Consider the following 72,089-nt stretch of genomic DNA (forward strand, 5'->3'; position numbering starts at 1 on the left):
CAATAGGCCAATATTTTCACATAAGTTTACGTAGTAGAAGTTTGTGGATTCCCTGTGTATATGCTGAATGTTTTTGTCTGTTAGTCTTGCTTGCTAGCTGTAGTTTGTTAACACTGTCTGCTGAGCACTGATGACTGCCGATAACTGAAATGTATTGTTAACTGAACTGTGGGCAGTCCTAGTGCTTGGAACAAATGTGTTCTCAGAGCTGCACAGTGTGAACACAGCAGGTGCAAAGTAAAAGTAATAATAAAAAAACTGAACAGACCTTTAGTGCTATGATTACTACTGTGGACCAGTTTTTTATCTGCCCTTTAGAAAATCTACTTCTTAAAGATGCTGTGTTGGAAAGTATTGATAACTGTATTAGGCTCATTTTCTTTCCTGGGGATGGAAACAACATACTGCAAAAAAACAAACAAACAAACAAAAACACACACATGTGGACAGTTGGATAGATAAGTTCAGAGATTTTTAATTAAAGAGAGAATATTCAGATATTCATCCATCTCCCTTTTTACCTACAGAAATATACTAAGATATATCCATCTATAATCTGATAATCTAAGAGTATCCTGAAATGCACAGGTTAGACATTGTTCTTAACTGAAAATGTCTTGGGGTTCCATTGTTCGTACTCAACAGAATTTAATATCACTGCCTGCACAGAAACACAAGAAACCGGGTTCTGCCAACTTTACTCACATTGAGTTGTGCCTAAAAGACCAGATTTTCAAACATTTTGAGGCACCTAAAGATGCAGATACTAACATCCCACTAGATGCCTCTTTAGTTTCCTACCACATTTAAAAATGTGGCACTGACTCTAAAAAATAGCCCTGTTAAATGCAACAAGGCTGATTGTTTATTAAGGTATTACTCATTGTTAGTAACAGTGGCAGAATCTGGCCCAACAAGAAGAAAGAAGGAAAAACAAAAACAACCTCTTCATTGCTATGAGTGTTTTCTATAGCTATAGGCAATAGATTTCCTTCCTCACCTCTGGGGCCTGGAAGGGTACTGTGAATGGTGCAGTAATAACACTCACTCACCAGCTATGTCTATGTGGTACACCAGTGTATAAGCTTACTTATGTCAGCAAGACAACCAGACAAGTTGATTTTGGGGCCAGCTCACAATAGCTTCACAGAAAATACCAGCAAGTAGAGTCTATTTAAACTCTCATTGATAGATCATTAGTGCTTCAACCAGCTTCTTCAATCTGGGGGTGTTTCTCCTGCTCCATCTTGTAAAAAGAGTGAGACTCTCAGCAAAAGCTATAGTAAGCAAGAAGATTCTTCTCACTGCAAAAGTGTAACTGACAAGCAGTACAGACGATATGCTAGTCTGAATACATGCTGGATGTATTTGCCAGAGATAGTCATAGATGACTTCTTAGCTTCCACTTCCCACTAGAATGGAGGATTTTTCCTGATGCGTGTAGGTATTTCATCATGGATGTATTCTTCCAAAGATAAGGGAATAGCAATGGGCATATTTGAGAAGATTCAGTGTGGATAATAATTTGTTACTTATTCAAATCTATGTATATCTCATTGTGGAAAATATCATCTGGAAAACAGGAAAATGGATTTTTTCTGACATTTCCAGCCTTCCCTAGTTCCAGTCATGTTAGAAATACTGCAGAGATAGCTTTTCACACTGCCACCCTGTCTCTGGCTGCTTTTCACCAGTTAAATGGCAAGAGTCCAAAAATTCAGAAGATCATACTCCTCCGCCACTTGCTCTCCTGATTTCCAGTGTAAGGGGTATGTGGAGAAGAGAATATTGACCAACCAGTATTCCAAGCCAAAGTTATGGCGGACTAGAGAACAGGCTTTATAATGGAATCTCATTAGTCAGCAGGGATTTGTCAAGAACAAATTATGCCAGACCAACCCAAATTTCTTCTTTGACTGGATTAATAAACTAGTAGATAAAGGGAAAGCAGTAAATGTCTATATCTTGATTTTAGTAAGGCTTTTGATACAGTCCCACAAGAAACCTAGGTATATGGGTCTAGATGAAATTACTATAAACTGGGTGCGCAACTGGTTGAAAGATCATAATCAAAGAGTAATTATAATTGGTTTACTGTCAAACTGTAAGGGCCTGTCTAGTGGGGTCCTATTGGGGTTAATCTTAGGTGTGATACTAGTCAATATTTTTATTAATAATTTGTATATTGGAGTGGAGATTATGCTTATAAAGTTTGCAGATGGCATCAAGGTGGGAGGGGTTGCAACCACTTTGGAGGACAGGATTAGAATTCAAAATGACTGTGACACATTGGACAATTAATCAGAAGTCAATAAGATGAATTCAATCAAGATAAGCCAAGTACTTTGGAAGGAAAACAATCAAATGCACGACTACAAAATGGGGAATAACTAACTGCCCAGGCGGCGGTACTTCTGAAGAAGGATGTTGGGGTTGTAGTGGATCATACACTCTGATGCAGTTGCAAAAAAGACTAATATTCTGGAGTGGCGTGTCATGTCTAAGACATAGGAGGTAATTGCCCTACTCTATTTGGCACTAGTGAGGCCTCAGTTGGAATACTGTGTCCAGTTCTGGGTGTCAAATTTTAGGAAAGATGTGGATAAACTGGAAAGATTCCAGAAGAGAACAAAAATGATAAAAGGTTTAGAAAACCTGACCGATGAGTAGGGCCCTTCATTTTCAAAACCAAAAACAGGTGAAAAAATCAGTGCAAATTTTTTTTTGGGGGGTGGGAAATAAATATTGGGGTTTATTTTTGTGGACAGAAAGATGGGAAAAAATTAACGTAGTTAATGTATCAGTAGATTAATGCTTTGAATTCCGCCGTTCACCAACATGGTTTGCTGCAGAACTACAACAGAACTGAAAACACAATGCCACCTCTGAGTTTAAGAAAACAATCTCTCTGTAATCCCCAAATAAAACTTCTCATTTGAATAGATTACTGGTGTAGACCGAGAACTATTAGCTGATAAATATTTATATTTAATAATTTGGCCACACCATTTGCAGTGCATACACTCAACCTCATCCTTTTCTCCTGTTTTTTTTAAAACTTTCAAATACTGTGTGTTCTGAAATGTATTTGCATACAGTAAAATGGGAAGAACGTGAAAATCTGTGTCAAATCTTCAAACTGTTATCGGTTAACAGAAATCTGTGTGTGGTGGGCACGAGATTCATCAGTATGTTCAGATGTCATGCACTTCAGAGCTTGCATGCATGCCTGTTTGTTTATTGTGTGCATCTTCTAGACCAGGGGTCCCCAACGTGGTGCCCGTGGGCACAATGGTGCCCGCCAAGGCAGTTGTGTGTGCCTGCAGGACACCGCGCTGCCGAAATGCCGCCATCGAGCATGGCTGCCATAGAGCCGCCCGCCGAAATGCCGCCGAGAAGCATTGCTGTTTCTCGGCAGCATTTCAGCAGTGAGGCTTCTTGCCACTGCTGCTTCTCTGTGGCATTTCAGCGGTGGAGTGTCTGGTGCCCGCCACAGTCTTCTGGGAATAGGAATATACTATTCCCACAGAAAGGTTGGGGACCACTGTTCTAGACTAATACATAGTTTTACTTCAACTGACAGCTTTGCATATACACACAGGGTAATATATTATTGTAATACAGATAGCTCATGAAATGTATTATATGTTCCTAATAAAACAAAATTATTTTTATATATTTGAATGATACAAAAGTAGGGTGAAAAAATCAGAGTAATACTTTTTGTAAAACTCTGGAATTTTTTGGTAAAAAAATCTCTTAGAACTGAAAATGAAGGGGCTTAAAGGTTCTTAAAAAAAGCAACACACACACACACACACAGCATGTTTAGTCTTGAGGAAAGAAGACTGTGGGGGGACATGATACCAGTCTTCAAATATTTCTAAAGAAAGGATCTTGAGTTTCTAGTGGTAGCTTCCAGAGACAAAAACATTGTCTCTAACTACTACAGTTTAGAAAACATCAGAAAAGATCTCAAAATACATTTGAAGTTATCTAAGTTCCAGTTTTTAGCAAAAACAGTCACTTTTTGAAGGCTACAGGATTTGTAAGTGATGTGGAGCTAAACGATGTGGACCCAGCTAAGTTACCATAAAACCTACCATCTCCAGTTTGGCTCCCATGTATACAACACCATGAACTACAATTGACAGGAGTAACTGAAACATCTTGAAATGTTCTGCATGTTCTAATAATGCTGCAAAACATGATTTCAAGTAAACTATCAAGGCTCAGTCCATGTGCCCACACAGAGCCTCAGTGAAGTCAATGGGACTCCACCTGTATGAAGCAGTTTACAAAAGCATGGCCTTTACCTAAAAGAGCAACATGGTGGTTATTATTTATATTGAGTAGCAGCCCCAATTATATACCAGGACCCCATTGTGCTAGATGTAAGCAACCTTACAATTTAAAGTATCAAACAAGAGATTTGTTCAAACAAGTATCAAACACAGGTAAACAGACAGAGGGGAAAGCAGAAGAGGACAGTGGCAGGCAGTGTCAACTACTGAACAGTTGTAAAGCTTTTAACAATGGTGCTTTAGTTACATGCACATACGTATTTTCAGAATGTTTTCTGGATTGTACATTGAATTCTCATCCTTCCTTGCTATTTCAATCAGCTCTGTTAAAAGGCTAGGGAGTTGCAGGTGAGAGTTACCACCTTAAGTTCTATAGTAGGGAATTGCAAATGAACCAAGTTCTCATAGAATACTTCTTTGAACTCTCACTCTTTGAACATTTAGGAAGGAAAAACTGAAATCGTTTACACAATATCTAGTACAATGGGAGCCTGGCCTAGGACTGGAATCTCTAAGTACTACTACAATGTGTGAAGTAATTCTGTTCAGAGATGGGACAAAACTGGAACCACTGGTCCTTTAAAGTAGTCTGCTCTGGTGGAGAAAATCAAACTTAAAGGGAGAATCCAGCAGTAGCATAGCTTATCCTATGTCACCCCCCTTGCAACACCCACTAGAGGGGCAAGGTGTGTCAGGGAGTTGCTAGGGAAAGAGGGTTTGACTGGAGCACTGCAGCAAACCAATTACCAGAACAGTCCTATGGGGACTTACTGTTGCCAGGCATAACAGCTGTAAAACTTCTACTAAAGCACCTTGACGGCTGATCTAAGTTAAGTTATTCCAGGGACTAAACCAGTCCTTAGGCAGCCAAAGGACTGGGGTGGAGAGAAGGTGTAAATGTAACAAAGCCACATTTGCCCCCCTACTTTGGCTCCCGTGCTCAGCCAGACTCAGTGTGTAAGCCAATTTCTACCCCTGCTTCCAGAGTTGTGGAGGGGGAAGCAAAGGGGAAATTCTGCTCAATAATCACAAAATCAACAATATCTCTAATCTTGTTTAATATTTGTTAGTATTTTTACAGTAGTCTCTGTAACATTTCTATGGTACTGTTGGAAGTGTATGCTGATGTTAAACAAAAATGCAGTTTTCTATTGACTTGTGCTCACATTTAACATGGTGTTTTTTAATTCACCATTGTCATACCACTGATCAGAAATCATGGCTGATTTCATTTTGGATTTTCTCTCTAGGTATTGTCATTCAAGTAATCAATCCACAATTGTTACAAGTCAAATAAAAATAAATATGCTATATTACACAGTATGTAATTGTACACTTCAAAACATAATGCTATATTAACAATCCCCTCTTCCTTCATCCCAATTAATTGCTATTACAATTGTCTTTTTACTTCAATTATGTTTTCAGGAGATCTTCGCAAACCAGCTGGCCTTTGATGAGCGTCATTTTATTTTCAGCTTGAATTCTAACCATGAGAGTCTAAGCTATTTAAGCAAACTATTTCAGTGTGATATATAGAACACAAGAGAATACTAAATGTGCCTTTTTCATTAGGGATCAGAAGTAAACTGAGAAATGAGAAAGTAGCAACACAGCTGAAATTACAACACTGTTGAGCCACTGACATCACCGGATGCCAAGAGATAGAGAGCCTGGAGCTGTCCAGCCCATTCATGCAGGGTGAAAATAGAACACATAAGAAGTGGCACTTGAGCAATGTTCATTTTTGCACCTCTTGGGCTCACTACTAAACTGTACTTGACCCCAAGTAGAAAGGAGCCCATTTCAGCTTCAAGGTATCACTTGGTAGAATTCAGCACTGTGAAACAGAAGCAAAATAGCAAGCAGAGTGTTTGCTTTGGAAGCTGCCTACAGAGCATGCAGAGGTACATGTACTACTTGGGAAAACTCGGTATGCTGGTAATTTAGTATTTATTTCAGCTGGAGCAGAGCTGTACAGGTATTTGTCTATCAGTATCTAACCATACAAACATGCATGTGTGTGTGTGTAAGTTTTAATACACAAAAGGAGGAAATAAAATATTTTGCTTGAACTACCACCATGGTTTGTGATTGTCTTATTTCCTTTTATGGGGTACTGAGAAACAACCCTCCCAGATGGATTCCCTTCAATTTTTCCTTCAAGCTTTCCTTCCCATTGCAATTTTATGCTCTGTGGATAAAACCAGAAGGGTTCCGATGGAATTACTAGTAGTCTTCCTTCTTCCCCACCCAAGTTGCTGTTTTGATTCTTCCACTATATAGAGCACAATGGCTTTGTTGAAAATACATAAAAACATATAAAAACAACACATTCTTATCTTCACAAGTATTTAACATATTAGTTAACAAGTTCAAATGTAACCTAGTTTCGCACAGATATGCAGACAATGCATCTGTGGGGTTCCTCCAGTGGAGCGAAGCTTTAGAAAGGTGTCCAGGACTTCATAGGAGCCCCAACAGAAGCTACCTGGAAGAGGTGCTGACTCAGCACTTCTCTTCAAGGATTTGCCCCTGTCCCTTCCCAGGTCAGCCTCACTCACTGTCAGGGCTGCACCAGCTGACTCTTGGCTTTTAGGTAGATATAGGGTTGGGGCTGCTCACTCTTCTGGGTTCCTGCACCAGGCAGGCTTGCCACCAGCGGTCATGGGAGTTTGGCTGTGCTGGTGGAAGGCGGTGAGTCTGGCCCAACAAATTTATAATGGACGGGGACCAAGATCCTGATTTCAAAACTAAGGGGTTGAAATGTGGAGTTGAATTTTACAGTTTGATCCCCTTTTTAACTTTCCCTCAGACATTATCTATGGGGATTAAGCTTCACAAAGAACATTTCCTCACATAGTAGTGCAGGACCTGATTCTGTTACCCTTTCTCACACTGAAACCAGTAGAACTACTACCTGACTAGGCATGACTCCATGTTGGCAGAATAAGGCTGTTAGAGACCATCCTAATCTATACAGAAAATCTTAGATATTTTAAAGACTATTTTGGATTATAGACTCAGACTCATAGACTTTAAGGCCAGAAGGGACCATCATGATCATCTAGTCTGATCTCCTGCACATTGTAGGCCACAGAACCTCACACCCACTCTGGTAATAGACCCATAATCTCTGGATGAGTTACTCAAGTCCTCAAATCATGATTTAAAGACTTCAAGTCACAGAGAATCCACCATTTACACTAGTTTCAACTTGCAAGTGACCCGTGCCCCATTCTGCAGAGGAAGCTGAAAACCCCTCCCCCCCACACAGGGTCTCTGCCAATCTGACCTGGGGGGAAATTCCTTCCTGACTCCAAATGTGGGATCAGTTAGACCCTGAGCATGTAGGCAAGACTTACCTGTCAGACACCAGGGAAAGAATTCTCTGTAGTAACTCAGAGCCCTCCCCACGTAGCATCCCATCACTTGTCGGCGGAGGTACTTGCTGCTAGTAGCTGGAGATTGGCTATATGCCATTGTAGGCAGTCTCATCATACTATCCCGTCCATAAACACAAACTCAGCCTTGAAGTAAGTTAGGTTTTTTTTTTATTTAACGCCATTACTCCCCATTATTAAGGCTGTTCCAGAACTTCTCTCCTCTGATGGTTAGAAACCTTTGCTTAATTTCAAGCCTAAACTTGTTCATGACCAGTTTATATGAATATATATTTGTTCTTGTGTCCACATTGGTGCTGAATTTGAATAACTCCTCTCCCTCCCTGGTATTTATCCCTCTGATGTATTTATAGAGAGCTATCATATCTCCCCTCAGCCTTATTTTGGTTAGGCTAAAAAAGCCAAGCTCTTTGAGTCTCCTCTCATAAGGTAGGGTTTTCCATTCCTCTGATCATTTTAGTAGCCCTTCTCTGCATCTTTGTTCCAGTTTGAATTCATCTCTCTTAAACATGGGAGACCAGAATTGCACACAGTGCAATAACTCCTCGCTTAACATTGTAGTAATGTTCCTGAAAAATGTAACATTAAGTGAAACAATGTTAAACGAATCCAATTTCCCCATAAGAATTAATGTAAATGGGGCTTAAGGTTCCAGGGAAATTTTGTTCACCAGACAAAAACTATATTATATATTAATAAATTTATTTGGGCATAAGCTTTCGTGGGCTAAACCCACTTCATCAGATCCATGCAGTGGAAAATACAGTAGGGATACACACACACACAGAGAACATGAAAAAATGGGGGTGGCCATAATAGTTGATTAGTCTCGTTAGAGTTGGTATGGCCACCCCCATTTTTTCATGTTCTCTGTGTATATATATATCTTCCTACTGTATTTTCCACTGCATTCATCTGATGAAGTGGGTTTAGCCCATGAAAGCTTATGCCCAAATACATTTGTTAGTCTCTAAGGTGCCACAAATACTTCTCATTCTTTTTGTTGATACAGACTAACATGGCTACCACTCTGAAATCTATATTATTCACACAGTATAAGTTTTAAACAAACAATTTAATACTCTACACAGCAATGATGATTGTGAAGCTGGGTTAAGGTGGTGAAATTAGAGGGTGGAAAAGGGTAGGATATTTCCTGGGGAATGCTTTACTGCTAAATGATGAACTAGCATTCGGCTGAGCCCTCAAGGGATAAGACATGGTTGTTAATGTAGCCTCACACTCTACAAGGCAGCACGAATGGAGGGAGGGGAGACAGCATGGCAGACAGAGACACACACCTTGTGTGGGAGAGAGAGCGAGAGAGAGATGCCCATTGCCCCTTTAAGTATGCTGACCCCACTTTTGATACATTGCCTTTAAAAAGATCAGGAAGTTGAGACAGCAGCTGCAGCCAACAAACTCTCTGTCTCCACCCTGCTCTATTTGGAGAAGTGGTAAGCAGGGGGCAGAAGTAGGGGAAAGGGGACACCCTGACATTCGCCACCCTCTTCCCCCCCCCCCTCCCCTGCACAGCAAGCCAGAGGCTCCCAGGAGCAGTTCCAAGGCAGAGGGCAGGAGCAGCACATGGCAGTGGGAGGAGGGACAGCTGAACTGCTGGCAATTGGTAGCCTGCTGGGCACCTGCTACACAGGGAACTTAGGGGAGCGGGGAGCTGATTGGGGGTAGCCGGTCCACTCTGCTTCCAAGCCCCCACCAGCGAGCGCTAACGGGCTGCCCTTCCTGCAAACAGTAGACAAAGGGGGCAGCTGCCAAACAGTGTTATAAGGGAACATTGCACAACTTTAAATGAGCACGTTCCCTAATTGATCAGCAATTTAACAAAACAAAGTTAACCGAGACGACTTTAAGTGAGGAGTTACTGTACTCCGGATAAGGTCTCACGACTGCCTTGTATAATAATACTATAATTCCCTGTCTCTACTGGAAATACCTTACCTGATGCATCCTAGGACTTCATTAACTTTTTTCACAGCCATATTATATTGGCAACTCAGTCAGCCAATACAAGCGTGTTTTTCTCCTTCTCTGTCACTTCCAATGGATACGTTCCCAGCTTATAGGATGGTTTTATTGCATTTTAAAAGTCCCCATAACATGAGAACAGCCATACTTGGTCAGACCAAAGGTCCATCAAGCCCAGTATCTTGTCCTCTGACAGTGGCCAATGGCAGGTGCCTCAAAGGGAATGAGCAGACAGGTTATTATCAAGTGATCCATGCCCTGTCACCCAATCGCAGCTTCTGGCAAACAGAGGCTAGGGACACCATTCCTATACATCCTGGCTAACAGATTCATGGAAGATAGCCATTGATGAACCTATCTAGCTCCCTTTTGAACCCCATTATAGTATTGGCCTTCACAACACCCTCTGGCAAGGAGTTCCAGAGGTTGACAGTGTGTTGCATGAAAAAATACTTTCTTGTGCTTGCTTTAAACCTGCTACCTATTAATTTCATTTGGTGGCCCCTTGTTCTTGTATTATGAGAAGGAGTAAATAATACTTCCTTATTTACCTTCTCTATACCACTCATGATTTTATAGACTTCTATCATGTCCCCCCTTAGTCACCTCTTTTCCAAGCTGAAAGTCCCAGTCTTATTAATCTCTCCTCATTGAGGAGCCGTTCAATACCCCTAATAATTTTTGTTGCCCTTTTCTGAAACTTTTCCAATTCCAATATATCTTTGTTTGAGGTGGGGCAATCACATCTGCACGCAGTATTCAAGGGTGTGGGCGTACCATGGATTTATATATAGGCAAAATGATATTTTCTGTCTTACCTATCCCCCTTTCTTGATGATCCCCAACATTCTGTTCGCTTTTTTGACTGCCTCTGCACATTGAGTGGATGATTTCAGAGAACTATCCACAATGACACCAAGATCTCTTTCTTGACTGGTAACAGCTAATTTAGACCCCATCATTGTATATGTATAGTTAGGATGATGTTTTCCAATGTGCATTACTTTGCATTTATCAACATTACATTTCATCTGCCATTTTGTTGCCCAGTCACCCAGTTTTGTGAAATCCTTTTGTAGCTCTTCACAGTCTGCCTGGGACTTAACTGTCTTGAGTAATTTTGTATTATCTGCAAATTTTGCTACCTCACTGTTTAACATATTCATAAATGATCTGGAAAAAGGGGTAAATAGGACTGGGCCCAGTACAGATCTCTGGGGGACACCACTATTTACCTCTCTCCATTCTGAAAACTGACCATTTATTTCTACCCTTTGTTTCCTATCTTTTAACCAGTTACCAATCCATGAGAGAACCTTCCCTCTTACCCCTCTTACTTTGATTAAGAGCCTTTGGTGAGGGACCTTGTCAAAAGCTTTCTGAAAATCTAAATACACTATATCCACTGGATCTCCTTTGTCCGCATGATTGTTAACCCCCCTCAAAGAATTCTAATAGATTGGTGAAGCATGAGTTCCCTTTACAAAAAACATGTTGACTATTTCCCAACAAATTATATTCATCTATGTGTCTGACAGTTTTGTTCTTTACAATAGTTTCAACCAATGTGCCCGGTACTGAAGTGAGGCTTATTGGCCTGTAGTTGCCAGGGTCACCTCTGGAGCCCTTTTTAAAAATTGTTGTCACATTAGTTATCCTCCAGCCATCTCATACAGAAGCTGATTTAAATGACAGGTTACAGATGATACATAGTAGTTCTGCAATTTGGTATTTGAATTCCTGCAGAACTCTTGGGTGAATACCATCAGGTCCTGGAGACTTATTACTGTTTAGTTTATCAGGTTTCAGAGTAACAGCCGTGTTAGTCTGTAGTCTCACGAGCTGTAGCTCACGAAAGCTCATGCTCAAATAAATTGGTTAGTCTCTAAGGTGCCACAAGTACTCCTTTTCTTTTAATTTATCAGTTATTTACAAATATTTACAAAAATTAATGAGTGATTCCTTTCACTAGGACTCTTTTGTAAGAAGCAGATGACTGAAGAGTCTGACTCAACTTTTATAAAGCAATAACCCAACACTTCACAATAAACCTTATTTTAAACCTAATCTTTCTGTATTCAATCGGATTTAGAGGAGAGGGGAAAAAGAGGATATAGAGTACTACCTCTTGCTCTGCCTACACGGCTGTTTCTAAGTAAATCTACATTCTGTTCAGAAAACTAATAAGCATCAGATGTTTCAGACACTTCCCCACAGTAACAGTTCCAGCATGTGTATTTATTAAAAATACATTAAATCTTCAGAAGTATTTTTAATACTGTTTTGATTGCTGCAATTCATCCCACAATTTATTTTCAAGGTCATGCAGAAACAGCAAGTGACCCAATAAATGAGAATTTGTGTTGTCATAAATATAAAGGGAAGGGTAACCACCCTTCTGTATACAGTGCTAAAAAATCCCTCCTGGCCAGAGGCAAAACGCTTTCACCTGTAAAGGGTTAAGAAGCTATGGTAACCCCGCTGGCACTTGACCCAAAAAGGCCAATAAGGGGACAAGATTCTTTCAAATCTGGGAGTAGGGGGACGACAAAGGGTTTGGTCAGTCTGTGTGATGCTTTTGCCTGGAACAGATCAGGAATGCAGCCTTACAACTCCTGTAAAAAGAAAAGGAGTACTTGTGGCACCTTAGAGATGAACCAATTTATTTGAGCATAAGCTTTCGTGAGCTATAGCTCACTTCATCGGATGCATACTGTGGAAAGTACAGAAGACGTTTTTATGCACACACACAAACCATGAAAAAATGGGTGATTATCACTACAAAAGGTTTTCTTTCCCCCCACTCCACTCTCCTGCTGGTAATAGCTTATCTAAAGTGATCACTCTCCTTACAATGTGTATGATAATCAAGGTGGGCCATTTCAAGCACAAATCCAGGGTTTAACAAGAACATCTGAGGAAGGAGGGGGGTTAGGAAAAAACAAGGGGAAATAGGCTACCTTGCATAATGATTTAGCCACTCCCAGTCTCTATTCAAGCCTAAGTTAATTGTATCCAATTTGCAAATGAATTCCAATTCAGCAGTCTCTCGCTGGAGTCTGGATTTGAAGTTTTTCTGTTGTAATATCTCAACTTTCATGTTTGTAATCGCGTGACCAGAGAGATTGAAGTGTTCTCCGACTGGTTTATGAATGTTATAATTCTTGACATCTGATTTGTGTCCATTTATTCTTTTACGTAGAGACTGTCCAGTTTGACCAATGTACATGGCAGAGGGGCATTGCTGGCACATGATGGCATATATCACATTGGTGGATGTGCAGGTGAACGAGCCTCTGATAGTGTGGCTGATGTGATTAGGCCCTATGATGGTGTCCCCTGAATAGATATGTGGGCACAGTTGGCAACGGGCTTTGTTGCAAGGATAGGTTCCTGGGTTAGTGGTTCTGTTGTGTGGTATGTGGTTGTTGGTGAGTATTTGCTTCAGGTTGGGGGGCTGTCTGTAGGCAAGGACTGGCCTGTCTCCCAAGATTTGTGAGAGTGTTGGGTCATCCTTCAGGATAGGTTGTAGATCCTTAATAATGCGTTGGAGGGGTTTTAGTTGGAGGCTGAAGGTGACGGCTAGTGGCATTCTGTTATTTTCTTTGTTAGGCCTGTCCTGTAGTAGGTGACTTCTGGGAACTCTTCTGGCTCTATCAATCTGTTTCCTCACTTCCGCAGGTGGGTATTGTAGTTGTAAGAATGCTTGATAGAGATCTTGTAAGTGTTTGTCTCTGTCTGAGGGGTTGGAGCAAATGCGGTTGTATCGCAGAGCTTGGCTGTAGACAATGGATCGTGTGGTGTGGTCAGGGTGAAAGCTGGAGGCATGTAGGTAGGAATAGCGGTCAGTAGGTTTCCGGTATAGGGTGGTGTTTATGTGACCATCGTTTATTAGCACTGTAGTGTCCAGGAAGTGTCTCTCTTGTGTGGACTGGACCAGGCTGAGGTTGATGGTGGGATGGAAATTGTTGAAATCATGGTGGAATTCCTCAAGGGCTTCTTTTCCATGGGTCCAGATGATGATGTCATCAATATAGCACAAGTAGAGTAGGGGCGTTAGGGGACAAGAGCTGAGGAAGCGTTGTTCTAAGTCAGCCATAAAAATGTTGGCATACTGTGGGGCCATGTGGGTACCCATAGCAGTGCCGCTGATTTGAAGGTATACATTGTCCCCAAATGTAAAATAGTTATGGGTAAGGACAAAGTCACAAAGTTCAGCCACCACGTTAGCCGTGACATTATCGGGGATAGTGTTCTTGACGGCTTGTAGTCCATCTTTGTGTGGAATGTTGGTGTAGAGGGCTTCTACATCCATAGTGACCCGGATGGTGTTATCAGGAAGAACACCGATGGATTGTAGTTTCCTCAGGAAGTCAGTGGTGTCTCGAAGACAGCTGGGAGTGCTGGTAGCGTAGGGCCTGAGGAAGGAGTCTACATAGCCAGACAATCCTGCTGTCAGGGTGCCAATGCCTGAAATGATGGGACGCCCAGGATTTCCAGGTTTATGGATCTTAGGTAGTAGACAGAATATCCCAGGTCGGGGTTCCAGGGGTGTGTCTGTGCGGATTTGATCTTGTGCTTTTTCAGGGAGTTTCTTGAGCAAATGCTGTAGTTTCTTTTGGTAACTCTCAGTGGGATCAGAGGGTAATGGCTTGTAGAAAGTGGTGTTGGAGAGCTGCCGAGCAGCCTCTTGTTCATATTCTGACCTATTCATGATGACAACAGCACCTCCTTTGTCAGCCTTTTTGATTATGATGCCAGAGTTGTTTCTGAGGCTGTGGATGGCATTGTGTTCTGCACAGCTGAGGTTGTGGGGCAAGTGATGCTGCTTTTCCACAATTTCAGCCCTTGCACATCAGCAGAAGCACCACCCAACAATATTGTTAACCTATCCAACTATACTCTTAGCCCAGCAGAAGCAGCTGTCCTATCTCGGGGCCTCTCCTTCTGCCCCTCCACCCCCACGAACATGATACAGTTCTGTGGTGACCTAGAATCCTATTTTCGACATCTCCGACTCAAGGAATATTTCCAACACACCTCTGAACAACATACTAATCCACAGAGACCTCCCTACCAACACTACAAAAAGAAGGATTCTAGATGGACTCCTCCTGAAGGTCGAGTCCACACAAGAGATCCACTTCCTGGACACTACAGTGCTAATAAACGATGGTCACATAAACACCACCCTATACCGGAAATCTACTGACCGCTATTCCTACCTACATGCCTCCAGCTTTCACCCTGACCACACCACATGATCCATTGTCTACAGTCAAGCGCTGCGATACAACCGCATTTGCTCCAACTCCTCAGACAGAGACAAACACCTATAAGATCTCTATAAAGCATTCTTACAACTACAATACCCACCTGCAGAAGTGAAGAAACAGATTGATAGAGCCAGAAGAGTTCCCAGAAGTCACCTACTACAGGACAGGCCTAACCAAGAAAATAACAGAACGCCACTAGCCGTCACCTTCAGCCTCCAACTAAAACCCCTCCAACGCATTATCAAGAATCTACAACCTATCCTGAAGGATGACCCAACACTCTCACAAATCTTGGGAGACAGGCCAGTCCTTGCCCACCTTGATTATCATACACGTTGTAAGGAGAGTGATCACTTTAGATAAGCTATTACCAACAGGAGAGTGGGTTTGTGTGTGTGTTGGGGCGGGTGGGTGTGGGGAGAAAACCTGGATTTGTGCTGGAAATGGCCCACCTTGATTATCATACACATTGTAAGGAGAGTGATCACTTTAGATAAGCTATTACCAGCAGGAGAGTGGGGTGGGGGGAGAGAAAACCTTTTGTAGTGATAATCACCCATTTTTTCATGGTTTGTGTGTATAAAAACATCTTCTGTACTTTCCACAGTATGCATCCGATGAAGTGAGGTATAGCTCACGAAAGCTTATGCTCAAATAAATTGGTTAGTCTCTAAGGTGCCACAAGTACTCCTTTTCTTTTTGCAAATACAGACTAACACGGCTGTTACTCTGAACTCCTGTAAAGTTAGTGTGTAATCTATAAGTAATCTAGCTAGAAAATGTATTAGATTCTCTTTTCTTTAATGGCTGGTAAAATAAGCTGTGTTGGATGGAATGTATATTCCTATTTGTGTGTGTTTTGTAACTTAAGATTTAGCCTAGAGGGATTCTCTATGTTTTGAATCTGATAACCCTATAAGGTATTTACCATCCTGATTTTACAGAGGTGATTCTTTTACCTTTTCTCTAATTAAAATTCTTCTTTTAAGAACCTGATTGTGTTTTCATTGTTCTTAAGATCCAAGGGTTTGGGTCTGTGTTCACCTGTACAAATTGGTGAGGATTCTTATCAAGCCTTCCTCAGGAAAGGGGGTGTAGGGCTCGGGGGGGTATTTTGGGGGAAGACGTCTCCAAGTGGGCTCTTTTCTTGTTCTTTGTTTAAAACGCTTGGTGGTGGCACCAAAAAAGTCCAGGGACAAAGGTAAAATAGTTTGTACCTTGGGGAAGATTTTAACCTAAGATGGTAAGAATAAGCTTAGGGGGTCTTTCATGCAGGTCCCCACATCTTTACCCTAGAGTTCAGAGAGGGGAAGGAACCTTGACATGGGTCAAACAAGCTTTTATTTTGTCATTGGATCTTTAAGAATTAATACATGTCAAAGAAATAGTGAAATAAATTGACAATTTATTTCACTATCTCCTCTTATCTCATGGCAATATCAAATAAAGGAATTAATGGATCCAATGTACTCTGCCAACACACTTGACATGGAGTAAAACTTTCAAATTCTCAGAAGTTAGTTAGGAGTCTATGGCCTTTTTAAAAAAAGTGATTTCAGACACAGGCTGCTAACTTCTGAGCTTTTGAAAGTTTTACCCTCCCCAGTCATTTAACGAATTAAACAAATCAAACAAAAAGCCAATTGGAGTATGATAGTGAAAGTCTTTGAGAAAGCAAGTATGACTTCTTATGTGTTTGTACAGCATCAACAGTGGTTCTGTTCATACACAAAACAACAGTTTAGGTTGCTGTAAATAAGGAAAGACCATAATGTATTTCTGGAAAATTTTGACGTAATTTATAACAGTACAGAGTAAAATTTGGCTTAAGGACATTTGGCCTTGCCTTATGACAACTATTTTGTGTTTTGGGGGTTCATTTGGGCTTTTTCTTTTGAGGAGGTGGGTGGATGGTATCTATATTGTTTATGCTCACGGAGATATTTACAGTCCTCTTTCTTCAGGTTTCAGAGTAGCAGCCATGTTAGTCTGTATTCGCAAAAAGAAAAGGAGTACTTGTGGCACCTTAGAGACTAACAAATTTATCTGAGCATAAGCTTTCGTGAGCTACAGCTCACTTCATCGGATGCATTCAGTGGAAAGTACAGTGGGGAGATTTATATACATTGAGAACATGAAACAATGGGTGTTACCACACACACTGTAACGAGAGTGATCACTTAAGGTGAGCTATTACCAGCAGGAGAGTGTGTGTGGGGGGGAACATTTTGTAGTGATAATCAAGGTGGGCCATTTCCAGCAGTTGACAAGAATGTCTGAGGAACAGTGTGGGGGGAGGGGGTGGGGGGGAAATAAACATGGGGAAATAGTTTTACTTTGTGTAATGACCCATCCACTCCCAGTCTCTATTCAAGCCTAAGTTAATTGTATCCAGTTTGCAAATTATTTCCAATTCAGCAGTCTTTCGTTGGAGTCTGGTTTTGAAGTTTTTTTGTTGAAGAATTGCAACTTTTAGATCTGTAATCGAGTGACCAAAGAGATTGAAGTGTTCTTCAGTTGGTTTTTGAGTGTTATAATTCTTGATGTCTGATTTGTGTCCATTTATTCTTTTACGTAGAGACTGTCCAGTTTGAACAATGTACATGGCAGAGGGGCATTGCTGGCACATGATGGCATAGATCACACTGGTAGATGTGCAGGTGAACGAGCCTCTGATGGTGTGGCTGATGTGATTTGGCCCTATGATGGTGTCCCCTGAATAGATATGTGGGCACAGTTGGCAACGGGCTTTGTTGCAAGGATAGGTTCCTGGGTTAGTGGTTCTGTTGTGTGGTGTGTGGTTGCTGGTGAGTATTTGCTTCAGGTTGGGGGGCTGTCTGTAAGCAAGGACTGGCCTGTCTCCCAAGATCTGTGAGACACTGTCCCAGCAATAGGACACGAAATATGGGAAAATGCTACAGAAATAAAGAGGCAGATCACATTTATTAAGATCAACTGGATCACATACTTTTACATTTGTTGTATACCTGAGTTTATAGCAATGATGGATACAAAAACAAAGTAAGAAATAAAGCTCTTCTAACCATCCCAAGTTTGTGTTGGAAAGGGTTTTTGAATGCTGTGAGAATTTGGTTCACTGTCCCTGAAATTAGAAAAGCATCAGAGATTCTGGGTGCCTCAATTTCAATAGTCACGTTTGAAAAATTTGGCCAAAAGTCCAAGTGAAACCAATCAATTCTTGTTGCAAACCTATGGGCAAGCTTCAGATTTTGCAGATCCATACCATATTTACCAAAGATGCAGATAACTATATGAGATGAAAAAAATCATATGAGATGTAAGGCAGTCAGATTTTCAAATTTCAATTCCATGGTTTGTTTTAAAACAAGACACGTGAACCCTTAATGCAAACATAATTTTAAACCAGAAATTTTAACACATTTTTGAATGCATCATTTACATGACAAATAGTAGACACAGAGTGATGAAGAATCGCTAACAGAAAGCCTCACTTTGGGTTAACTAGTGGACAGGTGTAACTGAGAGGGTGTAAACTTGAAGGTCCATAATGGAGGGAAAAACTGTCTAAAAGGCATTATAGATTAGCATGACATGGAGAGCCAGATTTGCTCATTGAGTGACTGTAATGCATAATATTATTTAGCAGCCCAGGCAATATCTCATTGGACTGAGACCCCGTTACAGCTATGAAATGTCTCTACATCTTTCTCTATTATATCTGTAACATTTCTAGCTTCATTACTTTTTATGGTCATATCTAAGAAATTGCTCCCTGCTTTTTCAAAGCTTTTCCAATTAAGTGCTAGTTGTTTGAATTTTTTGCATATATTTTCTGTAACATCTTTTTTGAATATCCATGTGACAATCTTGAAAAGGTGTATATTAACGTGTCTTACATAACACCATTTTTAAAGGTAGTTTTCTCACAGAAAACATTTGAAATGCAAGCCCTTGGGAGCAGAGAGTAGTGAGTGAAGCTGAACTACACAAGGTAATAAATGTACCAATCTCATGCTATGCTGAAGTACAGAGTATGAGCCTCAGTGGTACACTATTCTCAAAGTATTCTGCTGCTGGTCAGAATAAAGGAGCAAATCAAATGGCATACCCACTTATGTGAGTAGCAATCTAGTAGTACCTGATGGTCCTAACTATATTGGGAATCTACAGTGCTAGGCACTGTACAAACCCATAGGAAAAGTTCACAGTCTAAATAGACAAGTCAGACAAAAGGTAGGAGAAGCAACAAGTGATTTGCTCAAAGTCACACAGCAGGCCAGCATCAAGCTGGGAATAGAACATAGGTCTTGTGAAATCATATATACTAGGCTACGTGGTCTTCTTTTGTGCCAAGTGTGTTTCAATAATAATTACTGGGTGAGGGTGGAGAGAAAGGATCCTGGTAATCAATTTATTCATTCAATTAATAATAAAAGCCCACATGCATTAAACAAAGCAATGTGTCATTCCTCCCAGCTTTTCTAATCTACTTCCAAAAGGTTGTGGGGATTTTAAAGCCATGTAGGAACTTGTGGAAAGACACAAATGATTCTGTTATCCCACAAGTCAATACACCCATTGTAGCAAGCTTTCCCATGTCCTTAAGGGAGAAAAAGGGAAGCAATAAAACAAAAATATTTAGTTTCAGTTAAAACTTGCATGGAAAAGTTACCAGCAGTGTCACAAAAATCAAAACAGAATAACATTAATGTCAGCCAAAGGAGAATGGGATATCAGAACAGGATTTATAAATATAGCTCTGCTAAAAAATAATATGAAAGAATAAGCAGGGGATGCATTATTTATAATGCAGTAGTAGTGGAAGGTCCTGGTCAGGAACTGGAGCCTATGGTGCTCAGAACTGTACATAAACAACAATAAGATTATTCTTGCCCCAAGAGGATGAAGATAAAATTAATGACAAAATGGCTGAGATATAGAACTCCTTTCATAAAAAGAAAATTAGGCTTCAACAACAATATAGAAAAAAATAGTTTGAACAACTAGAAAGGGAGACTCTGTAAAACTAAGCATTGATAAAAAGCAGATTAATACTTAGAGAGCTGAAATACATACCAAATAGGTGGCCCAGATTAAATGAGAGTGACCAGATCCTCGCTAGTGTAAATCAGAGCTCTAATGACTTCAGTTAAGCTATGACAATTTATACAAGTTGAGGATCTACCCCCCATACTCTTGTTGAGTAGCCCTTTACTCCACAAGTAGTTCCAATTCAGTCTGCGAGTAAGTGAATAAGACTTGCAAGAACTGGTCCTAAATGCACGCTACAGGCCAGACCATGGACCCTTTTTTAACTTTGGTGAGGGGCAGAATGTCTCTGTTGAGTTACTGCTCATTATGAGTAATGAGTTCACAGTATGGCCCAAAGGTCCTAAAGGCAAGAATCTGAATGGGATAACTCATGAAATCAGATGCTATTCAATATGAATAAGGGTGATAGAATATGGCCACAAATAAATTAGCTAATACACTTACTATACCACTGACAATTAGTTTTGCAAAAGGAAGGAACCAAAAGATTGAAGAAAAGCAAAATTAGTATTGATTTTCAAAACAGGAAAGAGAAGTGGTCCTGCCTGTTACTATCCCTGAACTCTGTCTATTCCTAGTACAGTGATAGAAGAACAAATATTAAGGCGTGGGAGGGGAGAGCAGAAAAAAAATCACTCAGTATCTAGAAGGTAATGGAACAATGAGCAATACACAACATGGACTTATAATAAATCTTGACATCTGAACTTAATTGATTTTTTAATAGAATTACTGGAGTAAACTAGGCTGGACAAGGCAGTGGGGAGTGCATTGTGTTTTGAGGAACTATCCTACTGACAGGGAGATGGATTGGATGACCTGGAAGGTCTTTTCCATCTCCACAAGTCCAAAACAATATTGAAATGAAGTGTACATCAGTACAATACTGTTCTTTATACTACTTGGATATGTCCCCTGCTTTTTCACCAGACCCAGAAGTACAGTGCCTTTCACACACCCACTCTGCTTGATGCTCACCCAGCTCTCAACAGTGTTCAAAGCCATAAATATACCCTCTTCTTTTTTCTTTTTAGTGTAGGATTTTTAAATTAGTAATGCTCTTGATAGCTATTTGTTTATTTCTGTAACCAGTGCACTGGCTATATATATCAAAACAATGGATTACTTTGTAAACAGACTTATTTCTATAGAATGCTATGGGGTTTGGAGACCACAATGCTTAACCCATAGCCCCCAGGAGCCAAACTGATCACAGGCATAAACTGGTATAGCTGCATTAAAATTAGCAGGGTTGAGCCACTTTATGGCACTGATGAATTTGTCCCCTATTGTCACAAATGAGAGTGCAGCATCTCTCTTTTCATCAGAAAAGCCTACAGGAGATGAAGTTTCTTCTCTATAAATTGCACAAAGCAGGATTTTCCACCTTCTCAACATGTGCCATATTCTCTCTCTGGCTTTGTTCTAATATTTGTTCAGCTTAGTAAGCAGTTGACAGGCTGATCCCTTTATTCACTGGTTTAATGTTTTACCATGCACAAGCTACAAAAGAGTATTCTCAAACTGAACACAAAGCTATTCACTCTCTGATTCTCCTCTCCCACATCACAGTAAGAAAGAATTAACTCCATGTAAGTCAATGGGGGTAAATCTGGCAGAAAGGAGAGGAGAATCAGATTTACTGGCTGTACAAAAAGCTTTATTGTATTATAATGCTTTCAGGAAAATACCTGAATCAATCATGGAAGACCATAAAATTAAAAACTAAAAGGTAGACAGATAACAGCAAGGGAGTGAGTGAGTGCTTCAATCCCCATCCTTTTATAACTGTCTTTGGAATTAAGCACATGAAGTGGAAGGTCTTGTCTATTCTCAAAGTACTATTTTTACATTCTCTCTATTTCATAACTAAGTTGGCCACCAATTCCCCTCCCCCTTCACTAGAGCAATTCTCATACCCATCTGGAAAGGAATAGCGTGACCAGCTAGGTAAGACAGTGTTGACAAAGTTAACATAGTATAACAACACTATCCACTGAAAAATGAAATGTTCCTGGTGATGTTTATGGAGATATCTTATTTGTTTCATTGAAAATATTGCTAGATTTCAATGCTCTTACTATAAATGCATGTAACTCCCTTTGGAATTTTGTAACTCCTGGAATACTACAGTGACCTTCTAGGGGTCCTCTGGAGCCTCTGGACATGATTCCCCAGCCTGCTCAGGGTCTGGTGCAGGGAGAGCATAAACCAGAAACTCTACACAAAAGCCAGTGGGCAGCATTAGATGGAATGCTTTATGAAGACAGTTTGCTGGGCCAGGGATGAGCCAGGACTTCCCAGTTCCTCAGTAAGAGGGACAGGCTGCCTTAGAGACAAAGGGATTCGTTTTGGTTTCACTTTTGGGCTGTCTGATTTTGGATCAGAAACAGCACAGCCTAGGGAAGTCTCTAATCAGTTCCCGTTCCCCCACACTAAAAGGGACTTTAAACTATTGTGGAATGTTGTACGTGATCAGCGAGTGCCAGAGACCAGCAATTAGGGAGGCAGAACACCAACACAGTGCCACCTACCTAAGGCCAGCCAAAACTTTCACAGGGCTCTAGACCAATATTTACAGAGCTGCAACACTCCTTGCAGGACTTATCCTTAGCATACCACCTACCTGGAACAGTGCTAGGGAGGGAGCTAGGGGGGTTGTGCACATTAGTGAAAGAGGGGAGGTGGGGAATTTGTTATATTGTTGATGTTTTAGTTAGTTAATCTTATTCTGTTCCTCATCCAGAGGTCTTTGTTCTTTTCGAGTGTGGCATTTCATTGGTTGGGGTTTGTATTAACATATTTTGTTGTTTGTATACTGAGTTATATACCTTGTGAACAGAGAAATTCTATTAGTTATTTCCCCAAGGGACTGCACCCCTTGTGTTTCAGGCACAGAGAGGAGTCACCTTGGGTGGAGGCACCAAGTGCCAAAATAAAGAACCCAGGAGTCAACCCATCTGTGGGGGTTGGGGGTGGAGAAGACACTCCAGTGAGAAAGCACCAGGGAGCCATGCCTTGGGGGAAGGACTACATGCTCTTTACTTTCTAGTTGACTGAGCTATGTGATAAATGGTTTAAAGTATATTTATATATACTAACCTTACACTTATTTTTTAATTTTGTTAGAGAATAAAGGAAGGGACAGAGGTGGTTCTATACTTGAGACAAAGATTGCAGTGAGAATGGGAATTGTGACTGACGGTTTCATCACATTTTCAGTGTGTGAAGCTTTGGTTCTTCTGAAGTGGCAGAAGTATCTCCGAAATAGAGCGCCATCAGGCTGTAAGGGACCTCAAGAAGACATCATGTCCAGCCCCCTACTTTGACACAGGACCAAGGAAATCTAGACCATGCCAGATAGGCATTTGTCTAAAGCAGTTCCTAACCTGCAATGATGGGGATTCCACCCCTTGGAAGACTATGCTAGAGTTTAATTTACCCTTATAGTTAGGAAAAATGTTTGAATATGTAATCTAATCTCCTTTGTTGCAAATTAAGCTAATTGCTTCTTAGTCTACTTTCAGTTGATCTGGAGAACAATTGGTCATCATCTTCTTTATAACACTCCTTAACATAGTTGAAGACTCATCAGATTCCCCTTACATCTTCTTTTCTCAAAACTTTGGGACTGGGTTAGATCCAAACCTAGAATGGCTCCAGTTTCTGTTCAGAGAAGTCTTGCAAGACACCTGATCTCATGGTAATCTCCTTGTTCAGATGATCTTGGGATTCAACCTTTTGAAACAATCAACAAACCTCATGAGACTTTCTTGCCCTTTGGACATGAACCTTAGGCTAAATATTCCATATATAAAAGCCTCTCTTGTTATAAGGGAGAGGAGACTTCCATACAAAAAAAAAATTACGATAGAGGCAAGACATTTAAAGTATAAACTTTGCTATCCTCACTCACCTAGAGAGAAATAATATCATGAAAGACAATCAACTCTTTCTCCTTTAGATACTCCATGTAGACTAAACCCACGTAAAATGCCATATTCCTGTTAAACTCACCTCCTCATTTTAAATTTAAGTAGCCATGTTAGACTGTTCCCCTTTGGCATAGGTGCTGGAACTATGGGTATGGGGGGGGGATGCTGCAGCACCACCTGGCTTGAAGTGGTTTCCAGTATATACAGGGTTTACAGTTTGGATCAGTGGCTCTCAGCACCCCCACTGTACAAATTGTTCCAGCACCACTGCCCTTTGGACACAATGTGATCAGATTAACAGAGCCAGAAGAGTACCCAGAAGTCACCTACTACAGGACAGGCCCAACAAAGACAGGCCCAACAGAACGCCACTAGCCATCACCTTCAGCCCCCAACTAAAACCTCCCCAATGCATCATCAAGGATCTACAACCTATTCTGAAGGACGACCCATCACTCTCACAGATCCTGGGAGACAGGCCAGTCCTTGCTAACAGACAGCCCCCCAACCTGAAGCAAATACTCACCAGCAACCACACACCACACAACAGAACCACTAACCCAGGAACCTATCCTTGCAACAAAGCCCGTTGCCAACTGTGTCCACATATCTATTTAGGGGACACCATCATAGGGCCTAATCACATCAGCCACGCTATCAAAGGCTCGTTCACCTGCGCATCTACCAATGTGATCTATTCCATCATGTGCCAGCAATCCCCCTCTGCCATGTACATTGTCTAAACTGGACAGTCTCTACGTAAAAGAATAAATGGACACAAATCAGACATCAAGAATTATAACATTCAAAAACCAATTGGAGAACACTTCAATCTCTTTGGTCACTCGATTACAGACCTAAAAGTTGCAATTCTTCAACAAAAAAACTTCAAAACCAGACTCCAACGAGAGACTGCTAAATTGGAAATAATTTGCAAACTGGATACAATTAACTTAGGCTTGAATAGAGACTGTGAGTGGATGGGTCATTACACAAAGTAAAACTATTTCCCCATGTTTATTCCCCCCCTCCACTCCCCACTGTTCCTCAGACATTCTTGTCAACTGCTGGAAATGGCCCACCTCGATTATCTCCCCCGCTCTCTTGCTGGTAATAGCTCACCTTAAGTGATCACTCTCATTACAGTGTGGATGGTAACACCCATTGTTTCATGTTCTCTATGTATATAAATTCCCCACTGTATTTTCCATTGAATGCATCCGATGAAGTGAGCTGTAGCTCACGAAAGCTTATGCTCAAATAAATTGGTTAGTCTCTAAGGTGCCACAAGTACTCCTTTTCTTTTTGCGAATACAGACTAACACAGCTGCTACTCTGAAATGTGATCCATCACTCACTCACTTCAATCAGCCTTATTTAAAGCACACGGTGTACTTTGCCGTAAGGAAATTCATTCTACTCTAATATTCTTAGAGGAAGGAGTGGAGAGGAAGCTGATCAGCATAATTGTCATAATTCTTCAGGCAAGAATTGTGCTCTGAACTTGAAGGGTGGAACCCCATATCTACTTCCTTTAAAATTATTTCATTTTATCTGCACAGACTCATATAGGAGATGGTGATATGTAAGCTGGGCCATATCCTCAGTTGAGCCCAGTGTATGCCTCAGCACAGTGAGGAAAGGTGCTTGTAAGTCTAAGGACTGCTCTAAAGCACATAAGAACAGCCATACTCAGTGTATTATCCTGTCTCAGTGCACTAGATGCTTCAGAAGAAGGTATAAGCAGATAATCTGCTCCCCAGAAGAGTAGGTGGTATAAAGCTGGTTTTATGTCAGTTGAGGATTCCTTTCTGCCCTTTAGAGTAGCTTTCCAGTAGTTCTGAGCAGCAGAGGCTGTGCAAAGTGGCTGGCACCAAAGATCTGGCTTACAATATTCTACCAACTTTCTGTTGCAGGTAAAGTGCAGCTATGTCAGAAAACTGGATTGTAAAAATGGTGTCTTCTAATGTAACTCATAGGTTCTCTGTGCCAAATTTTCAACTGTCATAACTCCACTGACACACCCATGGAACCAAGATCAAAATTTGGCTCTGCATATTGAAGTCTTAATGACTGACAAAAAATAAAGTGTATTTTTTTTTGTTTGCAAATTATAGGGTTGGGAGGACAAGGAGGAGAAATGTATGGCTACAGTGCAGGGCTGGAAGCAGAGTACTATTTCTGAACACTCTGAGAACTTGCTACTTGACCTTGAGGGGAAAAAAAAACAAACAAAAGACATTGTGCTTCTTCCCCCTCCCCCACATACACACACACACAATCTGTAGAAAAACTAGGCTAATACGACATACCTATGTGTGTGGGTTATTATAAGGCTTAATTTCAACAACATATGTAAAGTTCTTTGAGATAATTAGCTCCATAGAAGGGCATACTATTTTTAGCACTGCATTGCCAATACCACCACAGGAAGTAAACTGGATTTTTTTTCAGGCTTGCAATCAAGAATTGCTGTCCTAGTTCCAATTCTAGAATCTTTAGGACTAGTGGTATGTGTGAGCCAGAAACAACAACAAACAACAACATTTGACTGACAAAACTCCAGGTGAGTTTGAAAGACTGGAAGCTTTGGGGGAAAAGGAAGAAATGATCAATTTACATGCGAAGTGAACAGATTTTACCTGGAAGCCATCAAGAGACAAAATACTGTAGAGTATAAGCGTGCCTTATGTTAGTGTGTAACATTATGTTGTAATATATTGTACTTCAGTAAGTAACTTACATGGACATTTGGATAGTGAACATTCCTTAAAGAAGCATCTTATTGCAAGAGTCTACAGGATTCGAGCAGGTTTTTCTTGAATAGACAACTTTCGTGTCTGCAGTGATGTTTTACTGGTAAATTGAAGAGAAATAAGGAAGACTAGGCAATACATGTGTTGGACTCATGCCTCTGTGTAGTCTATTTTTGGGAGGGTGATGATCATAACTGAACAACTGTCCCTTCTGTTTCTTTCAGAATATTTAGAGTAATAGCTGTAATTGGGCGGAATTTGGAAGAGTGGCTGTTGCTCCCACTGTTCATTCTGGCATTTTAAAACCTTGTGGAAAAGTCATTTCTGCTAGTAGCAGCACGCTTTTCAGTCTTCCTTGTCAACTTCCATAAAAAAGGTCTATTGCCACACAATGTGTGACTATCACCACCTTGCCCAAACCTTTTTAGTTTTATTTCTCTGCAGAGCACTGTTGACTGCTTTTCAACACTTTGAAATTTGGGGTCTGAATCCAGTCATCTCTACTTCCCTATATCTCTTGAGTCACATTTTCACCTGTGCAATGCAAGCATTTGAACTGGTGTTTAATAGAAGGGATAAAATATAATCCAGAGCTGGGCAAATATATAAGTTAATTTGAACTTTCATTTGTGATTATTTGTTTAAACATTCAATACAATAGAAACAAGTCTGCCAGAACATTTAACACCTACCATGACTTAACATTCCCCAGGTTACTTGGCTCTGGGTATATCAAACTGCCCTACATGCAGCTCCTTCACCGCTGACATTGCAATCAGGCTATTACCCACTTCAGATCCCATTTTAGCTGAGTCAGAGTTCAGTTTCTCTTGGAGATGGCCAAAGAGTGATTATCTCCACTAATAATATTAAACATCTCACAGTCAGGTTGTCTTCAAGGTGATCTGCAAAGAACATTTTTAAAAAAAAATTGGAAGATTGGGCTCATCTTTTTATGTTATATAAAAAGGACTTAAAGGAGGATTTTGGTTGATTTTTTCCCTGCTTGTAATTTAGCTTTGAATTACAAAGAATGTCAACTCTTGTCTTCCCCAGATGTTTCACAGAAGCTATACATAAGAACAGCCATACTGGGTCAGACCAAAGGTCCATCTAGCCCAGTATTCTGTCTTCCAACAGTGGCCAATGCCAGGTGCCCCAGAGGGAATGAACAGAACAGGTAATTATCAAGTGATCCATCCTCTGTTGCCCATTACCAGATTCTGGCAAACACAGGCTAGGGACACCATCCCTTCTCATCCTGACTAATAGCCATTGATGGACCTATCCTCCATGAATTTATCTAGTTCTTTTTTGAACCCTGTTATAGTCTTGGCCTTCACAACATCTTCTAGCAAGGTGTTCCACAGGTTGACTAAGTTGTGTGAAAATAATACTTCCTTTTGTTTGTTTTAAACCTGCTGCCTGCAAATTTCATTTGGTGAACCCTAGTTCTTGTGTTATGAGAAAGAGTAAATAAAACTTCCTTATTTACATTCTCCACACCAGTCATGATTTTATAGACATCTATCATATTCCCTGTAGTCTCTTTTTAATTTTATTAATCTCTCCTCGTATGGCAGCCGTTCCATACCCGTAATAATTTTTTGTTGCCCTTTTCTGAACTTTTTCCAATTTCAATAGATTTTTTTGAGCTGGAGCGGCCACATCTGCACACAGTATTCAAGATGTGGGCATACCATGGATTTATATAGAGGCAATATATTACATTTTCTGTCTTATTATCGATCCCTTTCGTAATGATCCCCAAAATTCTGTTCACTTTGACTGCCACTGCACACTGAATCGATGTTTTCAGAGAAAATGTATATTTTGGGTTCACACCTTAATAGAAGGGGCAACAGGAAGGAGGTTGAATCTAACTAAAAAGAGTTCATTCTCAAAAGTGTCCAGTTAATAAAGATACTACCTTCAGTGACTATCAATTACTTATCCAGCAATAGCATCCACTGACTCTAATCAGACATGTGACCTTGTTTTGCTAATTATCATATGAAGATGAAGTAGGCACAGTACTTGCCTCTATCTAAGGCCTGGATCTTTCAATCTGCTCTGCACAGGATTAAATTAATGGGGTTCTGCATGGCTGTAGGGATCCATTAACTCAAATCTTACAGGACCAAGACCTAAGAGAGTTACATAGGTGTCATTTAAAGTCAATGTAGCACCAGAGCTATCCTGGTTCTCAGGTGATGTAAAACTGACCCAAAAAGAGTTTTAAAACAGTCTGACTAAAAGTTAGGGCTCCTCAAAAATTATCCCATTAAAAATGATTTGTGTGCAATGGAAAACTGAGTTTTCCATCAAATAAATTCTGTGGAAAGTGTCTGCTTTCTGCCAAAAATTGGCTTATTTTGGGGGAGGGGGAACACACACATGAACATTTTCAAGAGGGTGGGGGACAGGGTGAACACACAATTTTTCTGACCAGTTTGTTAAAAATCCTTTCACCTCTCAATTATTCAGCTTTTAATATCTTTACTCCTGTGATGTAATTGCATTTCATTAGTTCTCTAGTCAGAGGGACTTTCAGGTTAGATAGAGCCTGAACATTTACTGTAAGAGATGAAAGGGAAAAAACACGTTTTTTGTTGTTTTTTTTTTAACTAGTAGAGACAGTGTTCAAGTCTTCTTTAGACATCACACAGAATCAGACAAACAAAGAAGGGCAAAGTTCATTTTTTTCCTATCAGTACCTCACCTTTAAACAACAGGAGATTCTATTCACAAATTGTAGGCACTGAAAGTCTCCAAATAAATGTATGTAAAGTCTGCACCTGTTGGAAGTCAATATTAAAGCTTCCCCTGACTGCAGTGCTGCAGGATCAGATCCCTAGTCAGATCCTATAAAGAGATCCACTACATAGGCAGGATACCTGCGTAACCAGTATGGAATTATACCAGTTATATTGACACCTAAAAGACCTTTTCCTCTCCCATTCCTAAAGCCTTTGAGTATCCAGTGTGTCACAGGTCAAGGAAGACATAATTAGAATTATTTTATCCTCTACTATACTATTTGTCATCTCCCCAAAAGACTGTTTCCCCAAATCACTTTTTGAAGCCAAATCAGAAAGTGAAAACAACCAGAGGACCCCTGGAGGGCAGACTGCAATCCACCCAACAGCCTCAAGGATGGGAGAACTGAAGAACAACATGAAGGCATCAGGAATGTGCCATCTGCTGATTGATTCAGCAACAGCATGATGAAGCAATTCCTATAAAAATGGACTCTAGAAACTGAGAACTTTGGGGTCTCCCTCTTCGTGTCCAGGCCACCTGGCCAGTTGCTTGGCACGAGCAACTGTAAGGCTGGTAACTACGATAACAACCTTGCAGAACCTCTGTGTGTGTGTGTATGAATGAATGACTGAATGAATGAGTGAATACATATGAAATTGAATGGAATGTTATAGCTATAACTGCTTACTATGATTCTTTTATGTATTCACAATCAATGTGGCATTTTGCCTTATTCCCTTTAAAAAGATCCTGCTGGTTTTTATTTTATTGGTATAACAACAGGGCCTCACAATGGAGAAGACATGCCTAAATTAGGTATACAAAACAAAACATGTTGTGGACTGCTCTTTTTTTCCTCCCCCCTCCCCTGTTTGTTTAAAAGTGATTCTAGGCAAAGTCATTGCTAAAAATATTTGACTAGTTCAATATATAAAAACCTTCCCTCTTCATACCGAATTTTGACCATCCCATGGTGTTCGGTGTTCAGTTTTAATAGAATAATACATTTGTGGCACACAGGAATTCATAAACATAATATTTACAGTTTGTCAACAGAGAACATATCTCATGCACTATGAGGCTGGGACATGCAGTTCAGCAGAATTTTTAATGCTTTATAATACTTTTGCATTGTATCTATCAATTCCTCTATATCAAGGGTTCTCAAACTGGGGGTCGGGACCCCTCATGGGGTCGGGAGGTTATTGTATGGGGGGTTGCGAGCTGTCAGCCTCCACCCCAAATCCCTCTTTGCCGTCAACATTTATAATGGTGTTAAATATATTAAAGAAGTGTTTTTAATATATAAGGGGTGGGGGTCGCATATATATATATTTATCTGGTATAAGACAGAAAATGAGTAGAGTCACAAAAAATGACATTGTCAGAGCCATTTTATTCCAAAATGGAATTCTCATTTTTTTTAAATTTAGATATTTTGAAATTCTAAGATTCTTATCTCTCAATCTTTCCCCCCCTCTCATTTCTCATTCTATTTGGTGGCAAAAAGAGTGATAACTTCAACACACCCTTTTATCTATTTTTCTTTTTCCACTAGTTTTTCAAAAGAGGAGGCAGTAAAGTGGGAAGAAAAAAATAAGTCATTCATTTTACTGTGATCGGTGGCAAAAAATAAATGAAATAAACCAACGATAAACACCCCCACTCCCATACAGCTCCGTCAAGGTTCCTTCCCCACTCTGAACTCTAGGGTACTGATGTGGGGACCTGCATGAAAAACCCCCTAAACTTATTTTTACCAGCTTAGGTTAAAACTTCCCCAAGGTACAAACTATTGTCCCTGGACATGTTTGCTGCCACCACCAAGCATCTAACAAATATAACAGGGAAAGAACCCAATCAGAAATGCCTTTCCCCCCAAAATTCCCCCAAGTCCTACACCCCCTTTCCTGGGGAAGGCTTGATAAAAATCCTCACCAATTTGCATAGGTGAACACAGACCCAAACCCTTGGATCTTAAGAACAAGGAAAAAGCAATCAGGTTCTTAAAAGAAGAATTTTAATTGAAGAAAAAGTAAAAGAATCACCTCTGTAAAATCAAGATGGTAAATACCTTACAGGGTAATCAGATTCAAAACATAGAGAGTCCCTCTAGGCTAAACCTTAAGTTACAAAAAGACACAAAAACAGGAATATACATTCCAGTCAGCACAACTTATTTTATCAGCCATTTAAACAAAACAGAATCTAATGCATATCTAACTAGATTACTTACTGACTTTTTACAGGAGTTCTGACCTGCATTCCTGCTCTGGTCCCGGCAAAAGCAACACACAGACAGAGAGAACCCTTTGTTCCCCCCCCTCCCCAGCTTTGAAAATATCTTGTCTCCTCATTGGTCATTTTGGTCAGGTGGCAGCGAGGTTGTCTTAGCTTCTTAACCCTTTACAGGTGAAAAGGTTTTTCCTCTGGCCAGGAGGGATTTAAAGGTGTTTACCCTTCCCTTTATATGTATGACAAACTCCAACATTAAAGGAGGGAATAGCAAGTCTAGTTGGGATGAAAGGGAGAAACACTATGACAATCACAATCCATCAGGCTTACACAAGGGACAATAGCAAGAAGATATTAAAACGTGTCAAGAAGATTTGTAATATATGCCTTTAATGATGCTATTAGAGATCACTGTATAGATGACATACTGGCTACGCAAATCATCTGCAACAATTCATTTAGAGTCAATTTCTATTCATGGAACTTTTAAAAGCAAAGCATGATTTCCTCAATATTTGACAAAGACCTTTTAATTCCCCAGTGTGCCACTCCCCCAAAATCCCCTCACTCTGATTGATCATGAACAGATATTAGAGTTTTCCCACCATCTGTTGAATTCCTTCTATGATGTTTAGCTTTCATTGTTCACAAGTCATGATATTATTTCTATTCTGATTGGGTGAGTGTGTGTTCGTGTTTGAAGTACTTGCATGTGTAAGGATTTAAAATTCAGTTTAAGAATGCTAATGCATACTACTCTGAAATTCACTTACATGAATCTTTGTGCCAGTAAAAATCTCTGGAGTGAAGTTAATACAAGAGAAGTGTAAGCATAGTCAGAATAAAATGATTAATTATCTATACGACCACCATATGTTATGGTACCACCCAGAGCCCAGTAAGGGTAAAGGCCTCTTTGTGATAAGTGCACTACAAACAAAACAGTAGATATTTTCCTTAAAAGTTATATTGTAAGCTCTTTGGTATGTCTACAGAAGCATTAATATGTGGTTTTTAAATATGGTGGTAGCCTGGCACTACAGAGAGAACGTAGCAGCTTGGGTGGCTCGCAGCAGCACCACCAACATTCACCTCACTAATGCATTCCAAAAGGAGACCCATTTAAATAGTATCAGATTTTTCTTCCAAGATTTTTTTTAAAGCAGCAAGTCAATCATTCTTGTGCAGGAAAGCTAATTGAAAACAGGAGAGGCACATAAGAGTAGCCAATATTACAGCATATTTAAGAAAGGATCTAGGGATGATCTGTGAATATACACGGTCATAAGATTAAATTCAGCAATGGGTAAAAAAATCAGAATACTAGTCACCGGAGAGATAGTAGAATACTTCGAGAGCTATAATTAAAGATAATTCACAGAAGGTAGATATAGTTTTTAAATAAAAGCGCTAAGACTAACAGAGTACAATTTTAAGGAAATTGTTGATATAATGTCACACAAAAGACAAGACTGCACATAAAGTAGTGTGGTAGTTCTGGACTTGGAGGATAAATTAAATATTATGAGCCAAATTTTGCCTTCCTGTACACTATATAACCAGTACCTGTACAGCTATATGACACCTCTCTCATTCAGGGGGCTGAACTGATCATAGAGCAGCAGATTCTGAACGTACTGTACAATGTGTTAAATATTTTACTCTACAAAATTCAATCCATGGTTATAATTGCAGTGGAGTAAAAACTTCTGAGCTATAACCATGTGAAACTTCCTGGTTCAGCACTGAGTTCCACCGTATCTTTTGGCAAATGTCAGACCTGAACTGAGCCATTCTCTATGTCCCAGAAGATCCCAATCCCTGTAAAAGAGGAAGGATAGTCCACTGATTAGGGTGCTAGCCTGGGACAGGAGACATATATCCATGTCCCTGCTGTGCTGTAGACGTCTTGTGTGATCTTGGGCAAATCACTTAGTCTTACTATATCTCAGTTCCACATCTGTAAAATGCAGATAATACCATAATCTGATATAATGCTGAGGGACACCTATCTCACACTGCAGATATATTCAAAAATGTGACTCTTGGGGAAAAAATGGCTTCACAAAGTTCACATATTTATTTTCTCATTATTTTCCATATCATGTTTGCTCATTTTACAAGTCCCTCTCCCCAGCCCATACAGCATGGCAACTCAGTGGTTGTGTTTAGGAGTATTTATAGGAGGGGACAGGAAATGATGATGCAAGTAAGGTATTCCACCTGCCTATTTGCATGCCAGTACCCAAAGCATGCGCATCCAGTTTTGGTGAGTCAGCCCTTGAGACTTAGGTATCAATTAATTCTTTCCCAAATGCCCTGCAAGCCTGAATGGAACTGCTCACACTTTCATCCTCCATCTCTTTACTGATTTGGGGGTAAGACTATAACTAGAGGAATGTGAAGTTTGCCTTTTCTTCCCAGGAGTACAGGATGGCTCAAAAAGACTGGATAAATGTGGTGCAGAGAATTTGATCTGTGATTATTTTTCCAAATCTGGGCTATGTCAGATTGTTAAGTGTGACAATATGTACAGACCCCAGTACAAGCAGATGCTAATTTCTGCAACAGGAGTATGTGTGTGTGCAGTTGTGCGTAAGGAAAAGATGTAGGAGAAAGAGGCTTAAAGATTCTAAAAATGAATCAGCTGAATTGGGTATTCATAGAGGTGGATTATGGTGATAGGAAGTCAGGTTTTTTGGGGGGGGAGGAGAGGGGGAATTATTTTGAAAGTCCATCCAAAAAAAGCTAAATCTTTCCGTTTGTTAGTAGTTCCATGCGGGAGTTGCTCTCAGCCTAGGTTCTAGTGATAGATATTCACAGCACAGAACTCACCCAACTGGGATCTTTGTTGACTGTATCAGAAAACAGACCAAGAACGGACTAAGCATTGAGGATGAACTACTCTCACCCACCTCAGAGAGAGATCAGATTTGAAAGCACCATGTGTGAAACAGTTGTAACAGTGCAGGTAAAATTAAAGTACAGCTAACGCTTTTGCATCTGTTCTATGGCTAAACAGAGAAGCAAGCAGCATGTGAGCTAACTTCCCTTTGCTGCACCAGCAATGGGCCTGACTTCTCTGTTATAAGGACTATCACCATCAAAAAGGTCACGGTCCTGAACTATGAAGGTGGTATCTTTCTTCACCACTATGTCAATAAATAAACATAACACTCCTGATATATTATCCCAAGATAATTCTCTGTTATAATGGAATCATGTAAACCCTTTCTCTGGTTTATTTTACTCGGACTTAAATTTAAATATTCATGAAATAGTCGCAAAAATCTCCCACTTCTTTCTGTGCTGTGTCTGTTCTTTCCCCACAATCCCATCCTCCTGTAGCTTGTTCTGGCACATGAAACATAATAGATAATTCCATGTCTTCCTTGTGTGAAGGGTGCTCCTCTCTCCTAGCTGGACTGGGATAGGCCAATTTATAATCAGAGAAAATTAAGACTTTCCATGAGCAAAATTTTTAGCTGGCATTTCAAGTATTTTTAGAATAGCAGTTTGGGGTGGGAACTGAAAATAAAATACTAAGAGGAAAAAAAAACCTAAAGAGGAATGTAGCACTGATGACAGATTATATTTGGAGTATTTGAGTTTGATAAGTGCTTGTGGCATCTCAAGCAGGTTTGTTTATTTCTTACTACTATTCCTACCAACTACTGAACATGGAAAACATTTCTAAGAAATCTAAGTGTTGGAAAATAAGTATGCTCGTGTATATATGAGAAGGAATTGGCATTAAGATGAATATCTGCATAAATAAGTACTATAGAAATCAATTTGTTTTTCAGGTGAGAATGTATTTGTAGAGTACACTAACATTTCATATTTGGGATCTCAACACCAAGAAGCAGAAAAATAAATATAATCTCCTCTCCCTCTCTGTTGCACTCACACACATGAAAAAAAAAGTGGCTTTATCAAGGCACTGAAGATCTGTTTTAAATACAGGACTGAAGATGTATTCACTTTGCATCTCAGAGTCAGGCACCCTTAGGCTGAGAAACCATAAACCATGGAACAACAACAACAACAAAAAAGTAGCATTAGAAAACATGTTTCTTTTTGCAAGGCCTCAGGAGGGCTTTTTTCATCTTTCAGGGTTTTGAAAATGAACTTAAAATATATATATTTTACCTGTGCTCAACTCTCATCCCTAGTCCAGAAGCTCCATTCCCTTTCTTCCTTTGCATCTCTTTATCTTATAAAGAACTGCATATCATACAGGCACGCATCCTGGGGGAAACAGCTCTCATGATTATGATTAACTACTTTCAGTTGTTCAGACCTCTCCTCAGATGTACTGTTACCATCTCTCCCAGCTGCAGGTGTGAGCATTTTGTTTTGAATCTCTCTTGCGAGGTCAGTGAGCATAGGTTCAGCATCACTAGAAAAAAATCTCCCTGGAAAGGGTGCGAGACTATGCCAGCGATGTTCAACCTTTAATACACACTTGAATTAGAACTGGATTGACAATTGATGTAAATTGGATCTATTGATTTAAATGGACATGGCAGATTAGGGTCAGATATTCCTCTTTGCAACTAAATCTCGTTATAGATATTTTCATTTAAGTTCAAAAGAAGTAGGGGTACAGTCCATGCAATAGAAGAACATTCAGGGGTCAGTCAGCAATGTGTAATGAGTTGAGTAATTCTGATTGATGTTGATGGGGGTTAATTACCTTCAGCAATCACAACAGGCACATTTGTTGATAGTCTCAGGAGACAGATCAAGGACTGAAAGGGAACATGCTGTAGATGGAACCATCATCTCCCTCTTAGAGGTGACCAGGGCTCAAGTACTTACTTAGGTCAGCATGGGATAGTCTGCTCTGAAGTTATTCATGCAGTAACTTTTCTATGGTCAAATAGATCTCACACCCTCCAGGACAATTAAGTTCTGCACTTTTTATGAGCACCAAATTGACAAGTTATTTTTCAAAAAGTTGCTGCAAATTTAAAAATCATTCTTAAGAGGATGTTAAGCTGTAAGTGTGAAACCAAGCAATTTTGCCTACTCCAGTTTGTGTTTCTACAGATTGAAAAGTTCACTTGTATGGTGCGAGTCAGGGTGATACATCGTCTTCATGCATAACAACTATGGTTAAGTCATCATTAAAAATATTTAAATATCTTACCTAATTCCTAATTGGTACCACTGTTATACTCCTCAAGGACTAGGTAATAATCTTACAGTCTACCTTGAGAAAGGGTCAGTGCAACTCAGAGGTTCACAGGTTGGTCTTTCTTCCCCCCCTTTTTCCAAAAGTAACAAGCCGCATAAGCCAGTAAACACATATTACTTCCTCTCAGCTGTACTGACTGGCATGTGGAGGGGATGCAATACATGCCTGGAGGTGGAGCACCATGGTAGCAGGCAGAGAGAATTGAAGGCTCCTTATTGCCCTCACTGAGCGTGTAGTATAGTTCATGATCTGGCCCAGTATACTTAATATACAGAGAAGGGTGAATAGTGTGGTTATATATTTTAAAGAGAGACCAGCATACTGGAGAAGCGGCACTCACAGAGCTTTAGATGGCAGAAAATTGGGAGCTGGGAAGCACAGCAGGGGAAAAAGGGCAGCTGGTGTTGCTTTATGTCGTCATGATTTAAGGACATTTTGACAACAATACTTGTGAAATTGAAGGGCAAAAGCCTTGCTTCTTTACTCTAGAGACAAAGTTCCTGTTTTGCTTTCACTCTGGGAATCCTTTTCTGAAGGCCACATGTGATCTCAACTCGCAGTAAATGATATTTAATCTAATGATTACAATACAACTCTGTTCACCATGGACTGGAAGGGCTTGGGGGAGCCCCTTGTTAAAGTTCTGCAACCAATTGATTTCCCCTCCGTTGGATAAGTTCACCTCCCATGGTGGATGCTGATATATCATCTCTCCCAAGATTATTTCTATCCCTGAAGCTCAAAAACACTTCTGCAATGAGGACTGGAAGTAGGGAATTTTGGCCTTTGGAAAAAACTAATTTGCATAGCATGCAAGCATATTTTTATTAAAGCATTTCCTGGGAGAGGATACACCCATACCCACCTAGACAATTGCCCCTCCCCCCCAACTCAACATTACATAAATTTAACACTACACAATAGAAGCACCACACATTTCAGCTATGAACATGTGTATCCTGCATGGGTGCCTAGGCTCCGATCCTACAAAGACCTAGGCCTGCCTTATACAAGCCATCCCATTGACTTGAAGATAAGTACAAGTAATCACAGGATGTGGGCCTCAGCAGTTTGCTTGTCAAGTGTTGGTGCCTCCCTCTTTGCTTGTGATTTTGTTTAGAAGGGGAAACAAATCATGCTCAGTTTCTCCTCTGTCAGCACATGTGGCACTTGTCCTCCTTCAAGTAAAGGGGGTTTAAAATCACAGGTTTATGGGGCCTTTTTTATTTTTTGTTAGAGCCCTTTGTTAAAGCATTTTTAGTTTTGGAGAGGATTTCACCAAGATCAGGGGTGTAATGTGCCCATAAAGAAGAAGGGGGAGAAATTAAGGAATCATCAAAATATAGCCCTAGAAAGGACCTCAAGAGGTCATCTGTTCCATCTCCCTAAGGTGAGGCAGGATTTAAGTTTTTCCCTTTTAAAAGGATGATCCTTTCTTATAACCAGGTTGGCACAGAACTTCAAATGGCAAACACATTTTATTTGTTCTTTTTGTGCAAAAACAGTTTCTCAGACAAAGCCCGAAAGCATGGAAAAACACTGTTTCCATCGTTAAAGCGGGGCTTGCTCAATCTCAAATAAAACAGTGGTTGTTTCTCTAGCTGAGTCCCATTTATGTCCTCTAAGTTAAGGCAAAGCTTTCACTCTGGCAGATTTTCCCAGCTGCCTGAATCATGAAGAAATCAGAAAGCCCTTGGGAGAAGCTAAGGTTGCAGAGATCTGCTAAATTACTGCACAGCTGGGACCAGAAGGAAGAACCTTCTGCCCCCCATTGTTGTTTAAGAAAACTATACAATAGTAGAAAACAGATAATACCTGCCAGGAGGATAATGTAGTGGCCAAGCACCATTTTCTTCACCAGTTTCGTACAGGTACAGAGGAAACATCACTCTCTTTTCCCCAGTCAAATTTACTTTCTGGAACAGATTCCTCATAGACACTAGCCAACCATACTGCTGCTGCTGAATTTACTTGCCCCACCCCAATGCAAAAGTTTTTCTGTATTTTTAAAAGAAAATTGCTGTATTTAAAAAAAAAATCAGATAAGTACTCAAGGGGAGGGAGGAGATTCTCCTTGGCACAGAGGGCAGTTAAGGTGACAATGGGAGTTGGGTGCCTAAGTCCTATTTGTGAGTTTGAAAATGCCTCCCTAGAATATTCAGCTCATTGCTCTAAAATATCATCAAAGGGATTTGGCTAAAAATCATACAATCAATGACAGTTTTAATAATGTGACATATGCAATTCATTGCGTGATGCATACATGCACAGTATGTGATACATACCTTACCTCACATCATGCATTTCTAAATAAAAGGTTTTGCATTGTATTCTCAAAGTCACCTCCTACTGCCACAATGCTGAGATGGTTGGGTTGCAAATATTGCATGAGAATGTTTGAATCTAAACTAAAACTGCTTTTTTAAAATATTTTTTTTAAAAGTCTATTAGGTTTTGTGGAACTCCATATATTTTCTACACACAAGAACTGTGGGCCAGATCTTCAGCCACTCTGTTGCAGTCCATGCCTTCCCTGTGATTGAAGCCAATGATGTTATGCTGATTCACACCTGATGAGCATGACTCTGTATGTTAAGATGTTGACTCTTGTTTGAAATTTAAAGCAAAACCATCTATTCATGCATCTAAAACATCTGGTAAGTGTCTGATCTACGTAATATTTGCAATAGCAATACTTAATACTTTTTATCTTAGAGGCATTTTACAAATATTCATTAATATTAATAATGCATCTATTAGATCACTAAGTCACCCTGATACTGCTGATTAAGCATGCAAGTAAGTCTATGTAGGATTGAGACCTGTGGTAGAGATTTTCAAAGTGTGCTCAACTCCTATTGAAAGTGAATGGGACCTGGGTGCCTAAGTCCTCTTTGTGACTTTGAAAATCTCCCCCACAATACTATTCCCATTTTACAGATGGTGATACTGATTTAGCAATTTGCCCAAGGCTACACAGCAAGTCAATTTCAGTAGAAGGATTAAGGTCTGGTCATTTTAACCAGGAAACAGCTTTCTGCATGGATAAGTAAACTCCACCTGGGATCAGATCAAAGATTCTTCTTCACACATTTGATTTCCATGATAATTACCATATGTTTCCTTTTTGTGGAAAGCAACAGAATAAAATCATCATTGCAAATCCCAAAGGGACATGGCCTCCTGAAGAATCGAGCACCACAATCTCCAGCTAGCCAAAACCACAAACTGTTTTGCTTTTATTGAAACTGACAAAAATGTGACTTATTTGGTCACCAGTTTTGACAGTGTTGTGAATTTTTTTAAGTGTACAAGTTTAGAAGTGATTGCTCATGCAAAGCCCTTAACGGGACTGATTCATGTTACCGGCAAGATTTCAGCAGTGCAGCATCATGACCTCATAGGACCACTTAAGGCTCAGAACTGCAAAAGGTATTTTGGCACCTAATTTCCATTGATTTTAATAGGAATCAGGCACCTAAATACCTGTGAGGATCTATGCTTTAGTTCCTCTAAAAATGGCAACCTCAAAAGCTGAAATTGACATGTGCAGCAGTGAGAGCTTTCTCAGCCACTGGCCCATGACTAAGAAACTTGTTTCTAGAAGATAGTGGTATGGCCATGAACCTCAGCACATTCACAAACAAATGTTGGACCTAGCCTTTCCTCAGTAACATCCCCCAAAATCACATTTAAATAAGCACACAAACCCTCCCTGCAGACATCTCGTGATCACTTCCATAAAGGGAAAACTTTACATAGTATAAAATCATAAGAGTGGCTTCTATACCACCCCCATTCTAGACCACAAGTAGAGAGGGTATTACCAAAGAAGAGAAGTGTGGCTGAATGTGGCGTCCTATGCCCTGGCAGTCCCTACCTGCTGGAACAGCCCCTTCGGGTCATTGGCAGCTTGAGAAGGTGTACAAAAAGCTTCTTTGCATCCTTACTCCTCAATAGCTCTAAGCTCTCCACAGCCAGAGCTGAGGATCTTGACTGCTCCTAAGTGCCTGATTAAAGTCACAGCTGGATTGGTCACAACAGTGAGCATTACTCACAGTAGTTAGTTTTTGCAGGTTTAGACTCTCCCAGGATAAGCTGCTCACCAAACTGTTTCTGTAACTGCTGAATTGCTTTGACACTGATGTGGGCTTTTTCATATCAATCAATACAAAATGTTGCATGGTTCCTGTGATATCCTATGGCTTTGATACGATCACGGTGGACATAGCAGACAGGAACGTTTGCATAACGTGCTGTGACAGGCATACAACCAGTTGAACAAAAGGTCACAAATAATAGGTGATATGAACATAAAGAACTTTGTCTCCCATGAGGTCATGCATGATTGTTCTCGGCACAACTGTGAAATGTTATAAAATATTGGTTGTAGAACAGAATATCCCAGAAGTCTTCTCCAGCTATGAAATTTTTCACAGTGCAGTAGAAATACTGGAATGAGGCATCACTGGTCTACATGTTAACTCAGAAGGGATTTTTCTTTTTTCTTGTCTGCAAAATGAATTGGAGGGTATAGGTTATTTTCAAGGCACTTATTCAGGTAACTCCAGCTGCTCTTTTGCCGATAATGAAAGTGACTCAAATGAATTTAGAAATTTTACTAACAATAACTTAGAAATAATATAATTGTTACTCTTTTACAAAAGTAATAATTTGATTCCTGAGTCAATAAAATGACAGGTTTTTAATCTGATTATTGCCATAGAAAGGTAAAGGCCAATTATATAATTGCTATCTTAATGTACAGTTGAGTTTTAGTACTGTTAGTTGTCTTTAATCAGCATCTTCTGACAGATTCAGGGAGCCAGATGCTTTGGCTGGAGCAGGCAAGGCCACACGGAATGTTTGGGAAGCTGAAGCTTTCACACAGTTCACGTGTGTCACCACCAAGTAAAGTTACTGCTTCCTTGCATTCTGACTGGATGACAGGGTCCACTTGTATAATAGTAATTAAGACTTTATCCTACCTCGTGAAACCATTTTCCATGATTCCTGAAGGCCCTATGTCCTAGTTACTTTATAATAGCTCTCCATCTCTGACCCACCACACCATCGGATATGACTACCCACAAGGCTTGTACTAACTGCCCCAAGAATGTCATAGGTGCCAGAGGCAGAGCATTCATAGTAACAGATTTTCTGCAATTTGCTCCCACTCAAACTTGCTTACATTTAGAAACTCTTACAAGGCACATTTCTTTGTCCGGACTTTGTGCAGGCTACAAATCACGCATATATAGTGCCATTGCTGAAGGGACATGGCTTGAAGACAGTGGATTTTATCAGCTCCCTCACAAAGTTCAGTGAGGAAAGGGAAATCCAAAAATGAAGCAGGCTTAATTCAGTTAAATGAAAGAAAAGACCCAATGGGATAAACACACTTGGCAAGCTTTGCAAACTGTATAAGCTACATTTTGCTAAATCTAAGCTAATAAAAGAAGAAATAATTGATTTTTGTAAAAAGGAGGGATAGGGCAACAGTGGACACTACCGAATTCCCACTAGCTATTGACAGGAAAAGAGTAGTATTTTACGCTAAGTCTCCTTATTGTGATCAGGTATGGAAGCATGACTTATTATCAAAAGTTACCTGGTGCTTCCTATTACAAGACCGGTTTCACAGTGGTAGCCATGTTAGTCTGTATTAGCAAAAACAACAACGAGTCCTTGTAGCACATTAGAGACTAACCAAGTGGGAGCTCAGTACTAACAAGTCCAATTCAATTAAGGTGAAGTGACCTATTTTCAACAGTTGACAAGAAGGGGTGAATATCAAGACTTCAATGAGAAACTGCAGAACTGGAATTAATTTGCAAACTGGACATCATCACATTAGGCCTGAATAAAGACTGGGAGTGGATGGGTCACTACAAAAAGTAATTTTTCCTCTGCTGATACTCACACCTTCTTGTCAACTGTTGGAAATGTGGGACATCCACCTTGATTGCATTGGTCTCGTTAGCACTACAAAAGTAATTTTCCCTCTTGATATTCACCCCTTCTCGTCAACTGTTGAGAATAGGCCACTTCCACCTTAATTTAATTGGCCTCATTAGTACTGACCACCCCCCCACCACTTCGTAAGGCAACTCCCATCTTTTCATGTGCTGTAATATTTATACTGTTTATTGTATTTTTCACTCCATGCATCTGATGAAGTGGGTTTTAGCCCACAAAAAGCTTATGCCCAAATAAATTTGTTAGTTTCTAAGGTGCCACAAGGACTCATTGTTGTTTTTATCATATGAGCCTGTTTTCAGTTGCTTACAACTTTGACAGAATTTACGTATTTAGGCTGAAATTTTCTATGCTGAGTGACTGCCTCAGGGTGAATACTTTTGGAAAATGTCAGTTAAAATGGTTCAGCCATTTCCAAGAATGAGTCTAGGGAAAACTACATTTTTTGGCCCTGTTAACTGGTGACCTCTTTTTTGAAGAGCTCTAGAGCGACACAGGGACTTGAAATTTGTCAGACAGATGGCTTTTGTGTCAGGGATGTGCTCCATGACATTCCCATGAAAATTCTCCCAAATTTGGCCAAGTTGTAAGCTTTAGAAAAAATGCAGTTTACACATGCTCATTGGAGACCTCCTAGAGCTTCACAGCTAAATTCCCCAGAGATTCTATCTGCACTAGACATGATCCAGCCTGGGGCTCAGCAGGACTTTCCATGAAATTGCAGTTCCTAGCTGTAAGCCATGTTGGGTCTGGGTCCAGGAAACAGAATGAGAGCAGAAGCCCATTGTTCCTGTGCTCTCAATGCCCACTCTACTGGTCCCTGGCAGGAGGTAGCTGCCCAAATCAAATGTAGAGTGGACTAGAGCCAGGCTGGGAGATGGAGAGAGTTGTTTGGGTGGAAGGGGTGAAGGAAACTGGGACTGGGATCTGGAGGGAGAGAGGGAAATAGATCTAGCAAGAAGCAAGGTGCATTTTTTAAGAGAGTCAGATAATTGACTGACAATGCAACTGACTGCTTTCTTTATCTATATTGTATAGGGTGGAAGAGTTTGGTTTTTGTGTCTTTGCATTTCAACAGGTTCAAAGAGAAACAGATTCTCTTTAATTTAAACAAATCAATGTTTTGTTTTGTTTCTAATTAGGTCTTGCATACTAGTACAGAAGTGCAGTTAAAGACCTATTAACTGCAAAAAAGATGGAGAAACCTCTGTAAGTCAGTCCTACTTTCATTTAGCTCGCATTATTAATTATGCTATAGTAATCCTCTCAGTTGAAAAGAATTTGACTTTCAGCCAACACAATATCACAAATATAAGCAAAACAAAACTCTTTGTACTAAAACTGCAGGCATTTGTATCAAATGAGGATTTGTTTCTGCATGCACTAAATCCTGAAATTATTCTAATGTTGAAGAACTGCAATTTAAAGGGAAACAAAATGCAACCTATATTACTGAGGCCACAATTTTTAATAAATGGGTGCCTAAATTAAGTTCCTAAATCCATATTTAGGTGGCTAAAATTAGTGGCCTCATTTTCACTCAACAAGCTTCTGTTAAAGTCAAAATCAGGCTACTTATTTCCTAAATAAGTATATGGGAGTCTACCTTTAGGAATACGTATTAGGCAAGTTTGGCTTCAAGATTCTATTAGTGCTGAGTAGTGCACATAGTGACTCTAGTCTGCATTACCGATAAAAACTCCAAGTTCATTCAATGGCAGTCTATTCCATAGGTGCTGGAACTAGCGGTGTGGAGGGTGCTGCAGCACCCCATAGCTTGAAGTGGTTTCCATTATATATAATGTTTACAGTTTGGTTCAATGGCTCTTAGTACCCCCACTATAAAAATTGTTCAAGCACCCCGGTCTCTTCCCCTCTAAATTCTTCTCCTACATAGAATTGAGGAGATAAAAATACAAATTACTCACAATATTTGGGTAAATATTTAAGCCTGGTGAATTTTTTTGAATTTTCAGAAGATTATATTTTTAATCTCAGAAATATAGTGCTGGAAGGGATCTTGAGAAGACATCAAGTTCAACCTTCTGTTCTGAGGAAGAAAAAAAGTAAACAAGACCTTCCTGACAGGTGTTTGTCTAAACCAATTCTTAAAAATGTGTGTTGTGCCATATTACTTTTCCAACAGATGTCTGGGTAGTTAAAGCCCCACATTACTACTAGTTCGTGTGTTTTGGATATTTCTGTTATTTGTTCTAGAAATATCTGATCTGCCTCCTCTTTCTGATTTGGTAGTCTATAATAGACCCCTTGTTATGAGCTCACCCCTATTTTTTTACACCTTTTATTTTTGCTCAGAGACACTCAAGCTTCGCTCTGCCTTCTGGACCTCAGAACAAGTTTGTGTATCCTTGATGTACAAAGCAACACCTCCTCCATTTATATCCTGCCTGTCTTCCTGAGCAAGCTATTTCCCTCTATACCAATATTTCAGTCATGAGACTTATCCCACTAAGTCTCTGTGATGCCAATTAAATCTTATGGCCTAATACTTCCAATGTGTGTATTATTTATTTTTTGTGAAAAACTTTTGCTGTCTTTCCAAACACCCTATAGAAGGACATTTAAAAAAAAAAAGTAGCTCGTGTTTTGCACATTATTTATTGTGCTATTTAAAATAAATGTTAGTCATAAGATTCCAAAATTGAATGTACTCTTATTCTAGAGTATTACTACTTTTAACTACAGCTCCCCTACACAAACAGGGTAATATTCCCTCTGGAAATAAGTGATATATATGCTTCGTCTTGTTAATGTGTTATAGGCTTACATTTTCCTATTCCCCTACCTCCTATAGAAGCATGGCTTCTACTCAAAATGTTCTTGAAAACGTTAGCTTCAGTAGCATCTCTTCATGCCCTGCCATAACAGCATTTTTCTTATTTTTCTCAGCAGCCATGATAATAGTTTTGTTCCTATTCCATTTACCAAAAACAAGCTCTATAATCAAGCAGTATCTTTAATCCTAGGTGGACCCAAGAACGACTACCACAGCAGTACCAGCTCCATTTCCTATCCTTAACAGCAGTAGCACTATCAGAATAATTGGTCTAATCCACACATAATTAAGATGAGGAAACTACTGTTTTGGCTTCAGAAAGATTGTTTTGGGAAAAAAAAAAAAAAACAACCACCTCTTTTCCCATTGAAATCCCAGCAGCATATCTTCTGAAAGAACTGATACATTCAGATATTTGTTTTGTCACAGTACAGATAGGGGCCACAGAAGCACTGTTTGATTTACATAAGTGTTTTCAATTTACAAAACTTCAGATTTTTTGTAGCCATCTTCAAGGTGACAGAGCACTGGTACTCCAGTTCTATATAGTCCCCCACACAAGGTTTTAAACTAAACTTGTGTTCACCTCAAAACATCCCTTATTAACCCACCTTATTTTTAACTAGTTGTGCTCACAATGGAATTCGTAAAAAAAAGGGAACTGCCTAATTTAAGTCTGTAGGTGTAGCTCATTCAGCCAACCCTATTCACGGAGCAGAATTTGCAGAATGATGCAGACGGATCCCCCTATGCTGAGCCTTTTTGCAAATTAATGAAGCACACTTCTTTCGACTAGACTCACTGGTAAGCATTAAAAAGGTCAATATTTGCCAACAGTTGCAACAACCTGAAATGAACCTAGTTTTTCCCCCTCATACTTAGCTAGCTGCACTACTTTTGTGGTAATGGTTGGCCAATAGAGTCTTGATCAGGAGAAGTTGGTGAATGAAGATAGAGGGATGTATTCTAAGCAGTAGACTGCAACTTTATTAAACTGGACACAAGGGCCTATCCAGCCTGACACCCATATTAGACATTTTCAGTAGTCCTGGGGGAGTAAGGGGAGGTTTACAGGGCACTCAGTATCTCGCCCATAACTCAGGATAGACTTTCCTCAGCCTAGCCCCATGATTCAGCTCACTCTTTGAATCCTTTAACACGCACACACACATGCACACCTTTGAGGGTACAGAGCAGTGACACTAATCCAGATACTTCTTGGGGAGGTAAGGGGGGGCAAATTCTAGTCCCTGTCACTCTAGCAGGGACCTTGTTCCTGTCCATGTTCATCCCTACCTCCTCCCACAGGGACCCTGGTTCTCCCACAGCCAAGGAGTCTCCCCTTTCACTCACCCACAGAGCGCATGTGCTGGTGCTGACAGGAAATGAGTTCTTGGCAGACTCCCCTGTGCTCCATCATATAAGCAAAGATTTCCCATGAGTTGGGTCACAATGCCACTCACTAAAGTTTGGTAGCAGCTGTACTGATTTAGTACAGGACCACTGCTTAAAAGTGGTCAGGCCATACCACCCCTCCCCTGCTTGCACATCCTACAGAACTTTAAGTAAGCACAAAAACATTGTGAGGTAGTGGTTGTTCCCCTCACTGCCCACTAAGACAGAGGACACAAGAAAAGGGAGGGGAGGCTTCACCTGTGAAAGCCAAGAGGTCTCCTGCCATCCCATAGGCAGAAGAGCCATCAGCAAAATCCCAGGTCTTTTACTTCTGGGACCTACCCCTTTTAGCTTTTTAATCACACTTGAAACAGTCCACAAGTTGCAATGAACTAATATCCCTACTAAGTACTACCACTAATTACCCAGTCCCACTTCCACCTAACCTAATTGTGCCTTTGAAATGTTGTGAGGAAGATGGGGAAAAATAGGCCTATGTCAGTTTGGCCCCAACAGGAAGAAAAAAAAAGATTCTTCCCACTCCCCCAAACAGGCACTTGGTCAGACCCACAGCATCAGATATCAGACGCCTCAGGTCTGATATTAGAGTTATGGAGTTGGGATGGTGATTGGAAAAAACAGTGCAGGTAATAGCTCCCATGTATCTGAGCAAAGATTTAAATTAATGCAAAGAGAGAATGTAGGGCCAATCAGCTCCCTTCTTCCTCCTGCTTACTAATGGGTGAATAGAGCCTCTGCAGGAGGAGGGGCCTCTCTAGTGTGTCCCCATCATGTGTTTCTCCCCCTTTTCTTCTGAGGCTGTCCCAATCAATGCAGCTCCAGTCAAGTTTCCCCACCCATTGCTCCAGGTTGGTGGCATTTTAAATGGTTTCTACTTTAGCATCACAATGCATTTCCAATGTACTTATCAAATCCTGCGCAGTCATGCCCAGTCATTTTGCAAACATTTATGCATGTGCTTATTCTGCAAAGTATCTGAGTAACTGTATTCCATTGATAGTCCCACTGAAGTCAAGTGAGTTATATTAAACACATGTGTAACTGTTTGCTGGTTTTGAGCGTGATTTGGCTCTATGCTTACAAAAGCAGTTTCCCTATACTGAAGTCTTAACAAATAAGGCCCTGATTCAGCAAAGTACTCAAGCACATGATTAACTTTAATGATATCATCTAGTTCTTTTCATTGGTAGACCTCAAAGCATTTTACAAAGGATCATCTATCCCCATCTTGCAGACAGGTAAACTGAGGCACAGAGCTATGAAGTTACTTCCTGAAGGTCACCCAGCAGGCCCTGGGGCAAAGCCAAGAATAGAACCTTGGTCTCCTGACTCCAAGTACAGTGCTGTATCCCATTTCCTCTCCATACAAAGCTAGGGGACATTGAAATGAAGTCCCATGACCCAACAACAAATTATGCAGTAGTTTCCCCGACATTTCAGAAAATTGCTGGCATAAGTATACCTCTGGTACAATGGATGAGCCTCACCCTGGGAAAACTACTTCTGTGTTCATGATATTCCCTCTTGCAGGTAAGTAATCACACCCTTAAGTGTGTTTCTGAATCAAAGATTTAATTCACAGTATCATTGCTATTTATATTATTTGTACAATAAAAATGCTGTAATAAAACAAAACAATCTTTTGGCTTTACATAGTGCTTTTACACTTGTGTGTGTGCGCGTGCGAGAGATTGATTTATTTATGAAACTAGGTCCAGCAAAAATAAAAATAGATTATCCAATCCAATGTCAATACAAATATTGTACTATATCAGAAATTGTACATTTCCCTTCTCCTTTCAAACAACTTTCTGCCCACACCCTACCCTACAAAGATTGTTTGGGATCTCATCAGCTCCCAGTGGTTTCTATGTGACTTTTAACCCCTGGACAGGGTCTCTACCTATTTTTCATTTTATGAAAATTGAACAAATTCGAAATTAAGGAAGGTTTGTAGCAGGGAGAGGTGGTCAAAAAAAAAACAGTGTCTTTCTGGATATTTAACTTTCAAATGATAGTCCCCAAATGTGTCAGTGGGAAATGAGAATTTCCCACAGGATTTTTTATTTTAGCTAGACAGATGAAGATTAATGATAAGGTCAGAATTTCCTTAAATAAGTCCTAATGGATGGGTCCTCTTGGGTGGTGTGATGACAAAAAAGCAAGACAAGAGATGCAAGCCACTTCTTCATCTGTGTAGAGCCATCCTGCTGATGCATTTTGGCCAGGCCAGGCGTGCTGCTGAGCACATCATGGGGCACAAGATGGTCAAGATCCTGCTCTGCTGTTGTGCATGACCATGGGACTGTCTCCTTATTGATAGGTGGAGTCAGGGGAACAGGGAAACTATAACCACTAGTATAAGGAAGGAATTGGTCCTAGCAGGGAAGCCTATGGGTAGGGAAATTGTGACCACAGACATAGGAAAGCACTCTTAGGAGACTGGCAAGAAGTGGGGCTGGGTGATTCTAGAGATGAAGGTCAACTGTGTCTCTGTTATAGGATAACAGCCATTAGCATGTTCAAGTGGAATGCTGTTCTAGGATGAAGATCTGGGTTTACATTAACAAGACAACTAACTGGAGTTAGTAACTAACATTTTTTTTTTTAGAACTTACATCTAGGAAAATATTTTGTAGGTATATAACTAATGTTAATAATGTACTGGAAATGCATAATAATGTTGCCCCTCAGGATAAACCAAAAGACATGATTGAGAATGAGGAATGAAGTGAGAGAAGAGCAGGATTACATTTGGTAGATATTGATTTCCTTTAGATTCGTTAAGTATAGAAAATTGGGTGGGTGATGTGGATAATATTAGAATAAATGAGTAACAAGGGCATGTGTTAAAGATGTAATTTTAATGAATAGAAGATTGAATTTTAATGAACAGATGAAATTGAACAAAAATAGAAGAATTTCTTACAGTTTCACTTTTAATTTAACCTTGGTATACTGGACCTAGAGGTGAAGTTTATACCGAAGTAAAGAAAATTCTCAGTAGCTTGATTGAAAAAGATAAACCAATCAATTATTTTTATCTAAAAGAGATGGAATTCTGTGCTTCTGTATCTGTAAAAAGGCCATATGATAGCTAAAATATTAAGGGAAATATTTCCACCTATAATAAAAGGTACTTTTCAAATCAATTGCTGAAATGCATGTTTGACTAGTGTCATAAGTAAACCTGGAACAATGCATTATAGAAACCACACTCCATACTGACCATTATTAATGTTCCACAGGAACGTCCAGTCCTGGACTAGCAGGGTTAGCATAATTTGGGATTGAAATGCATTTGCAGAACTGTGTGAGAAAACTTAAACTGAAAGAACCTGCACTACACATGTCCCCACTCTAGTGCTCTCAGTCTGTCCCTCAGGAGCACTAAGATTTACTTTGAAATATGTATGTGCATGGAGGAGCGGGGTAGTCTGGAGGTAAAAAGTGATGGCAGGTGGACAAATCACATTTTTAAAAATACAGTTTTCACGCAGGTAGGGACTTGCTTCCAACTAGTAACTTTCAATTACAAGCTCTACAAGATCTTAAACTTTAAGAGTGATGTGTGTATTTATCGACACAAATCCAGATGCAACACACTTCAGACATGCAGTGGTGATATGTGTTCTCTTTCTGGCTGCCACATGTCATGTTGTGTCAAACTGTGGTAATTGGAGATCATTGTTTCTATAAGAAACTCACACCTTCCCAGAGGAATGTGACTGTATTATCTATAAAGTCAAAGATTCTCATATTACCACATTCAGATAAGTCATTTGCTGGTATGATACATTTCTAGTTACTTGCCACAGAACTTAGAAAGCTGATCTTACAGAAGACCCATTTTTAAAACCAGCATATAAATGTTTTTTTTTTTTTTTTAAGTTTAAGATTATGCCATCTTTTTTGTTATCACCATAGAATCATAGAATATCAGGGTTGGAAGGGACCTCAGGAGGTCATCTAGTCCAACCCCCTGCTCAAAAGCAGGACCCATACCCAATTAAATCATCCCAGCCAGGGCTTTGTCAAGCCTGACCTTAAAAACTTCTAAGGAAGGAGATTCCACCACCTCCCTAGGCAACGCATTCCTCCCACACCACCACCTTTTCATTTCTCCCAGCCTGTGCCTTCATTTCTCGGAGTCGTTTCTCTGCCTGATTTCACTGTTCATGTCCATAACATAGCAATACTGCATATTTCTATGCAGAGAGGGAGATACAAATTGATATTGTACTCAAACAAGGACCTCGAAGAAAACATTTCCAAAATCATAGACAAGTTATAGGAACCAAAAAGTTTAACTTTTAATTATTTTAATATACTAATTAAAATGTATTCAGGAACTAATGGAAATAGTTGTTGAAGTGGGAGTTGAAGAAAATATTAATTTTGTTTTATTCAGGTTCTCAGAAGATGTAATTAGATTTTGTTCAAATTTTCTCATTTATCCTGCTCTCAAATTAACCGTTTTTCCTGTACTCCTCAATTCTGAGGAATGTACTATATACAATTTTGAACTGGTAAAATTTGCTGGTGCTACTTCATGTGAAAATGACTGTATCTTTGCTGTGCCAGTGTTATCAATAAGATAAAAGTGTGCTTTGCAGCCATCTCCACCATAAGGGCATTTGTCATGGTGACTGATACAGATTATATTTCCCTAGTGCCTTACTTTTTTGAAGAACAATGTATATATTAGGCATTCTATATATATGAACAGGTAGGCTAGAACTCCTCCTAGATTATTAGTAGTTGAAGGTCATGCTACATGTCCTTGCAAAAGGTATTTCCTAGTGTTATAATAAAAACTTTGATTTGACTTACCCCTTGATTTTATAAGGAATTAATAATCTAGATAGAGGTAATCTGCAAATAATCATATGTTTACTTGTGCATTTGGGGTAAAAAATTCAGAGGGGTTATATTTTTGGAAGTGTTTTAAAGACATAGGAGCATAAATCCCATTTTAAAAGTTATTTAGACTCTGGAAATGTTACCTCAGATAAACATTGATAAGGACATAAAATTGGCAGAGTGCATTAATTTCTTAAAATGTGTCTTATCTAGCCTATCAAGTAAATACATTTTATTTATGTTCTCCACTAACACAGGGATATGAGATGTATGTTCAGCCGCCACATATCAAAGATACCTGAAAATTGTAGTTTTTCTAAGAAAGCAAAATGGAAATTAAATCAAAATACCATTAATAATATGGAGCTTCATTACTACAATTTTAGCCTCCTTTTAAGCGCATTTTATTCTTTTTGGATGATGAATTGGCCTCATGCCTTCATACCCTCCAAACTAGACTATTGTAATTGACTCAGCCTGGGCCTGCAGAAGAAATTCACAAAGAAAACTCAACTGGCAAATGACTCAAAAGCCCATCTCCTTAATGTAATGAACCAAGGGAACTCTATCATGCCAGTGCTCCATAACCTGGATTGGCTTCCCATTCACTACTGGATTCAATGCAAGGCTCGGGTGCCAATTTATGAAGCTTTAATGAGAGAACGTTGTGCTAGCTCAAGGACTGTCTCTTTTTCCAGGACACACCAAGGCCGTTACAGTCACCTAGCTCATGTAGAATAAAAGAGCGGAGATCTAAGCTGGAGGGAAATAAAGGAATAATGTTTTCAATAAAGGCCCTGTGCCTCCCTGCCAAGTGAAATCAGGAAGAAACACACCACCTCTCCCTTGTCTTCAGATCAGGTTGTTAATCTCACCTTGTCACCATAGCATGCTCAAACAGAATTGAGCCAGTGCTCTCAAAAGGTATTGCAGAAACCAAAAGATCAAGCCAAAGGCCAGGATGAAGAACTGACTACCTTATAATGAGAGATTCCAACATTTCTGGATGCTCTCAGGATAAGTGTCACAAGTCATGGCAACTGTAACTGTATTCACCCTCTGTGGTTCAGAAAGGGCACTCACTCTTAGGTTTCTGGCTCCCAAGCTGCCACCTCTCTTGGACAGGAACTGGTGTCTCTCCTGCTTGAGCGGGATATTTTCAGGTTGCAATGTTCCTTGCCTACACTGTGAATTTCCCAGCATGTCAGACTGCCACAGCAGACCTGCTTTGCTTTCTTCTCAGAGGCTACAAACAGAAGAATTGCCCACAGTTAAGTTACCACACAGTTCTTTCAAAGCAAGCATATTTATTCTGAAGGAAAAAGCATTGTATAGAAAGCATTAAAAATAATAAAAGAACCTACACTCATGTTAATAAGCTTACCAGAGATCACCCCAACAAGGGTTCTGGCAGGTGAGTAGTCCTTCAAACCTCACACAGGCTTTTTTTCCCTGTGGTTACAAGTTCATGACCCCTTTTTCTCAGAACAACCACCCCCATGAATCTGCAAGTTACTCTTTTATACAATTTTTGGGCCGGGAACAGGTAATCAACAGACAATAGTTTCTCCTCAAGGCATAACTTTAAAGGTTTGGGTCTGGAGGTGGAAATGTGCATTTCCCTCCTCCCAAGTGTTGCCTAGGAAACCTACTCAACTAAAAGTTCATTCTTATCTGGTGCATTGTTTAAAATAGTCCTTTGGAGCTCATAGCACTTCTCATGTTTACATTTGTCATATCCCCTCACTAGAGAAGTTACATAGAATCCCACAAAATACATTAATATTTGAATTTTTAATACAATGAACTCCATATAGACAAATTTAATTCAATACGTTGCCCAGGATATTTCCAGAAGTTGCTGTATTTGTCACAAAGATCCCAGCATTTCTTATAAACCATGTTCAGTGCCTGGATATGATGGTGATAGGTACTTTAGAAATGCTGATGAAATAGATCATTGCTCTTGAACAAAAGCACAAGAAAGTTATCGTTTCAGAACTTTCACCAATAGACCACCACATGCATTCAAATAAGTAGAATTTCCAATACCATAAGCATTGTCGATACTTGGTTCCTTCTTTCCTTGATTCTTTTGTTTTGACCTAGGTTAGTCATTAAGGCCAGCTGAAGGAACATAGGCCCCAACCCATGAAGGTACTAAGCTCCTAAATCTTAGGTTTAAAAATCAAAATCCTGATTTTAGGCTCCATGGCAATCCACAAAACTCCCATAAAAATCCTATAGGTACCTAAACTCACTCAGCACCTAAGTTGTCAGGGTAAAAGTTCCTCCTAGTAGCCTGGTGATGGAAGATCCAGAGTCCAGTCCCCCTCCTCCAATCACTCTTTCATTATTTATCCACAGAGGAACAGCTTTAAGAGGACAGAGCCTGCCACCCCGCATGAGAATATGCCATAGCTCAGTGGTTGGAGAACACAACTCCCAAGGGGATTCGAACAGGGGTTTCACCCTTTCTATCCATCAGGCAGAAAGCAGGGAATTGAACTTGGGTCTCCCACATCACAGGTAAGTGCTCTAACCCCACTGGGTTAAACGTTAAGGTGGCTACTGCCACCATCTCCTCCAGCCATTTTGTGTGGTGCAAGGCAAGTGCCAACCCATTCCCACCACAAACTGTTTAGGCACCTAAGCCATGTGACTCCAGCTGGCAGGTTCCCAATCACTGATTGCTAGCAGGGAGAGGTGCCTGCCTGCAGCCTAATGCTCCCTGTCTCCCCTGTAAAGCTCAGTAAGGGATCAGCCATTTTATGATTGCAGTGTTTTGAAGTGGGAGATCATTTACCAATTATGTGGAAGTTTAGCTTTATTTTTTTTTAAATGAAACCCACTGGTATTTTCAGTAACTACAATACTTTGCTTTGTTGCAGCACCTCTATTGAGTTGAGAGCACTTGAAGACCATTACTGAGTTAAAGCTCACAACAGCCTTAAGTAGGAGGCAAGTATTACAGAACCTAATTTAAAACACTCAACCGGTGAGTTTTAAAGGCTACAATCATCTTTATTTTTTGAGCCAGTTTTCTTTGACTACAGTGACCTCAAGCATTTCCATACCTATTGTTGGCATTTATAAAAATCTACCATATTTACAGTGGCTGTTTCATTTGGGTTATTTAAGTGCTTAAAAAATATCCCTGGGTAAGGAACAGCATGCAGTTGTGTTGCCTCAGGAGGAGGCCAAGGAGCACATTGTTACTCGGAGTCACAATCTGATGCCTTGTTTCCCCTTGCTCCAGGTTGAATTAAACTGCACCAGCATTTTACCTAGTGTAGCCTACATCCTCTCCTCCTGCCCCCATGGCGCTGGCTCAACTGTGCTGGTCAGAACATGGAGATGGGGGAGAAGAGTCAGCTCCACTCACAGTCTACGCACTTGCATGTAAATAGCAGGAGTGATGTGGAGGTTTCTCTTTTCCTACACTGTGGCTCACAACGTGTGAAGTTTGTGTTAAGGAGCAAAGGAGGAGTCTTAAGGTCCCCTCTAAATCCCCTGCCTGGGTATGTATCAAAGTCATGATTTGGCCCCTAGACACAGTTTGAGTTATGTGAGGCAGAGATTTTAAGGGACAATTTTTTTCCCTGAACACAAGTCCACTCACTCTAGGTGCCTCAGTTTTTAAAGCTCTTGACTTTAGTCTTGTAGTGCCTTGAGTTTTAGGCACCAAGCACCCACAGCTCCCCTTTGCTGCATTTGCAATTGTGGGTGCTCAGTAACTGTGGTGTCCAAGGATGGAAACTCACAAATATGAACACCAAAAATCAGCACACTTGAAAGTTTTGCACTTACCCTATGGTTCAGTTTCCCTACCTGTAAACTGAAGATAACAAATATTTACTACCTAGAGGGGCACTGTAAAACTTAAATTATTTAGGTTCAGATTCTTAAACTCTTAAATCATGTTGAAGTCAGAGGGGCAGATCCTCAGCATATGTAAGTTGTCATAGCTCCATTCAAGTCAAGCCAAAGGATATTCCATGAAGTCAGTGGAGATGACAATTTACACTAGCAGAGGATCTGCTAGAATGTGTGTGAAGGTGTCACTGTCTGGCCCTTACTGTTTATAAAGCACTGGGCAGTTACAGATTTTTAAAGGACCCATTTATTATTTTCACATCTCTTTCTAAGTCAAAAAGGTAGCTAACATTTCAAGCTCTCATTTTTATAAACTATTCTATAGAACCTTAGTAATCTCTAAAAACTAAGTACAGGCAAAACTGTAGAGTGATGGTTTGATATAAAAAAACTAAATCAGGGTTATTTGTACATTAGTCCTAATCTATTATATTTTCTGATGTTTGCATAAAATATTCAAGCATTAACCATTTTCTTGTATGAACCCCATGTCAAATACTTAAACCTCATTTGTTATTGTTGATGTCTAAAACACTATTTGATTAGCACCAATAAGATTAGAATGGTAAATTGATGTTGATCTCCTGGATTTAAAAAAATAGATTTAGGAATATCTGTTTCCTGACTTCCAGGAAGTCTTGTTAAAAGTTGTGATTGATAACCAGAATTAATATTACCATAGTGCTTAGAAACTGTATAAATATGAAATAAAAAGATAGATGATAAGTATAGGACAAGAAACAATAGATATATACAGGGAGTACAAGGAAACAGACAATATGGGTGATAGGCTACTGTTGTGTAGTCTAATGATCCATCCCCCCGAATTTCCCCAAGAATTCTGGATTTAAAAAAAAAAGTGTTTGCTGCTTCATTTTTGAGTGATTTCATTCAGGACCTTGAAGTTTCCTCTTTACATGAAATTCAGTGAAATACCTATTTTCTAAATGCCATTTTCAATGTCAACCACCAGGTTTTGAAGCCATCTTTTGCTCATCTTCACTTCAAAAATGGGCTCATGTCCCTTAGAAGAGGGATTTGTTTTCTCCCCCCCCTTCTCTTTTTTTTTCCCCTGAGAGAGAACTGGCAAACCAGACCCCTTTTAAAATTTGTAACAATAAAAAAGAGCAAGTTCAAGCTGTTGTCCTTTCACTACAAATATTTCACACCTCTTATGAGAGTTCTAATGAGGAGGAATAAGTCCCACAACTGGAAGCTTTTAGGACAGCTAGACAGGTGGGGGAGGGGGAGGGTCAGTACTGAGGCACAAAATATTCTAGATGAAGAACCCATCCTCTCCCCTCCCCTGAGATTAAGTGCCTGACTTCAATGGAAACTGTGGATAGTCAGGAAATGAAAACAGCGGGCCAAAGGGACTCATCCTATGAATGTTCTCATCTCCTACGGATGCTGAGGCTATGTCAACATTATGCGCTTCCCCTGCTAATGTACACATACTTGGGCTAGCTCTTATTGTGCTGGTGTGAGTATAAATAGCTGTATAGCCACAGTAGCACAGGTGAAGAGTGTTTGTGGTGGTAAAAGCTTTGTTTTATTATTTTATCCAAAGTCTATGAGGTGATATGACAGGGCAATGCTGTGTCCACATTCTCTGATGCCCCAGAAACTGCTCAGACCCATTTACTATTCGTGTTCAGTCTGTATTTTATTCCAAACGCTTCCACCAACACCAGTACAGTGCAGTGCAATATCCAGTTTTAATTCCTACAACTTTCCAACTGTACCAGGACCCACCAAGGAAGAGATCTCCCTATCTTGGGAGCTCTTTCAATTTGGGCTCAGCTAGACTGGTCCTCCCCCTTGTAACATTGCCTTCCTGGTTTTGACCAGGTGAGCCAGCTGATGGCTGATTAGCTCCATATCTCTCCAGCTTTGCTTTCTGATTAGCTAATTGCTCAGCCATCCATCACTGGAAGGACCTAATCAAGCTTACAGTGATCAGAGTGCTGACCCACCTGTCAGGCCTCAGTGTTCTATCACAAGAGGATTAAACAACACAGTCATAATGCCAATGATCAATCTATGTCTCTGCTCCCACTGTTGGAGCTGCACCACTGCTAGAGCAACAGTAGGCTATTCCCTCCCTCCCCACCCCCCCAAAAAACTTACCTACTCAGATGTAGCCAGCCACAGCAAATGCAATCATAACAATAGCATGCACACTTCCGTATTGCTACAAGCAATTGCGTGTGGATGGAACTGTGTTATAGGAATAGTGGGCAGGATTTGCAACAATGGTTTGCAAAATATTATCGATTTAGAGTGGTCCCATGGGAGATTTATTGTTTCTATGAAGTGTCTTAATAAAAAGATATTCTGGACAGAGGAGAATACAATTACTTTTAGTTTAAGATTATACAAGGATATGGCTAAATGTCATATTACAGCTGTCATAAATATAAAGGGAAGGGTAACCACCTTTCTGTATACAGAACTATAAAATCCCTCCTGGCCAGAGGCAAAACCCTTTCACCTGTAAAGGGTTAAGAAGATAAGAAAACCTTGCTGGCACCGAACCAAAATGACCAATAAGGAGACAAGATACTTTCAAAGCTGGAGGGGGGAAACAAAGGGTCTGTCTGACTGTGTGATGCTTTTGCTGGGACCAGAGCAGGAATGCTCTCCAGAACTCCTGTAAAAAGTTAGTAAGCAATCTAGTTAGAAAATGCATTAGGTTGTGCTGAATGGAATGTATATTCCTGTTTTTGTGTCTTTTTGTAACTGAAGGTTTAGCCTTGAGGGATTCTCTGTGTTTTGAATCTAATTACCCTGTAAGGTATTTACCATCCTGATTTTATAGAGGTGATTCTTTTTACTTTTTTTTTTATTGGGAGGGTCTTTCATGCAGGCCTCCACATCTGTACCCTAGAGTTTAGAGTGGGGAAGGAACCTTGACAACAGCCCTTTCAGAATTTTATGGTCCAAAGGCCAGTTTTCTAAAAGTTATTTAGCTGCCTAAAAATGCAGATAGGTCTAGTGGGATTTTCAAAAGAAAAATAACTCCCTGACCAGCACAGAGAGTATTGTAATTCACTGCTGCTATAGCAGGAGAAGCATTGGAATTTTGAGGGGTGCCTGCCGCAGAATGCCTCCTGGGGCTATGCAGAGGTTGGTGTAGTTTGCATCTCATCTACTCATTGCTGTACCTAAAAGGCACAATCTAGCCCTTAAATTGGTAAATACTATTGCATCACATCTCCTCTACCAGAGCTGCATAACAAAATGGAAGGAGTCTATATTGACTTGTCACATAAAAGCAAAAAATATTCTATCAGCCCCCAGAAATTGCAAAAAGGATCAGTTTTATTAAAAAAAACAAAACAAGAACGTTGATTGCACCTCACAGAACCACTGCATAAAGATCATGTCAAAGTTCCTTCTGTTCAGGGAAGAACAATATTTACTACCCTCACAGGTGCCTCTACCCAAGGGCTACCCTACTCCCTACACTCATAGTATAGATGAGTGATTCAACAGCTGGCACACCAGGTTGTGATCCTCTGCTGCCTCCTACCAATACTGCTCCAGACCTGAAGTAGTCTGCTTCTTTTTGTGACTCAGCCCTACAGCCAAGTCACTTACAGTCTTCCTTCAACCCCCCAGCCCTTTGGGGTAATACAGTACCACCAAACTGTAGTCCAATAACTGTACAGCAAGTCTCCAGCCCAACTCTGGGCACAATAGTGCTATACACCCTTCTAAGAGGGTGGTTTCCACATCTTGTTCTTCAGGGACAAGTAAGGAAACCTTTCTCTGGGTTCTACTCCAGGGAACTTGCAGCCAGCAGCTAAGGTCTGCTTCCTCAGACATCTTACTGCATCTCTGGACCACTTCCTACCCCAGTGTGTCTACACCCTTTTCTTCAGTCCCTTCCTACATTCACTCCTCTGCAAGTTTTGACCTTTCTACTCCTTGGACAGAGCAATGCCTCTTGGGGCTTTCCTTCAGGAGGTCTGGCTCCTTGTCTGCCTCCTATGGGGGTAGAATGAGCAGCCCCTTTTCTCTGGGAACTCAGACCACCTCTCTAGTGTCTGGCTCTTCTGTTAAAGCTTACCATAGTAGCTCACTCCCAGGCCTAGCTCTCTACCAGAGCACCTGTCTCAGAAAAAGCTCCAAAAGCCTATTCCCCCCCCCCCCGAGGCTCTTAGTTCCTTTCTGCTACCCTGAAGTCCTCCTTTTATTATTACATACCTCCTCCCAGATCGGACTAATCCTTAATTCAGTCACCAAGGTCCTCCTCAACTAAACCTAATCCTAAATTGGGCTGCTCCACCTTCCAAGTGCACCTAATTGTTTTCTGACTCTAGCTTACTCTCTGAAAATGTAGGGTATTGTCATAAATATAAAGGGAAGGGTAAACACCTTTAAATCCCTCCTGGGCAGAGGAAAAACCCTTTCACCTGTAAAGGGTTAAGAAGCTAAAATAACCTCGCTGGCACCTGACCAAAATGACCAATGTGGAGACAAGATAATTTCAAAACCGGAGGTGGGGGAAACAAAGGGTCCTGTCTGTGTGTTGCTTTTGCCAGGACCAGAGCAGGAATGCAGGTCAGAACTCCTGTAAAGAGCTAATAATCAATTTAGTTAGATATGTGTTAGATTCGGTTTTGTTTAAATGGCTGAGAAAATAAGTTGTGCTGAATGGAATGTATATTCCGGTTTTTGTGATTTAAGGTTTTGCCTCAAGGGATTCTCTATGTTTTGAATCTGATTACACTGTAAGGTATTTACCATCCTGATTTTACAGAGGTGATTCTTTTACTTTTTCTTTAATTAAAATTCTTTAAGAACCTGATTGCTTTTCATTGTTCTTAAGATCCAAGGGTTTGGGTCAGTGTTCACCTCTGCAAATTGGTGAGGATTTTTATCAAACCTTCCCCAGGGCTTGGCAGGATATTGGGGGGGAGAGGGGAGAGAAGTTTCCAAGTGGGCACTTCCCCTGTCCTTTGTGTAACACTTTGGTGGTGGCAGCTTTTAACCTAAGTTTGTAAAAATAAGCTTAGGTGGTCTTTCATGCAGGTCCCCACATCTGTACCCTAGAATTCAGAGTGGGAAAGGAATCTTGACCAGTATACACTCCCATTTATTAATGCCTAGGAGGACCTGATCAGGATCTGTACTCCATTGTGTTAAGTATATAAACAGAGTATAACAATCCTACAACAGGAGAATAGGGCCCCAGGCGATTTCTACAGGGGCTATATAGTCTTCATTGACCATGTATATAAGAGGTCACAGAGTCAGCATCTAGACAGGAATCTGGGTTAGTTCTTTGGAGTTCTAGGATCAATTCCCCTGCTAGAGACACTCAAGTTCTCCCTTCCAATTTTTTTTAAACTGCCCATATTTTAAAAGAATCTTATCTCCTGTCTAGCTTTTGAGAGGGGTAGGGAGGAAATATTTTACTCCTTGTTCTGTAGTGTTTGTCAATGTTCAGCAGGCAGTTCACTCTCAGATGTTAGGCTTCTCGCCTTCACCTGTCCTGGGGTGGAATCTCTCAATTCTTCCACTTTCAGACTGTATCTTGGCTACATTACCCTGTGTAGCAGTCATGATTACCCAACTGGATTCACTGAATTGCAAGTCTTCCCTTTGGGAGCTGTGACCAGTAGGCAAATACTGTGACCTGAAACAAAGTATTATTTAATCTCAACAGAGGGAATAAAATCACAAGTATTTAAGGCAACAAACAACTATGTGCATAGCTGTTTTTTTCTAAGGCTTTGGTTAGCCTACTGTGTCCAGACACCCCCAACTTTAATCTGCATCCTCATAGTCCCTGTGTCTCTGCCCCTACTCTGGGAGGGTCCCCCTTTGATCCATTTCAGAGTTCTTTGTCTCCCTCCTTGTGTCTCTTGAGCCTGGTTAACTCAGTTTATACAGCCTATTAGTGGGGTCAGGGATAGACTTCACAGCAGTTGGTTCTCTGTGTTGTCTTAAATATGGGTCAATGGGTAACAAAACAGAAGTTTTTGCCTACTTTCCTGCCTACCTACTGGTCAGCTTTTACTTGAATTAAGTCTTATCATGTAGCCAACAACACAATACCAATCAAACAAGCAGATGAAACATAATATTCATAAATTAAGACATCTCACACCCCTCATAGTGTTTAGAAGTCACCTTAGGCCTATTCCTGTTTTAACCTTCTGCTTTTTTCCTTTATTATTCTAGCATGTTCAGATTCTCTGTTCTATTTTTAGTGACATCCCTTGAGTTACTTAGTCTCCAATAGCTGGATTCCTAGTATCTGTTCTTTGGAGAATCTATCATTCTTGGGCTAATAGAAATGTCTTATAGAATTTAATAAAATGATAGCTTTTTCATAGGTGTTTTGGAACCATTTTATAGAATTTAACAAAGAATTAATCCTCTTGATGGCATCATTGAAAAGAAAACAAAAGAAACAAAAAATCCAACAAACTATAAGGCAATCTTTCTCTAGTAACGGGTTTTTAGAGTAGTTTCTATTCTAAAGAATGCTAGCAAATTTCTCTAGTATCCTATTGATTTTATTCCCTATTAAGTTATATAGGACTTTTCCATTACTGCTTTCCAAGAATATAAATATCTGTGAATTACTCAAGAACTAAACATAATGTTCTGTTTTTCCATACAACTTTTGCAAAGAAAAACAAAGATAGTATAGCTCTTTAATCTACTAGGCTGTGAACTGGATGCTTTAGCAATGACACAATCAAGTATCCTAATCCTGCACACAGAAATATATAAACCAATTAATTATTTAAGCATTGAATCACTTGAGATACTGGCAAGAAATATTGCTATCCGATGGCAAATGATGGTATCTAGAGGTCTCCATTTGTAATAGACATGAGGCATCACCTACATGCTTTTATTTTTCATCCATCCCACAAAACCTGTGGGAAGAATAAAGAGAAATTGAATGTTGTGGCTAAATTGCCCAATATCTTTGATGTCCCTGATTGCACAGTGCAAACATATATATTTAGAACTCTATCACGCAGAGAGGAAGTGCATAGCAACATAAAACTGTTAGCAAAAGGGAAATCTGGAATGCCACCTTCATCATCAAATGATAAACAATCAAGGTGCCAGCTATGATGCTTTCCTTTTTTTAAGTGGTCCACACATTTGGTATAACACACTTATTAATTTGTTATAAATGAAAGTGATAGCAAGTAAAGGGTCCAGATCCACAAAGGTCATTTAGGCTTAGCATTGCAACAAATTTTTAGGAACCTTTCCATCTTGTGGAATCTATACCCCCAAATTAGCCAGACTTCTTTACAGTGAATGAGGAAAGTTAGGCATCTAAGAATGGGATCCACAAACACCACTAGCAAGAAAAGCAGGGAACTGCCTAAGATAGACAATAGGAAATACCAAGGTGAAGGGTGTGGTCTAAACTCCACCCCTCAAAGGAACCTAGGCACCTAAGTTTGGGCCAGATGGAGGTGCTTCCCTCTGCTTGGGATTCACAGCCATGAACTCTCTCCTGGAGTTAGGCCCTTAAGCCCTCTCTCAAACAAAAGGAGAAGGAACTTCTCCCCTGATCACAACCTTCAACCTAGTGATTAGAGCACTCACAGGTTTAATTCCTTCCTCTGTCTGGCAGTTTTTTACTAGTGGAAACTTATGCAGCTACAGGGTTAGGTAGCAGCTGAGTGGGGGTTCTGAGGATCTACATTTTGGATTTAGGCACCAAAAGTGGCAGTTAGGCACCTAAGTGATTTTGTGGATCTCGCCCAAAATGTATTGCGGCATTTTAGATTTCTTGTTGGCTTTCCAAAAAAGGGGATACCCACCCACGTTCAATGCTGATGCTATTCAGGAAATTTCTGTCCTAACCCTGAGGGCTTTGTAAAGACCAGGAAGAGAATTTTTCAGGGATAGTAGCAAGCTCCTAATAACTCAGCTGAAATTTTGCTATGAAATGTTCTCCATGGATATGAAAAATCAGTGTGCACCAAACTCTAATTTCAGCTTAGAGGGAAATAAGCACCAAAAAATCATAAGCAAGTTCAACAGAGCTACTTCAATTTACACCAGCTAGGGATCTGGCACTAAATTTTTGTGCAAAGCAGGGTGCTGTGAATTATTTATAAACGAGGGCCCATATTCTCAAAGGTATTTAGGTACCTCACTGTCATTGAAATCAAATAAATATAATCTAAACAGAGAAATAGGGAGAGTATAAGGTATGTAATACAAAAATGGTTAGAGAATTATGTTAGGCAACCTTCTTGCTGGTGCCAAGATTTCCCCCCTATATCAACTCCCTCCCCCCCCCCCCCCCCCGCCGCAAACTAATTTGATATTTTTGTATTGCAACTTGAACAGAATTAATGTGTTATAAGGTGAGATTTCAGAACTAGGGTCGATGGTGAGGAGGACTTGGTCTAAGTGTGTTTGTGCCCTAGGCAAAAGAAAAAAAAAACATGTTGGTACTCTCCCTTCACTATTTCAAGAGAGGTGGTCAGTCATATTGACAGGACTTTAGAAACTGCAGATATGGTCTTTAAGAACCACCAATGGAAACCAGACTAGCTTGTCAGAATAGGAATGAAATAAAAATACATTTCTTACCATTTCTGGCTTTTCCCACCTTGTTTCTTTATTCCATTTCCTCTTATCCCTCAGTTTTATTATTTAGAATCTCCTCAGTCTTTCCTTTTTACTCCTTTTTGTGCATTTTCCCCTTCTTTTTAATATTTTCCTCCTTTACTTTCTTCCCTGAGACTCCCTGCCTCTAGCTCCTACTCCCCATTCCTATGCTTTCAGAGGGGACAGAGCATTTCAGCCCAAAGCAGATCCACTCCCCCCCTCTGGCATTAGACATTTAAATTAGTCAGTCAGTATATACAATATACTGAAGAAGTTTGACAGAAGAAGGGTGAAGCATCATGGTGGAGCTCTCATAGAGAGCCTGACTGATAGAATTGTAAAGTTTGTTAACATTCTTATATTGTTTCTAGATGTGAGAACTTTAACCTCATACAGCACCTGAAAAGTCTCAGAGGATTTGTTTCAGGTGGTAGGAAGCTTTGTTGATCGGGACTGTCTTCGTTTGATTTCTATGCAGGTTCCTCCCACTGTGAAGAAATTTCTGCTTACTGTCAACAGATTTGATTGGATTCGGATTCATCTATCTCTAGAAATGGAAGCTGGGCAACTTTTGAGGTGGGAGGAAGGAGAAAATGCTAGGCTTTATCTGCTTGAATACCAATCAGTGTTGTCTATGGAGATTTGGAATGCCCTGGAAGAACTTCATCTATGCTTTGGCTCCTTTAGCTTCCAGGCTGGTGAAGTACTGTGTTCTTCGATGGTGGAGATAGTCACCGTCTCCCTTGAGCAGAGCAAGATGCAGATTATTTTAAAGGAAGTATGGGTTCAGTCTCTGCCCCAAAGACATCCTCGGTGGGTGGCAGAGACTGTTCAGGTTGTATTGGTTGAAAATCTTCTACTGCTAAGAAAGCTCAGGTGTGGGAAATTCTGATTTGTCCTGTCTAGTACTTTTGTGAAGGAGGTGGGGAGAGAAATGTTCTGATGTTGTGGTTTTGAAATGATTTTTGTATTGTATTTTTGAATTAATGTTAAGAATACTTAGAGGGTAGGACTGACTTTTTTAGATTATTGTATTTAAAATTTAAGTAAATGAATTATTATATTTGTTGGGGTTGTACTTTTGGATAAACCTAAATATAGCGATAGTAATGTTTATTTTTTCCATGAGTTTCTTTTCCTTAAGGGAGCCAAAATAAAGAATGATCTGGTCTTTCCATGGTATTCCCACTATCCAGTAATTGAATTACTGTGAGAAGACCAGATTTCACATTATTTTAGTGTCTGAAATGTCTCCCTATGGTATTGAAAAAGTCCATGAAAAACATAAAAACAAATAAGGAAATACAAATACTAGACACTGAATTGCCTAGTGTTCACTTTGCTAGTAATAGAAATGGCCCAGAAAAATGATCAGGACTGTATTTATCCCAAGAGCCTGCTTATTTTGTGTTTTTCTTCTGAAGGTTAGCTGGTAGTATTAGCCTTGTTTGATTACTTTGTTAGGCCCAATAGTTCCAGAAACAATGCATAATGGAGACTATGCCACTCACTGCTGGCGATACATAGCAGATACATTCATTATTGTCCTATTTGATAGAGTGGAGTAAAGCTCGGTTGTGTGATTAAAATCTGATCCTATTTGGTGTTTAAAAAAAGCCCATAAATAGTATGGATGCTATTACTTTATTCTGCACCTACATATTATAAAGTGTTCTATGTACTTCTGGATGCTGAATGTAACATTGCATCAGCACTTTACATGGATTGACAAGAAGGGGGAAACAGGATCTGCCTTGAGAGTGTGAACCTTTCCTAGGAGGGAGGCTCAGAGAAGCTGTGGAAACACACAGGATGTGATGTGTGGGTATATGATTGGGCCTTCCTTGTTTTTTTTTTTTTCCTAGGGGAGTTTAACCCCAAAAGAAGGACTTGGGAGGAAACTCCATGAAGAAACATTTGTGTTCTTCTGAAGGAGGAGATGGGGCTGAGAAAGTAACATGATATGGTTCAAGCCATACTCAGTTGTAACTATTTCCTGATCTTGGAACTTCTCACATACAATATGGAGAATTCTTTTTTCTCAGCACATGCTGTGGTTGACAATAGTCAGGAAGCCTCAGATCCTCAGATATTTAGGGCCTTCACTCCCACTCAAATTAATGGAGTCAGCTTTGAGGATCTGTGCCCCAGGCCTTGGGCTTCCTCCAGCTCGTCACCTCTGTATGCTTTCAGCACCTTTACTAAACCACATAAAAGATTCTTTTACTGTACCAATCACATCGTCTACCTGATAGCTCTTACCCTGGGCACCATTAAGCTCAGCTGTATCCGATAAACAGAGCATACATTCATAATTAGTTACTAACTAAATATTTCAGATGGATTTTTCTTCTTTTAAAAGATTATACAGAATGGCCCAGAACCAAAACCTTTACCTGTCAGACACCATGGATGTTAAGTTTCCATTTTGAAAAAAGGGGAGTCATAACAGAAATGCTGACACACCACCTAAAGAAAATAGGCATTGGCAGTATCCATATAATTGCCACTCTTTCTCTTCTGCTCCAGAGATTGCTTCACCGGGCTTCCAAGAGTTTTAGCTCCCATCGTTACAGACTGTACACAAATAATACACTCAATACTTACTAAAAGGGTAAGGTTCCAAAGCTACAGACCCAAGCAGAGGAAGATAATTTTTGGTATCCTATTTTAAACCAGCATTATAGTCTCTCATGGACTAAAATAGAACACCCTCCCTTTGGGTTCTGCATGCCAAAGCCAAGTGTGATCCTTGAGCTGTCATTTAGTCTTGAAATGCAGCTAATGTAGCAGGAGATGTTGAGGCAGTAACTTCTACTTGGAATGCAGCAACAGTAGCAGCAGGCACATCAGATGTACTGTAGGAGAAGGTCATTAAGTGGCAACAGCAGGCTTTGATATAGCAGTTTCTTCCATAATGCCATGCAGAGATTAGTTCTGAGATGCATTCACATAGTTGTTATCTGTATGCTCTCAAATAAAGGTGAATATGTTCTTGAATAAATTTTACACATAGATTTAAACATATATTGGTTATAAAGAATGTCAGAATATTTTTCAAAGGAACTGTGTCTACATAATTTGTTTTAACTGTGCACCCGGTAATTCACAGTTTCCCCTTTTTAGTGAATATCTCAGCTAGACAAAAACAACCCTGAATACCAGGAAAACATGACTGTTTTTTTTTAAATGCAATTTCTGTTATTCTGCTTTGTGTTGGTCATCTTATAGTACAACCTCACTCAACTGGATATATTGTAACATTTATGCTTCAGGTATAGAGAAATATAAAACCACCACATTTTCTTGGACAGACACATTATCCATAGCAGTGGTTCACTCCATAAATTTTAAAGATCACTTGCAAACCACTATTACTTTGATAACAAAAGGGAAGGGTGAGAAGTGGGTACACATACACACTCATTTATCACAAAATAAGATGTTGAGAACAAAGGATGTGAAGAGAAACAAAGATATTTAATTGCCTGTATACCCCTGCTAGGAACCTAGGCAACAAACAAGAGAAATTGGAATTGCTCTTTTATGAATATAAACTCAATTTAGTGTGCTGTTACTGAAGTCTGATAGAAATGCTAAAAATCAGAAGTTAAGACCTATTTAGGAGGGATAAAGTGGGCAACAGGGGACGGCGAGTACAACTTTACAAAAAAAATGACATTACCTATTTCTGAGCCATTGACAACTCAAAAGCAAATGATCTTGAATGATTATGGATATGGATAAGGATCAATGTTCTCTTACATAATGTACAAAATGAGGTACTGGTTTAGGTCTGCTATAGCCCACCAAATCACAATAGAGAACAGAATAACTGACACCTCAAGGACTTGTTTATACCAGGTGGGGGAAAAATACCTGTGTTGTCATGGGGAACTTCAATCTCAGGGACATGTGCTGGAGGTCTAGGTCTTATCCTGCCTCTGAATTTCCAAATTCAACATCCTCTGAATTTCTAAATAATATAGATGACAATTTCCTAACTCAAAAACTGTTGCATCCTGCATGGAGGTAATCTATATTAGACTATCTTGACAGATGAAGAGAACTTTATCACAGAACTAAATTAGTGGTAGCTCAGGTACAAGTTATCATGAATTGATTACATGGATTATGTACAAACCAGTATTTTCCCCTCTTAACTGATTTTAATTGTTTTCAGGTTTGTGATACTGGCCCTTTTAAAGTACTGTATGCTTTAGATATTTGGGAAAGTTCAACAAGTAGTATGTCTGCATAGCAGAGAGTGGTTTGCTTGCAGTTGATCCTGGCAACTCACTCAGCTGTCACTCCAAGTAGCTATGTGTGAACCACAGAGCCACACCCCAGGACCTTGCTTTGTTTAAGGTGTTAAACCTACGGAGGGTAACTAGCAGCAGCAACCACTCATGAAGGACATGTCTGGCCCTCCAAGTGTATACCAAGGAGTCATGACTGAATGCCTGGTTAATAGTAGACAACAGAAACCAAATGAAGATGGCTGCACTTAGCCCCATCATTGTTGCTGAGCTAACAGACGGGCTTGAAAGAAGACACACATGTGATATCTTAAAAAGGCCAATGTCACATATCTGAAAACAATTATAAGCCAAATCAGTTGGGAGAAAAATTTTAAAAGAAAAATGTGAGCAATAATAATGATGCCCAAAAAACCACAACTGAGAATGAAGGCCACGCTGATTAAAGACAAAAGCAAAAAAACCCAAAAAACCCTAAAATGAAATGACACCATATTTAACAAATGAAAGGAAGAGGAAGCTGATAGTAATGATGATGGAACAGAACCTAGGATTTGTAGAAAATTTATAAGAGAAGCAAAAGGACTAAGGAAAAATCTATGGCAAAAACAGTTAAGGAAAATAAGATGCTTTTCAAGCATATTAGGAATAAAAAAAATCCTAAGAAGGATATTGGCCTGTTACTAGGTGGAAATAATAATACTGTCAAAAATAATGCAGAAAAAACAGTGTTCAATTAATATTTCTGTTCCGTATTTATAAAAGATCAATGTTGTCATGTCATATGATGAAACACTTTCCATTTCAAAAGTAACTAAAGAAGATATTAGACAGCAGCTACTAAATGTAGGCATTTTTAAAATCAGTAGGTCTTATTTGATTCTAAAATCTGAATCTAAGAGTTTTAAAACAGCTGGATGAGAAGCTCACTGGACTGTCAATGTTGATTTTGAATACATTTTGGAACAGTGAGGAAGTTCCAGAGAATTAGAAGAAAACTAAATGTTCTAATATTTTAAAAATGAGAATGAGATGACCTGGGTATTTATAGGCCTGTCACCCTTCCATTGCTCCTGCGCAAAATAATGGCATGGCTGTTATGGAACTCATTAATAAAGAATTAAAAGAGGGTTATATAATTAAAGCCAATCAACATGAGTTTATGCAAAACAAATTTGTCCAACTAAACTGCTTGTTTGATGTGATTAGAAGTCTGATTCATAAAAGGTAGTAGTGTTGATGTTCAGCATCAATTTTAAAAAGTCTACGTTAACACCAGTGAATAGACTTCATTGGGGCCACATTAACCTTATCAAAGAAAGATTTTCCACTCTGTCCATCCTGATGTCTACTCTACAAGGAAACAGCTAACACAGGATGCAGCAGGCTACCTTAATCAGGTTTCCTCCACTAAAATTCCTTCCCAAAGAGGGAATTCTCTAATGGTCATTGTCAGACACATTAATGGCACTTACACAATAGAAAGCAACCACAGCAGATTGAACAAAAAGATTAGCCAAGGTTTATGCCTACGTGATTATATAATTATTGAACATAGTAAAAAAGTGGGATGGGCAGTAGGAATCAAAACATAATAGCCAAGCTCTCTGCTAGTGTAAATGACAAACTCCACTGAGGTCATTCAAAAGACCTGTGAATCATTGGGTCTAGAAATAGCAGATGTGTACCATTAGGAAGGGGAAGTTACCTGATGCTATCCCTTGAAAATTCAGATATTGGAGTTAAAAAGTATAGGAAAGCTGTTTTAGGCACTGTTCAGATGTGTTCTAAAATGCATTGGTTATAATTTTCCACTCCTGAACTTCCCACAGTTGCACTCCAGGCAATTAAGACATCTGGCTTCATAGGAGGCAGAAGACAAGACACAATTTTCAGAATTTAATTGAACTTTAATACACTCTGAAAATAGTTTTTGTTTTTCTGGAACACATGGTATAAAATATTTTTTCTTCACCACTTTAAAATAAAATAGGCATCCCAACCAGATACTCAAAATCTTTACAACATACTAAACCATCTGGTATTAAACACACATGTACCTATGCATGCACACACAGCTCTAATAACTATTGACTTAAATATTTTACAAATTTGTACCCTCACACTTCAGTTTTCTACTACAAAAATACTCAGTTATGAACTTGCTATGGGTATGTGTCTATGAAATTATGGATGAATAATATACATGTACATACTGTGGCACAGCTCCAACCTTGTCCCTGTGGGTTCCACACTTCCAGGCCGTTTATGCTAGCTTCAGAGGCTCATTGCAACCCTCCACGTAGCCCTTCTCTCTCTCTAGGGCCAGGGATAGTCTACTGAGCCCTTTTCATCATAAGCCAGCAATGGAGGTTGGTAAGAGAATTCCCACAGTCTCTGTTGCTCCTACCGCCTCATGCCAAAACAGTTTAGCCTCCTGTCCTGACAGGGCCTGTTTTCCCCTCCCAGAAGGTGTTTCTGTAGTGGTGGGTTGGGGGAACCCAGGCCTGCTCTCTACTCTGGGTTCTGGCGCAGGGACCCTAATGGTAGCAGCTGTTGGCAGGCAGCCAACCTTTCACTGCCAGAGTTGCTACATTTCCCTGGGCCCCTTCCCCACACCTCTCCTGCTTCTCCCTTCTTCACCCTTACCAATGACTTGAAGGTATCTTCATTAACCAGTCCTTCAGCCCTACTTCCTCTCCTTTGGCTCCCCTCTGCCCGGCTGGTATGAGCCCTTTTATATTATCAGAGGGGCCTTAATTAGAGTCAGGTGATCACATTAGCTTAATGGCCTTACCTGACTCTTTGCAGGTTAATTGGAGTCAGGTGTTCTCATTAGCCTGGAGCAGTCCCTGCTCTGGTCAGTCACAGAACAGAAAACTTCATCCAGTGGCCAGTATATCTGCCTTCTGCTACTCTACTGTACCCAACTGGCCTGGGTCTATCACAATACATAAAACTTACTGTAGGCCAGATTCTCCACTATCCTGTATAGTAATTTACCCTCACTTTGCATTGGTGTATATCATTACCATTCTGATTTAGTAGCATTTAATACTTACTTTGCACTGAGGAGGTGCAGGGCAACAAAGAATCTAGATCTATAACATCTTGTCTACACTTGAAACTACAGTGGCTGTACTGCAGCTGAGCTGTTGCAGCACTTTATGCCAAGGAGATTCCCCTCTGTGGGAGAGATTTCACTACCTACGCCAAGATGGCAAAGCTAAGTTGATGCAAAAAACCTTCCATTGACCTAGCATTTCTACATGGGGACTTAGGTCATCTTAACTAAGTTGTTCAGGGGTGTAACTTTTTAGTGTAGACCAGCCTAAATCAATATCAATCACCCCGCAACCATAGGTACACATGTATGCACTAAACCAACACAGA

The 72,089-nt window shown here is 40.0% G+C and overlaps 1 long non-coding RNA gene across 1 annotated transcript; it reads left to right on the forward strand.

Moving 5' to 3' along the window:
• The first annotated feature begins 39,347 nt into the window (after window positions 1-39,347).
• Window positions 39,348-45,304, forward strand: LOC142072032 (uncharacterized). Its single transcript, XR_012668310.1, has 3 exons — window positions 39,348-39,553; window positions 44,018-44,084; window positions 45,192-45,304. It is a non-coding gene; the product is annotated as an uncharacterized LOC142072032 (long non-coding RNA).
• The last annotated feature ends 26,785 nt before the right edge of the window (window positions 45,305-72,089 follow it).

The sequence above is a fragment of the Caretta caretta genome, chromosome 5 (assembly GCF_965140235.1).
Source record: "Caretta caretta isolate rCarCar2 chromosome 5, rCarCar1.hap1, whole genome shotgun sequence".
Lineage (NCBI taxonomy): Eukaryota > Metazoa > Chordata > Testudines > Cheloniidae > Caretta > Caretta caretta.